The sequence below is a fragment of the Lindgomyces ingoldianus genome (assembly GCF_010093535.1).
Source record: "Lindgomyces ingoldianus strain ATCC 200398 unplaced genomic scaffold BDR25scaffold_65, whole genome shotgun sequence".
NCBI lineage: Eukaryota > Fungi > Ascomycota > Dothideomycetes > Pleosporales > Lindgomycetaceae > Lindgomyces > Lindgomyces ingoldianus.
The window spans coordinates 133,186-205,274 of NW_022985226.1; the positions used below are offsets into that span (position 1 = coordinate 133,186).

The 72,089-nt window shown below is 32.9% G+C and overlaps 5 protein-coding genes across 5 annotated transcripts; 3 read left to right on the forward strand and 2 right to left on the reverse strand.

Annotated features, from left to right (window-relative positions):
• Positions 1–1,426: 1,426 nt before the first annotated feature.
• BDR25DRAFT_363274 (uncharacterized protein) lies at positions 1,427–2,985 on the forward strand (the record flags this gene model as incomplete). Its single annotated transcript, XM_033696716.1, has 10 exons — positions 1,427–1,596; positions 1,693–1,726; positions 1,849–1,920; positions 1,976–2,081; positions 2,112–2,342; positions 2,384–2,470; positions 2,518–2,561; positions 2,657–2,683; positions 2,737–2,782; positions 2,831–2,985. The coding sequence occupies 10 exons, from the start codon at positions 1,427–1,429 to the stop codon at positions 2,983–2,985; spliced, it is 972 nt and encodes a 323-aa protein (XP_033539794.1).
• Positions 2,986–15,491: 12,506 nt separating this feature from the next.
• Positions 15,492–15,761, reverse strand: BDR25DRAFT_385237 (uncharacterized protein; the record flags this gene model as incomplete). Its single annotated transcript, XM_033697920.1, has 1 exon — positions 15,492–15,761. A coding segment is annotated over one exon (270 nt), but the record flags the coding sequence as incomplete, so codon positions are not given.
• A 403-nt stretch (positions 15,762–16,164) lies between these two features.
• On the forward strand, positions 16,165–17,398 carry BDR25DRAFT_117356 (uncharacterized protein). The gene is made up of 4 exons (XM_033683653.1): positions 16,165–16,420; positions 16,495–16,636; positions 16,689–16,779; positions 16,832–17,398. Exons 1-4 carry the CDS (start codon positions 16,370–16,372, stop codon positions 17,250–17,252), a joined length of 705 nt encoding a protein of 234 aa, XP_033539796.1. The 5' UTR covers positions 16,165–16,369; the 3' UTR covers positions 17,253–17,398.
• Positions 17,399–68,888: 51,490 nt separating this feature from the next.
• On the reverse strand, positions 68,889–69,629 carry BDR25DRAFT_159589 (pectin lyase-like protein; the record flags this gene model as incomplete). The annotated part of the gene is made up of 1 exon (XM_033684016.1): positions 68,889–69,629. A coding segment is annotated over one exon (741 nt), but the record flags the coding sequence as incomplete, so codon positions are not given.
• A 700-nt stretch (positions 69,630–70,329) lies between these two features.
• Positions 70,330–71,381, forward strand: BDR25DRAFT_363287 (uncharacterized protein; the record flags this gene model as incomplete). Its single annotated transcript, XM_033696717.1, has 7 exons — positions 70,330–70,386; positions 70,418–70,471; positions 70,504–70,615; positions 70,650–70,734; positions 70,783–70,924; positions 70,984–71,123; positions 71,159–71,381. The coding sequence occupies 7 exons, from the start codon at positions 70,330–70,332 to the stop codon at positions 71,379–71,381; spliced, it is 813 nt and encodes a 270-aa protein (XP_033539798.1).
• Between the last annotated feature and the right edge of the window lie 708 nt (positions 71,382–72,089).

Here is a 72,089-nt window from a genome sequence, read left to right on the forward strand (position 1 = left end):
GTAAGCTAAGTTAAAGGCAATGCAGGCAGTGTAATTAGACTAGGCATAACTTGCGTACGTGTAAGCAAGTAGCAGAAGTAGACTCTAAATAATATCTTGTGTTGTATTACTTTATATAGGGCTAAAGTGGGCTGTTTTGCGAGAGAATAGGGTGGTTTTAGTAGGGGCTTGGCAAAAGTGGCCGGCCAACCCGTGTGGCCGGCCAACCCGTTAGGTACGTTATAAGTAGTGTAATTAGACTAAGCATAACTTATGGATGTATAAGCAAGTAGCAGAAGTAGACTTTAAATAATATCTTATATTCTATTGCTTTATACAGGGCTAAAGTAGGCTGTTTTGCGCCAGAATAGGGTGGTTTTAGTAGGGGCTTGGCAAAAGTGGCCGGCCAACCTGTGTAGCCGGCTAACCTGTTAGGTACGTTAATTAATCTTTAGTTTATCTTATATAGACTAAGTAGCACTTTTTAACTTTTTAATAAGCTAAGTTCTAATTGTATATCTTGCTCTATATATACCTCTAATTCTGCTTAACTAAGCTGTTTAACCCAGCGCCTCATACCGCTGTAAAGAGCAAACCACGATCCGGCCACTCTTACCCTACTCCAAACCCCAGGCATAACGGAGGCCCGTACAACCGACTGTAGCCTGCCTATCCCCTCTGAAATAAGCTCAGGCCCGCGTGCTCCTAAATCCGGACCAAGGATTGTAACATGTAGCGAGAGACGTGGAATAGACGCAACTAACTATAATTTAAACATGTTTTACATAACATATGCTAGAGCAAACTGCGAGCAAATTAACGTAAAGGTGTACTTATATTAGGTATACATTATTTTTTAAAAAGAATGTAAGAAATACATAATATGATAGAGAAATAGCGTTACTAGAGTTTATCTAAAGAAATTATAACTAACTAGCGCGTTTAAAAGAGGAGATTCTACTTAACTTTTTATTCTACAAACCTAAAGATAATAAGCAGAGCAAGCTCTGCTAATAATTATAGTTACATAGAATAAGACAACTAAGTACACATACTTGTAGCTAATAGAAAAATTAGCAGTTGTAAAAAAAAATAGTATATAAGTTAAGCAAGTATATTATTATTAATTATAAAGTTTTAAACGTTATTATCTTAGGCAAAAATAAGCTGTTTATATTAAAGTACTAAAAATACTTTATTAGCAGAGCTTGCCCTGCTTATTATATTCGGGTTTATAGAACGAAAAGTTGAGCAGAATCTCCTCTTTTAGACGCGCTAGTTAGTTAGAATTTCTTTAGATAAACCCTAGTAACACTATTTCTCTGTCACCTTATGCATTTCTTATATTCTTTTTTTAAAAAAAAATGTATACCTAATATAAGTGCACCTTTATGTTAATTTTCACGCAGTTTGCTCTAGTATGCGTTGTGTAAAACATGTTTAAATTATGGTTAGTTGCGTCTGTTCCACTTCTCTAGCCACATCGGTGTGTCGGGGATGGGCATCAGCCACATTGGTGTGCCTTGTATTCTATGATAAAGGCTGGAATCTGATTCTCTTGATTCTGAGTGCTGGTGTTGTAGACGCAGAACTAATCCGCGCCGGGACAGGAGGATTGTGTTGTTTCTGAACGTTATGCCCCCCCCGAGGGCTCTGATTGACCGGGCGGCTCCTTAGCTAACAAGCGTGGTGACTATCGCCGTCGATTGCTAGACACAGACATTTGCTCCATGCTGTTCGCCAGCACGTCTAGAGTAAAGGTGTTAGCATGATTCTTAAAATTTATGGACCTTTGCAAACTAAACTTCTGTTAAAGGGCTCAGCTTTTGTACAGCTGTTTAACAATTAAAGACACGGGGTCCTTAACAGTGGACCGCTAAAAGAGGTGAAGGTCAAGCTCTGAGCTCAGCATCCTTTGTTGAACCGCCTCCCTGGACTCTTGTAAGGTGTGTACTAAAGTGAAGAATTGCTCTAAGACAAACGCTGACTTTATAAGGTTATCCTAAATTGCTTCTTAAAACGCTGGAAAGTCTTCCTATTTGCAGATTCTCTCGGGCCAACGTTTGTTATTTGCATCTGCAGGGTCGCCCTGTGTCAACAAGGTTGCATTAGTTTGGATGGTGAGACCTAAGTGAAGGTAATTGTGGCAAGCGTTGAGAAACTCAGGGAGCGTGGTCTTGCGGGTTCTCTCTTCCGCCTGTTCGCGTTTTCGTTGCTCTTCCTTCTGGGCCTCCTCTGCTGCCTCGCGTCTGCGTTGTTCTTCCTGCTGCGCCTGCTCCGCCGCTTCGCGCCTGCATTGCTCCTCTTCACGCCTGCGTTTTTCTTCGAGAAACAGCTTCTTGTAATTGGGCGACTGTTCAGCCGTGGCGATAATAGTAGGATATCTAGGTTGGTTCGTTGACAGTGGCTGCCCAGGCGCGCTTCGGAGCGATAGCAGATAATGAACAAAAGGACAAACGCTGGATGCTGCTCATAATAGATGGATGCGAAGGTTGAGGGAGACCAGACACATCTTACTATCCCTCACTACGTAGCGAGCATCACTACGTAGCGAGCAAAATAATAGGTACCTAGGTTTCGCAGTTGCAGAAACCCTCGGCGCAATTACTTATATTTATTTCTCTGCTTGTATTCTTAACTTAAGGTCTTCTTCTACCTCCCCACCACTGCTGCCTAGAAAATTACAACTCTTGTCGTCCCCTCCGTGCCAATCTTACGAGGACGTTATATTATAGCAAGGAAGGTCTCATCTTGTAGAGACCTAACGCAGAGCCATCTGTCATCCGTATAAAGTCTGATATTTGTATCTAACTCTTTCAGCCTTAGTATTACGCTGGTAGGTCTTTATCAGCCCTACGGCGGCTGAAAGAGGATGTATCATGCAATGTAGCCACGCGGATCGGTACCTCCCAAATTAAGCGAGATGACTTATCTCAATTAGCCACACCAAGAACACGTGATCGGGGGAGTCTGTGGCTAGAACATTCTGAGCAGTGCTGGCGATAGATCGATCCGATTTGTGGATCGATCCGAATCCACGCTATCCTGAATCTAGATTAGATCCTTGAATTAATTTATAGTCTTAGCTAAAAATTTGCTTCCTTATTAACAAAACAACTTTAAAAGTCTTGTAACTATAATAGAATCCTATAAATTAAGCTTAACTCTAGTGTCTAAAAATAAGAGCGGTGACATTAGAAACTTTGTACAACTACTAATGTCTAATAAACCTACTAAATAAAACAGCTGTCTTCTTTAATACTATAATTTCTACAATTGCAACTACACTTTAGAGGTTATTATAAACTTTTAAAGGCACTTAAAATCTAACTACTAAGTTTTAGCAAAGGGTACTCTTTCTCTTATATAATAAGCAGGTGCTATTAAACTCTAAAAGCTATAGAACTGCGCAGAACCTTGCATAAGAGACAAAGATATTATTTAAAAAGCTCTTGTACAACTAATTGTTTAACAGCGTCTTACTCTCTTAGTTGTTAAATTATTGTCCTTTTAGGCTTTTATACAAGCATTAAATCCTGTTGCTAAAGAGGCTATTCTAGTTTTACACTTTACTATTTATAAGGCAATCTAAAGCTATTAGTATAAAAAAAAGCTTATTCTTTAGCGCAAGATTTGAACAGCAACTTTAAAAATTAATATTGCGCTTAATCTCTAGACCTCTCTAAACTAAATCCTATTTATTATAATTACTAGACACTTTGTATAAAGCTTAGATAATACTATTACTAAACACCTTCTTGCTTTATAACTAGTCTTAGGCTATTCTAGTAAAGAACAGTTCTCTATACTTTATATAGTACTTAAAGAGTACAAGATTACTAGAAATCTAGAAGCAGTTATTAGAGATAATGCTAGCACTAATAACACTTTTTATTATATAATTAGCAAGTAGTATTCTAATAAACTTAATTTACATTAAAATTTTAAGAATAAAAGAGTTTACTATCTTAGTTATGTTATTAATTTTATTATGTAAGCATTTTTATTTTTAAGTTTATATAAAAGTTATGTCTGTACGCAGCAGCAGCGTCACGATCTAGATACGAGCGATCGCGCACGAGCAGGACCACGTATCTATGTCACATAATGCTTGTGCGCGAACCTCTGTGCGCAAACATCTAGATATCCCCCTTTTCCTCTGTACAGAGGAAAGATAAGAGTAATAGAACTAGAAACATGTTGCTCTTACCTTACCTACTTTATACACTATGCACACTGTACACTACTCTTACTCTTACTACTTAAGTGCTTATACTATAAGCAGCTAGCTATTAGAGCCTATTTAACACTAATTAGTAGTTAATTTAATTAACTATAAATTAGTAAAAGTAATAATAAAGTACCTACACTTTATAAAGTACTTTGTTTTGTTACCTATCTTTTAGAAAAAGTAACAATAGAGCACCTACACTTTATAAAGTACTTTATTTAGTTACCTATCCCTTAGGATAGTAGATTAATCCTTTACATTATACAGCAAGCCCTGCTACTATATAAAGCAAAAAGGAGATAGTGTAAGACGCACACTAAAGCTATTAAAGCTGCACAACCTAGCAGCTAGACAACAGGAGTACCTGCGTAATCTACTAGAAAAGCAATTAACTATACTATTATAATAAAATCCTACTAGTAACTAACAACTCTACATAATAATAAAAAGAATAAGAAATAATTTCTATTATATAAATAACTTATAAAAGACATAGAGATATTAGAGGCAACACTACAGAATAAGACTAGCCTAAAGTACTAAAATAATAAGATTAACATGTTAAAGGCTCTAACAAGCTTATAAACTTAATTATATATAAGTTATATAATTATAGATCTACATATAACAACTTAAAAAAGCGCTACTTTTCTAAGTTTATACATAAAAATTTTTAAAAAATAGACACTATAAGACTTCTTAGCACTTAGCTGCGTGTTTAAAAGAGAGCTTATATAAGTGCTAGAAGATAAAAGAATTACACTATAGCTAGGCACTAAAGGTACCTAAGCCTAGAAGCTGTATAATATAGTATAAAAAAAAGTAATTACACTAGAAAAGCTTTATACGCAACCTCTATTACTATATAAAGCTCTACATAGAAGTAGACTAAACATAATGCTGCTATTAACACTAAATGTACTAGTATTACCTACTTCTACACCTTAGCTAGCACTACACTAATTACTGTACAAATAATACATACTACTCTACCTAACGCCAGCTCCACACCCTTAATCGTACACACCACTGCCTGCAGTAGTGTATACACTACTAATACTACCTACACAATCTATACTATATTACAACCTGTACAAACTTCCACCCTAGAGAGAAACTGCTAAAGAAAAACTCTTAGCAGACAAAATTATATAATTCTAAAAAGTATAAAAAAAAATAACTATATAAGTTAACTATATAACATTTTTATAAACAAAATAAAGATTTTTATTAATTTATATTAATAGCTAAATATCTAGGAAACTTAGTACACAGACATCTTTTTAGATATTCTAGAAGGTTAGGCAAATATGCACTATATGCACAACATAGGCCCTAGAAATAACTAGACGCATTTATATAACACCTTAAGCATTATAACAAAGGATTTTACGCAAAGAGAAGAGAAAGAACTGCAGAAAGCAAAGTTCTGTGTAAAAAGTAAAGCAAAGTTTTACATAAAGGGCAAGACTATCCTAGCAGAGAAGCAGCTTATTAAGTTTAACAGCAGAAGGATTAAACTTACATACAATATAGTAGTTCTTACTTAAAAAAGATAAGTAAGCTACTTTTATATAATTAACCTAGAGGATAAGGATGCTGCACAACAATATATTAAGTAATATGTAAAAGAGGTATACATTGCATCTATGTGTTAACTAGAGGTAGCATTTAACCTTTTTATTACTACATAAACTATAGACTCTTTGCATAATAACGTACTTCATAGGCGAGTTGCTCACACACCTGAGTCGCTTACTTTTGCCAAGACCCCACTAAACCACCCTTCCTACACTAATGCATTCCCCACAACACCACTTAGACGCGCTAAAAGAACGTTAGATACAGCTTGCGCTCTAAGCTTTTAAATAAGACATAAAACTCTTAAAAAAATATGCTATAGCTATGTGTAGGGTCCTATAAAAGACAACAAATAACTACAGCGCTAGACAACCTTTACAAGCTAATTCTACAGCTAAATTATAAAGGCTAGGCAATAAAAAGGAGCAGGTGATTGTTAAGACTATACTTAAGCTATATGCGCGAGGAATTTCCCCTTAGATAGCATTTATAGCTAATATAGCTAATTCTTTGCGCGCTAAGCGTAATCTAGGCCATGTTTGCATAAACTAGCCTAGTATGTTTATAAAGTGTTATTTAAAGCTTAAAGTGAAGTTTTAAGCGCAAGTATAGTTAAGAGATATCTAGCTAATTATAAACCCTGTTTTGCTAAACTTATACGTGTTATTATCCTAGATGCTATACTTAGCTTTAATATTCTCTACAAGGCTAAACCTGCCCTAAATTACTCTAGGACTCTTGTAGAGGGCTCTCTTATAGTTGTACTTACGCTTAAACGTTACTTTAAGCTCTAAATAACGCTTTATAAACGTACTAGGCTAGTTTATGCAAACATAGCCTAGATTACGCTTAGCGCGCAAAGAATTAGCTATATTAGCTATAAATGCTATCTAAGGGGAAATTCCTTGCGCATATAGCTTAAGTATAGTCTTAACAATTACCTGCTTCTTTTTATTGCCTAGCCTCTGTAATTTAGCTGTAGAATTAGCTTGTAAAGGTTGTCTAGCGCTGTAGTTATTTATTGTTTTTTATAAAACTTTGCACATAGCTATAGCACATTTCTTTAAGAGTTTTATGTCTTATTTAAAAGCTTAGAGTGTAAGCTGTATCTAACGTTCTTTTAGCGCGTCTAAGTAGTGTTGTGGGGAATGCATTAGTGTAGGAAGGGTGGTTTAGTGGGGTCTTGGCAAAAGTGAGCGACTCGGGTGTGTGAGCAACTCGCCCATGAAGTACGTTAACATTAACATACTTAATATATAAATCTAATAGTAGATAGACAATAGTAAGCGCAGTCTTACCTTTTTACTATTATAACTTAATTATGTAAAGCTGTTTATTTTTATAAATAAATTATTTACTAATAATAAGAACTTTAGCTTATAGCTAGGATTTTTAATTATAGTAAGTAATAAAAACTATATAAAGTAAAGCAACTACTTTAAAATACTAGGCAACATTATACACTAAAATTCTACTAAGTGTAAAAGAGTAACTAAGAGTGTCCTTACTAGTAAACTATATAAAATAGTTAGAGGGTTTAATAATATAATTACACTTAGTATAACTTTATAGTAAATTATATAAACACTTAAACTACTACTAATTTTAGTAGTAATTTACATAAATTTAAGGTTTCTATATAATTACCTTATTAAGCTAGGCACTACTAGTAAAAAGTAACTTATAATTAACATTATATTACTCTATAAATTATATAAAAAGAGAAAAATTACTAAGATAAAGTAAATTAATAGTAAAAATAACTTAGTAGATGTATATATAAAAAAAACACTAAACTAGGCTCTTTAATTATTAGTCCTAACTAACTACCTCTCTGTCTAAATAAAAGCATCTGTAGACTAGCTAAATCTTGTGTGTAAAGATGCCTTAGACTAACTAGACTAACAACGCCTTTATATAAGGCCTATCTTTTTTATTTTTTTATTATACACACTTATTTTTCTTATTATAAAATTAAAAGAGAAGGATATGTAAAAAAGACAGTTTATTTATCTAGTATATAAGAAAGAAAAAGCTACTACCCCTTATATATAGTAGTTACAATGCAGACCACAGCTCTGCTATACGCATAAGGTGTAGGCATTAGCCTAGAAGTTAGCTAATATATAACACTTAATAAAAAAAAAAGCACTAGTAGTGCTACTATAATAATAAGCATATAAAGTTACTAGAACCTAACTATAACTTTAGACTAAAACTATATAAAAGTACGTCTTATAACACACAACCTTTACTGCCTACAGCTGTAGATTAGTGCTAGTAGGTAAAATAACATTAATATTATAAAATAGTAAAGCTGCTATATACTACTTCTTAGCCTATTTATAATTAGCATTTTATATAAAAAAAAAAGTAAAAAAGCTAAAAGATTTATATATTTATGCTAAAATGCTAAATAAACTACTAATTAGCAGTAAAACTAGTTAGAAAGGTAACACAGATGCGCCCTAAGCTGCTAGACTGCACAAGGATGTTAAAGACGCCCGCACTAACAGCGCTAAAGGTAGAGGAGGAAGGCTAGAGAGACATCTCTCTCTCTCTGTGTGTGTGTGTGCAGGTAGGGGTATCTGTTACTATTAGCACTATATAAAAAGAAAAAAGAGCTAGGGAATTATATAGTAGAGCTTAGAAAGTAAAAGATAAAGAAAAGAAAGTAAAAAAAAAAAAGACTTTATTATATACACCTTTTTACACACCTGCTTATGCAAAGATCCTACACTATTCTAGCATAAAACTCTATATAAAATAGTTTATATACTGCTAAATTACTTATAAGGCAAGCGCATAAAAGCTAGATAATAATAGCCTAAAACACTTTATACTATTTATAAAGCTATTTACATAGTGTAACTAGCCTATTTTAATATACAGCATTACTAAGGTAAGTCTTAATAAATAAAGTAGAGTAAAGGTAAAACATAATTAGATAGACTTACACAGACAGAAGAGAGGTAACGCGTATAGAAGGTAACTTTTTAGATACAAAAAAAGTTACTAGTGTTTGTACACAGCAGTAGCGTTATAATCTAGATACAAGCAATTGCGCATAAGCAGGACTATATATCTATGTTACATAATGCTTGTGCGTAAACCTCTGTGCGTAAACATCTAAATATCCCTCTTTTCCTCTATATAGAGGAAAGACAAAAGTAATAGAACTAGAAACATGTTGCCTTTACTTTACCTACCTTATACGCTGTGCACACTGTACACTACTCTTACTCTTGCTACTTAAGTGCTTATACTATAAGCAGCTAGCTGTTAGAGCCTATTTAACAAGTTATCTTAAAAATCTTAAAGCTACAGACTTTAAAAAAGTAAATAAATTACCTTTTAATTTTATATAATAAAATATAATTAGAGCTATTAGTCTCTTTAGTAAACTTTATAACATTATAGTTTATATTTATAGTTTAGGGCTTTATATAAATAAGTTTATCTTGCAAGCTAGATAGGTAATACCCTTAGACAATTATACAAGATAAAATAGCTAGTATTATATAATTAATATAGTAATTAAGCTTAAAATGTATGTAGATTTTTACATTAAAAACTAGCCTAATCTTAAACATAATACTTTAGAGATAAAAGATTAAAAAATGCTTTATATAATAAAAACATTTTTATAGATTTTTAAAGATATAATTGTAACGATCCTCATGAATCGTTCCATCTCGGATGGCCCGGAAGGCCCCCGTATCGGCCCCGACCTCGACCTGGCCCCAACCCCTGCTGTTACCCCTATTCCCTCATGTATTTAGTCGCACCTCGCCCCTGTAGCTAGCTCAGTAGTTTTCTAATATCCTACGTACAAGGCCTATAGGTGTCATTGGTATTCCCAGGTCTCTAAGTCCCTACGCACTCCCATATGCCTCTAAGTGGATTTATACCGCATTTAGACCTATTGTCTTGCCTGCGCTGTTACATTATATTAAAAAACTTGCTTTTGCTAGTAACAGCCTTATAATAATATTGCATTAATTGTCTGTTTAACTATGTCTAAGCCTAAGACGTGTCTAATTTAGTTTAGGTTGCGATCCTCTACACTGTTATATTAAATTACTTAGTCTATAGACTAGATCTTATTAACCTCTAGTTAACTAAAGCCTTTAGGCTTAGAACTTCCTATCCCCTGCGATTAGGATTGCCTTTAGAAAAGTTGCAAAGAGGCGCTAAGGTAGAAACTTAGAGACTACTAATAACCTATTAGAATTAGAGACAACTGCTAATGTCTAACTAACTACTACCTCTTAACCCTAGAGTAAAATACGCTTTAGCTAAGCTATACCCTACCTAATTTAGAGTTAATGCATAGCAACATGTCCTAATAGACCTTAATTGACTACTGAATCACCCCTGATAATGCCTTGAATCATCCCTGCTATGTTAATAGCAGGGGACCTTTTAGGCACCCCTAATAATGCCTTGAATTATCCCTGCTACGTTAATGGCAGGGGACCTTTTAGGCACCTCTAACAATGCCTTGAATTATCTCTGCTACCTTAATAGCAAGAGACCTTTAAGGCACCTCTAACAATACCTAAATGTCACCTTACTAAACGCACGCTAAAGATTAATAACTACATAGATGGCAAGGAATAATTAGTAAGCCTTAATTATTAACAGGCTGCGCATCTATACAGATCACTATTAGAGCAGGCACGCACGCATGGCGTTTGGTTTAGAGGACACTGCTAGCAGTGCAGAGGAATAATTTAGAGCAAGGACACCTAGCTGAATCAGACTAGTTTCAGTTTAAGGAGGCAGAGGACATAACAGCAATACTTTGTACTATAATTACTACTAATAGGGACTATTAGTCTACAGAGGGGGGGGTAGTGTAACAATCCTTATGAATTGTTCCATCTCAGATGGCCTAGAAGGCCCCTGTATCAGCCCCAACCTTGACCTGGCCCTGACCCCTGCTGTTACCCCTATTCCCTCATGTATTTAGTCGCACCTCGCCCCTGTAGCTAGCTTGGTAGTTTTCTGATATCCTACGTACAAGGCCTATAGGTGTCATTGGTATTCCCAGGTCTCTGAGTCCCCACGCACTCCCATATGCCTCTGAGTGGATTCATACTGCATTCGGACCCATTGTCTTGCCTGCGCCGTTACAATAATCTTTTAAAATAAAAAAAATGTAAAATGCCTTAGACAGGCTTTTTCTTCTCTATAAATCTTATAGACTTACATAATAGCTTTCTTAGCAAAACATAAGAAAAAAATATATATAATTTAATAAAAATTATGTTATATAAGCTACCTAAGCACTTAGAGCATAGTAAAAATAGTAGAACTTACTTTAAAAGCATTTTTTTTACTAAATTATAATAGTTTTACATTTTTATTATTACATAAACTAGGCTAATAAGGTAATGCTTACCTTAAAGTTCTTTACTAAAGACTAAAAAGTATAAAAAGCTTAGCTACAATAATTCTAGCTTAATTTTTAATTTAAATATTAAGATTTATTATTAACACCTTTTTAAAGTAAAGTGTAAGAGTAAAGAAGATAATAGGCTACTTATTATATAATAGTATAGATTATTTTTAAAGTCTAAAATTATTTAATTAAAGCTATAACTAAGCAAATTCTTAGTAATTAGGCTTTAGTAAAGAATTTAGATAAGTAGGTAAAGTATATAAAAGAGCTAGCAACAAAGAGGGTTAAAGATGTGTTAAAATAGTAGTAGAATAACATATAATAATCTTAGTAGCCTTTTTTTACTTATTTTACACTTAAGATCTACTCTATACTACCTATAAGTAATAAACTAGAACGTATTTTCTTTAGAGCATATTATATAATCTTTTAAACTTAAGCATTATTAAACTTTAGTATTATTAAAGTAATTAAATCTTTAAATTACTAGTTAAGTTAAAAATAAATAGACTATTTAAAAAAATAAAAATCTTTATTTTTTATTTTATTTTTTACTTATAAAAAGACTACTAATTTTAAGTAATTTATTATATAATGTTCTAGCGCCTATTTTTATTATTACTCTCTAGCTCCTTAATCTTATATAGGTAATCTATAATAATGTTATTTACAGTAGAAGATAAAGTTACTAGAGGACCTATACTATTATTAGGTGTTAGATAATACTAATTAGGTTAAGAGCTATTATAGTAACTGCAACAGGCAGCTTAATCTTTAAATTTGTAATTAGCGCAAGCAGCTACCTACTTAGACAAAAGTAAAACATACTCTAAAAATAAACTATAGTAAAATGTAAAGCTATGTAGAGCACCAGAGACATGAGGAACTGCATTGTATGTATTGCTAGAGGAGTCCTTTGCAGGAGTCTATATATATGCGAAATAAGTGGGTGAGTCGTGGCAACAGACTGTGCTGAGATGCATACGACTATGGTGCCGACGCATGATCATTGTGTGACGACACATCCGACTATTGTGCGACTATGGTGACGACGCATCCGAGTGTTACCACTGCAAACATAAAAATAGCTAGCACACTTTACTATATAAGTTAGTTATTATATAACATGTAAAATAAAAGGCATATAGTAAAGTTCTATATTAATAGTACTATAAGTCTAAATTAACACTATATTAATGTATAATAGGTAGTAAGTATTTAATTAGAAGGCATAAAAAGTGCTACTATAGTATTTAACACTATTATAAGGTGTAGAGAGAACCTGTTTCTGCTAGATCTAAAATTGTTAGCTTATTATATAATAGAAGAAGTAACTTACAGTATGCACTATAACTCCTAGAGCTGCTTGTACATTTAGGTTAGAGGTAGCAGAAAAAACCTAGATGCATCTTTTATAGCTATTAGCGCTATGCTGCTTTTAGCTATTTTTATTGTTCTTCTTAGCGTTTTAAATTATAATGTCTATGTTTTTATATAATAAGATAAAAAGAAGATACTTTTTATAATGCTTATTATATAAAGTAGGGCTTAATATACATTTCTTTTTCTATTATTTAGATTTTAAGCACTGCTTCTATTATAAATAGAATTTTATTATCTTAAGCTAAATTTTTATTAAATGTTTGTTGTATAACTTATTAAGAGTATAATAGTATAAAAAATTAAGTAAAAGACTAATTGTTTAGAATAGTTGCCTATTTAGCCTTAGTGCTGGATTGATTCATGGATCCGATCCAGATCCAGGATAGCGCCACGTGATTCCGGATAATCGATTCGGACCGATTCCTTATCTCACGAGCCATACCCTCTGGAGGGTCCATCGAGCGTCGGCAATAGGTAGTACCGATTGCCGAGGAGGCTTTGCGCTGCTGCGCCACGCTCGACAAACCACTCTAGAGGGTCTGAGAGAAAATGGTACAAGCTTTAGTGTGTCTTAGCCGCAGTTATTAGGCAAAATTTCTCTACTTTACTAACATACTTCTCTATCACAACATACCTCTAACAGCTTGCTATTTAAATAGAAGCTTGTCTAGAGCTTAAACTATTATATGTATTTACACTTTTACTTAAACCTCCCTCTATACGCTGCCTAGAGAGATCTAATTAAAAGCTTATGTAATTACAGCTAATTACCCTTCTTTATGCAACTTAACTACTAGAGCAGCTAGAGGCAGGTAATAAGCTAGAGCTAGTTGTACACAAGCAGGCTAATTAGCTCTAGCTCTTAGCTTGTCTCTAGCTGCTCTAGTGGTTGAGTCGCATAGAGGAGGGCAATACAGTACAAAGCAACTTAGAACTAGCTTTAGCAGTATACTTTACCCCTAAGTTATAAATTTAGCTCTTTTAAAATGTAGCTACTATATAGCTTAGTTACTTAAGTTTTAATTGCATTTAATAAATACCTATTTTATTATGTTGTAGGTAAGAAAACACTAAAAAAGGCTAAATGCTAAACAGAGATACATACAAATTTACTCCATTTCTCCTTAGACGCTCCGCAGACAGTTCTAAAAACGTGACCTTACTAGCCACAGCGTTGTGGTTGGTCCGGTCAAACCTCAGAGGAGCGTCTGACTCGTGAGATAACCGATTCCCGCCAGCACTGATTCTGAGCGCGAAGCTCTCCCACCCTGAGGTTAGCAAACGACATAACTAACAGTGGAGTACAGTTATTACAGTGTCTAATTACTGTGCATCTTTCCATTAATACATCCGCGCCCCTGGGGCCCGCCATGGCTTTAGTATAGGCTCAACCTCCTTGACCTGCGCGTTACTCATTCGCTCACCCTTTGGCTTTAAAGGGCCAGCTTCACTTACTGGAGGCCGCGCTTCGCTCCTCTGCACAACATTAACCCTTAGCTCTGAAGGACCAGCTTCGCCTTCCTCTATTTCACTTATCCGTGCTATCTTAGCCTTGGGCTCTGGGGTATCCTTTATTGCACTCTTTCGCGGTCGACCACGTTTCTTCCCTATAGGAGCTTCCCTGGCCTCCTTAGCAGCTTTCTTTGCCTCTTTCTCTGCCTTCTTTCTTCGCGCCTCCTCAAGGTCCTCCCATGTTATCACTCTTGCCTTCCCTAGTACTAATGACTTCGCCGCTTGGCGAGTTTTGCTTTTGTCGTTTATTTCCGTCAGGAATCTATTCTGATCCTATAGAAGAGCATTCTTTGCAAGAAATGTCTGGGCGGCATGGCATAGCTTCTTTTGGAGCCGCTCTGACGCTGACTGCTGGCTTTATTATTATTAGGAAGATGTTCTATTATCGTAAGCAAGAAGGTTAAATCGTCTCCTGACTTTGGCGTTGAAGGTGTTGGCAATGCCTTGTATTGAATCTCCTCCGTCGTCTCGTTGCTTACTGAAATAGCCGGCTTGACTGGAGATAGTTTTGGTATATTAGTGAGAACACGATTTGGGTTAAATGGGAATAAACCGCTTCCCCTCCATCCTGCTAGGATATTCCTCTTAGTAAGAGCTTTCTCCCTTGCAGGACTGTATAGATAAGTAAAATGTTGCTTACCAATAGTGTTTACCCCTCCTCGTTCCATCCGCTCAACCTGTTCGCGGTAGAAACTCTTTAGCGGTCCAAATACAGCAACGTCACAAGGTTGGAACTCGTGAGATGTATGAGAGGGCATGCGGCAGAGAGTAATGTTGTTCTCAAAACGGAACTCAAGAATTTCAAGGGTCTCATGTGTGCCAAAGCAGTTGAATCCCATGATCACGTGTTATTGAGTTGACTGCCTGGTAGGCAGTCAGTGGCGGCAGGCAGATATAGGAGCTACTACAACTATAAAGTAGTCGTATATCTCCTCATGGATAGCATTATCACACTTGTATCCTTTGTTCAGAGTTCTAACTAAAGCCGTCCCATATAAGGATACGTGGCTTCCCACGAGCCCGTTCTCGAGTTTGGGGATCAAAGACAAGCTTAATCCACTGTAAGCTAATATAGGAATCGGAAAACCCTGTTCCAGAGAATGCATACACCCAGCCAAGAGTAGGAAATGTGGTCCAGTTGGCGCGATGGGTGGAAGCGGGCCAGATAATCATCGGATTAAGACCCCTACCGTCAGCGGAGATAGATTCTATAGCAGTGACCATGGTCCGCTTGACACGCGCGCCTCTGCCGCCTCGTCGGCCGCATCGTATGCCATCCTTACCAGCAAGGACTTTAACAAAGTTAGGCATACTCAGCATAACTCCAGTCTCATCCATATTATAGACATTCTCGGGTAGAATATCCGGTTTCTGCAGCTCCTTTTCCATCACGTCGAACTAGTGTAAGGACTTGTCATAGATATTCAACCGGTTCCAGTCTTGCGGCTTCCTCGTCCTAGCTATAAGCTCTGGGCGGCGTCTCTCAAGTCTCTTAGCCCAGTTTACACCAGGAGGCTTAAGCGGTCGATCAGCTTCGGGCCGATAGCGTGTAGCACTAAACGCTATTGCTGGTATATACTTTATTCGTATAGGTTGTCCAAGAATGTCCATATGTAACACAAAGTCATCAACAGCATTCTCTTCGCACGGTGTAAGGTAATGTTGGCTTTAGGCTTTCTCGCCACCTCTGCGCCACCACTAATCCTTTGACCGGTCGTTTAACGTCATGATTATCATGCAATTTCCTTCGGCATTTTCTGAATGCCCGCTTCTATTGGCGGTATGTTAGCTACGAGGCTGAGTGTGGCGTTCGACCCTCATCGGACATCACCTAAGCCGCAGAAACTCTTCTCCCCGATCGAGAGATTATAAGGGCCCAATCAAGACCATACAAGCATGGAAAGACATAGGCATTCAGGACATCTAATTGTAGGCTTTGCCCGTGGGGATTGAATCTAGAATCTTCCATGGTTTGTGTTAACGCGGGAGACCCTGACTCAAATGTCGGCGGTATTGGGGTTGGTTCACCTGTGTTTCTCACAAACCTGATGTATGTTGCTTCGTTAATTTTGACCGACGATAGGAAAGCTGTAAATACTTGAAATTCAAACTTTAGCGAGGTGGTTGAAGAGTGGCGCGATCGAGTCGCGAGACCTCAGCCGCAGCCAAACTTTCAGCTCAGCCTTGCTGCAAAATGCTTGTATAAAGCACGGGTAGAAGAGAGGAGTTTTGCGAAAAGCCTGGATGAGACACCTGCCATTGAATAATCCCAAATCATGGTTTGCGTGAGTGCTGGTGATCCGGACCCGGATATCGGAGGCCCAGGGGTGAGTTCGTGCCCTTTACTACTACCTCCATCAATCTTGACCCGAAGAACGACAAACTCGGCTAATTTCTCTAGATCCTTACTGCATTCATTGCGCAGAGTTCGATTTCGCTCATCATTGCCGCTTGTCTCATCTTGTTCGCAAAGGAGAAGCAACGCCGGAAGAGATGGGTTCAGACAGCGCTCACTAGCCCCAGTGATACGCTCACAGTTACTGGTTAGGATAGACCCTCCCTGTAACGACAAGAGCTTAGCTGAAACACACCAAGGAATTGCCGTCTGCGTTGGAGGGTTTGCAACCCATAATAGCATCAGTCTCTATCATCTGAGAATGCTCTTCGACCTGATTGGTCTTACCACGTAATATATCCCCACACGGCCAAACAACCTTCGGACAACTGAGGCTTCACAGGATGGCAAACGTAGCAGCGATATACTGCGTTCTGAAATACACGAAAGAGTACAGGAAATTTCGTGTCTTTGCCGCATTAATATGTCAGGCTATGGCGATTGCTATTGCCGTGATCTTATGCGTCTCCGTTCGCTCGTGGAACGACAACCAGGTCGGGAAGTGTTACCACTGGTTTGTCACTGACTCGAAATGGGATGTATCCCAGACCACCACAAATCTCTGGAAGGTGAATTACTCCCCCATCAATCGCGATGTCACATTTGTTGCAGCGATGGCTTTTATGGGAGGCTCTGCCTTGCCTTCGCTGTCTTCGCAGGTTTATCGAGCCAAAACTACCACCCCTCCCAAAGAAGAGTTGGCGAAAAGTGGCACTATTTCTGTTGGCGGATTCTCAAGTCGCGAGAACTGTGGGCGCTGTTAATGGTGGTATGCATGTACGCGTACCACGTGGCGTTTTTGTTGAAAATCCGATCGGTCAACCAGTTCGATCTGATTGGAGGTAAAGAGACGGAAATTCGAACTTTGGGTCAGATCATTGCCATTGTAATGCTACTTTTAGTAATTATTCAGATGGGCATGGGATTCCTTAGTATGTGGACCCTCTTATTTTACTTGGCTTTCTACTAACAAGGTTATATTAGATAGCTCGAGGGATGAAACTTGCGAGTATTGCGGGTAGAGGAGACAACCTCCAGCAAGAGAAGCCCGTATTTGAGCAAGCGTAACATTGTCTATAAGCCGAAATCGGCCTTTGGGAGACTAGCGCTAGGCGGATATACACGGCAGCTTGTATTTTCGGAGTCCGCAGGCCACGTGGGGATTTACGCTTGGAGCATTGGCATGAAATAGCAAACCACGACTCTCTTTGACGTTTAAGTTTTCCAATAGGTTACCTATCACTGTGTTCCACATCGTGCCATTCAAATATATAGGATCTCGTAATATGGACTTAGCAGTAGAACGATGCTGTGAAATTTTAATGGATTAAATTCAAGTCTTTATCATACTTTCAGCGTATTTGAGCGTGCAAGAGAGATCGTAGGAAGAACTTCAACTACTGCGAACCGGGCGTGTGCACCGCCACAAGCTTACTAGCCACATCAGCCTGTCAGCTTATATTACATTGTAATTATCCAGAGGGCACTTCAGGATGACCAGGGTCAAGTCGCTTAAATGAGCAGGTACAGGGCCCTCTCATGAGCGGGTTGTTAGCGTCAGCACAGCCATGATCCGTGCATCGAAGCGACACGAAGCTTCTGGATAAATTACATCGGTTTATATAAGGCAGCCCATACAACTAAGATGTAATTTTTCCGCTACAGTCGTCTACCAAAATGCCGAAAACACCTGACCGTCGACTTACCTACAAAGAACGCATCAAAATTCATACACTAGCTGAGCTGGGATGGAAGCAGACAGCTATCGCCTGTGAGCTTGGTATACGCCAGAGTACTATCTCTCATTGCCTTCGCACGCCATGTACCCCTACGAAACAGGAGGGCAGAAACCCCATACCGTGTTTCATCGCTTAACGCACGGCCCCTCGTAACGCACACACAACCAAAATTCATCAACTTTTCAATCAAGCTTATCTCCACCAATATGGACCCAATTGAGGCCGCGCTGGCGTCATTTGAATCGCTGAAGCTTAGAGAAAAACCTAATTATAGTGCGACAGCGAAAAAATTTAGTTGTTGTCGCTCTACACTATTAAAGCGCCACTGCGGGGTGCAGGGCACCTATGCAGAGAAGTACAAAAATTAACAACTTCTTAACAACATATAAGAAAAGAAACTCTCTAAATACTTTAATAAGCTTTATGTAAAAGAACTGCTGCCTATAAGGCTTATAATACGCAATTTTGCCTTAAAAATAGCTAGGAAATAGGCTAGTAAAAACTAAGTTAATTACTTTATTAAGCAGCAGAACATTAAGCTTATATCTTAATAGACATCTAGCATAGATTCTAATTGTAAAAGAGCTAACTTAGCCTTTAAATATAAGCTCTATTTTAAGCTGTTACAGAAAAAAATTAATAATTATAGCATAAAGTTACGCTATATTTATAATATAAATAAAAAGGGCTTTTTAATTAGTGTACTATTAAAAGTTAAAAGAATCTTCTCTAAACAGCAATATAAAAAAAGTAGCATTAAGTAGATAATCTAGAACAGCAATTATAAGTAGATTATAACTATAGCTTACATATACACTAATAGGACTTCTCTTACACTAGCACTAATTTATTAGGCTGCTTTAGGCAACATATAAGACACCTAGTTATAAAACTTTAACTTTAATAAATATAAGGCCTTTTTTTTCTTATCTTCTAGTAGGTAGATAAGCAATATGCTAGGCCTTACATAGCTTAAACAGGTGTTTAATAAGGAGATAAAACAGAAGGCCTAACACTCCTATTAACTATTAGTTCTAAATAGCTATAGATTGCATGTTACTATAGATTTTATTAAGTATTATAACAATAATAGAATCCTTTTAGCTATCTATCTACCTTATTTAACCTATACCCTGCAGCCTTTAGATGTCTGCATGTTTAAGCCTCTGTTAACTGCCTACTTAGCTAAGCTAGCAGATTTTATGTACAAGTGCTAAGGACTATTAACTATTATAAAAAGAGACTTTTTTTGCATGTTTAACAAAGCCTAGCTAATGTTATTTAAACTAAATACTATCTTTAAAGTATTTAAAATATGCAGTTTATCTCTATTTAATTTAGAAGTAATCCTAGTATAATTTAACATTAAGAAGAAGAACTAGCTATTCTCTAGTAATAGTACTACTTTAGTACTAAGCGCTTCTAATTAGAGGAAGATTAAAAGAATTTTACACTAGGTTATTAATAATATTTATAGTAAGCAGTTACACTAGCTTAGTTAAACTATTTATATAATTTTATGTTATAACAACCTGCTCTAGCATAAGGTTAAACATCTTAAACAAGCTCTTCTTAATAAAAAGTGTTACTGCTAGTGTAGGAAGCCTCTCCTGCTTAAAGCTTTACTTAAGTATAATAGTAAAGCAGTCTTTTAGTTACTAACTAAAGTACATAAAGCACATAATCTTTAAGCTTAAAAAGATGCTAATAAAAAAGCTCTATAACTTAAAAAAAATAAAAAAATAAAGCTTAAAAAGGCAAAAAAAGCAAAAAAAGCGCATATACTAAAAAAAAGAAAGTGTATAAGAGTAGTAGTAAAAGAAATCTAACTCTAAAAGCAGCGTGTTAAGGCAGCTTAAAAAAAGAAAGTAAAGTTTACTTAAAAAGCTACTACACAACTTAAAAAGAACATCTAATTAGCTAATAAAAGTAAAAAAAAGGCCTCTACACTAATTACTAGCAATAAGAATAAGAAGGAGGATTATATTAAGGATAAATTAGTTATAGAGGTTGCTACGCCTACTCTAGCCTAAAGTTAACATAGCAGGCAGATTAACCTTCCTAGAAGGTTTTTTATATAATAGATTAATTAATTAGTAAGCTTTTCTTATAACTCTAGAAAACTGCTTTATTTTATAAGCCCTATAGAGCTGTACAGCTTTAAAAGTTGATGGGGGTAACATCTCAAAACCGTGCGTTACGAGGGGCCGTGCGTTAGGCGATGAAACACGGTACTAGATACACCACTTCGACACCTCCTTGTTCGCCATGCTACTCAGAACGCTGAACAACAGCAGAAAACTCAAGAAGAGATAGCCCAAGAGTTAGGGATTAACGTCTGCCGTCGAACACTGATCAAAGCTTTTGAGAAGGAGCTATACCACCGTAGGAAGGCGACGCGGAAGCCTCTCCTTACTATGGAGCACAAGGCTGCAAGGCTGCAGTGGGCATGGGAGCACCTTGGCTGGTCTAAGGCTATGTGGGATAGAGTAGCTTGGGCTGATGAGATGTCAGCTAGAGTAGGCCCAGGAGAGATCTGGGTTACTCGTAGAGCTGAGGAGCGCTTCCTACCTAACTGCTGCATTCCTAAGTTTAAGAAATATAGTAGCTGTATGGTGTGGAGCATTATCTCAACTAATACCAAAGGACCTCTAGTGTTCTTTGAGGACAGCTAGTGTACAAATGCTAAGGGCACTGTTGACTCGGGGGTCTATATTCGACATATCCTGCCTCTAATTACAGCCTACCAGCAAGCCTACAAAACTCAGACTAGCAGGGAGCTTATCTTTATGGAAGACAACAGCTCTATACACAAATCAAAGGCTACTACAGAGGCCTATAAAGCTCAAGGAGTTTGTAAGAACTAGTGGCCTGCTAACTTGCCAGACCTTAATCCAATTAAGAACGTTTAGCAGATGCTGAAGTACAGGCTAGGGAAGCATTTTCCAAAGACTAATGACGATGTACGGCGGTTTCTAAAGGAGGAGTGGGAGAAGATTGAAATTGACGACTATAAGAAGTATATTCGATCTATGCGAGAGCGCTGCTGGGCAGTTATCCAGGCAGGTGGAGGGCATACTAAGTGGTAGATGACTATTCAATGACTTTTTGTATATAATCTCCATAGAAAATTACATTTCTTAGTCAGAAGCCCGGTGGGGCCATGGTCCGGGTGACGCTAACAACCCGCTCATGAGAAGGCCCTGTATCATTCAGCGTGGCGACGTTGCATGAATCATCCGATTCGATCCGCTATAGGGCTAATGACGACCTATCAGCGTACTAGTCGGGGTTCATGTTGTTGATACAGGATTATTATGACTTTAGGAGTGATAAAAACCTAGTGCTAGAGTCATAATAGAAGAGCCATGCTGCGCCGAAAACTAAGACCTCTACTTCTAAGGCCCCGGAGGCGACAGCAAGATCGGTAATTTTGCTAAAGGCGGTGCTGGGTAGGTAGAGGAAGACTCTTTACATCTATAACGAACAGTGCAGTATATATATCTTGACGTAGATAGAGTTATACTACTTTAAAGTGTGAGTACCTATAGTTTTTCTCGCTACGGAGTACTTCTCGCTACGTGCCGAGGGATGTTACTGATTGGCGTGGCGACATTGCATGAATCATCCTCCTTCAGCCAGCGTCGGGCTGATAATGACCTATCAGCGTAATGCTAAGTCTGAGAGGGTTGGATCAGACTTGTCAACAAGCAAGTCAAGCAAGCAAGCCTCTCAGGCTTGCTTGCTTGCCTGCCGAATTGTTAGTCGAAGCTTGACTTGCTTGCTTGATAGCATCTAATCTTAAGACTTGCTTGATTGCTTGCTTGATTGCTTGATAGAGCTGACTAATGAGCGCTTGCCTCATGCCATAAAGAACTATTATACAGCGCAGAGTTGTACTATTGCAACTAATTGTTAAGGAAGCTATTGCCGCTAGCAAAAAGCTTATTAATAGCCTTAATTGTAATATCTTAGCGTAGCGTAGCACCTACTTGATGCACTAGCTTAAGGCCGGTCCTTTTAAAGTGCCTTAGGGCGATGAGAGCTGCCAAAACGTCTTGTTTCATGCGCAATCGTCGAGGCTTAAGGTGTAACGATCCTCATGAATCGTTCCATCTCGGATGGCGGGGAAGGCCTCCGTATCGGCCCCGACCCCGACCAGGCCCCGACCCCTGCTGTTACCCCTATTCCCTCATGTATTTAGTCGCACCTCTCCCCCGTAGCTAGCTCGGTAGTTTTCTGATATCCTCCGTACAAGGCCTATAGGTGTCAATGGCATTCCCAGGTTCTGAGTCTCCACGCACTCCCATATGCCTCTGAGTGGATTCCCACCGCATTCGGACCCATTGTCTTGCCTGCGCCGTTACACGAACCTCTGTGCGCGAACATGTAGATATCCTCTTTTTCCTCTGTATAGAGGAAGAAGAAGACAGAGCAATAACTAGAAACATGTTGCCCCCACCTTACCTACTTTGTACGCTGTGCACACTGTACACTACTCTTACTCTTGCTACTTAAGTGCTTATACTATAAGCAGCTAACTAAAAGAGCCTATTTAACACTAATTAGTAACATACTTCACAGGCGAGTTGCTTACACACCTAAGTTGCTTACTTTTGCTAAGACCCTACTAAACTACTTTTCCTACACTAATGTATTCCTAACAACACTACTTAGATGCGCTAAAAGAACATTAGATACAGCTTACACTCTAAGCTTTTAAATAAAACATAAAACTTTTAAAAAAACATGCTATAGCTATATATAAAGTCCTTTAAAAAATAATAAATAACTATAGCACTAGATAACTTTTATAAGCTAATTCTACAGCTAACTTATAAAGGCTAGGTAATAAAAAAAAGTAGGTAATTATTAAGACTATACTTAAGCTATATGCGTAAGTATTTTCCCCTTAAATAGCATTTATAGCTAATATAGCTAATTCTTTGCGCGCTAAGCATAATCTAGGCTATGTTAGCATAAACTAGCCTAGTATGTTTATAAAGCATTATTTAAAGCTTAAAGTAAAGTTTTAAGAACAAGTATAGTAAATAAATATTTAGCCTATAATAAAGCCTATCTTGCTAAAGTTGTACATGTTATTATTCTAAATGCTATACTTAGCTTTAATATTCTCTATAAGGCTAAACCTACTCTAAATTACCTTAGAACCTTTATAAAAAGCTTTTTTATAGTTGTACTACACATAAATGTTACTTTAAAGTCTAGATAATGCTTTCTAAACATACTAAGCTAGTTTATAGTAACATAGCCTAGATTACACTTAGCGTGTAAAGAATTAGCTATATTAGCTATAAATACTATCTAAGAGGAAAATCCTTGCGCATATAGCTTAAGTATAGTCTTAATAATTACCTACTTCTTTTTATTGCCTAGCCTTTATAAGTTAGCTGTAGAATTAGCTTGTAAAAGTTATTTAGCGCTATAGTTATTTATTATCTTTTAAAAGACTTTATACATAGCTATAGTATGTTTCTTTAAAAGTTTTATATTTTATTTAAAAGCTTAAAGTATAAGCTATATTTAATATTCTTTTAGCGCGTCTAAGTAGTGTTGTTAGGAATGCATTAGTGTAAGAAGAGTAGTTTAGTAGAGTCTTAGTAAAAGTAAGTAACTTAGATGTGTAAGCAACTTGCCTATAAAGTACGTTAGTTAATTTAATTAACTATAAATTAGTAAAAGTAATAATAAAGTTATAAAGTACTTTATTTTGTTACTTAGTTTTAGAGATAGTAGATTAGTTCTTTATATTATATAGTAAGCCCTACTACTCCATAGAGTGGGAAGAAGATAGTGTAAGATGCATACTAAAACTAATAAAGCTGTATAAACTAGTAGCTAGGTAATAATAGCAGTACCTATGTAATTTACTATATAAGTAATTAACTATACTACTATAATAAAATCTTACTAGTAATTAACGTACTTTATAGGCAAGTTGCTTACACACCTAAGTTGCTTACTTTTACTAAGACCCTACTACACTACTTTTTTTATACTAATACATTCCTAATAACACTACTTAGACATGTTAAAAGAATATTAGATGCAGCTTACACTTTAGGCTTTTAAATAAGACATAATACTTTTTAAGTAACATGCTACAGCTATCTATAAAGTCTCTTAAAAGATAATAAGTAACTAATATACTAGATAACTTTTCTAAGCTAATTATATAGCTAACTTATAAAAGCTAAATTATAATAAAAAGTAGGTAATTATTTAGCACATACTTAAGCTAAATGCGCAAGGATTTCCCTCTTACCTAGTAGCTGTAGCTAATATAGCTAATTCTTTACACACTAAGCATAATATAGGCTATGTTAGCATAAACTAGCTTAATATATTTATTAAGTGTTACTTAAAGCTTAAAGTAAAGTTTAAGTATAAGTATAACTATAAAAAAGCTTTTTATAAAGATTTTATAATAATTTAAAGCTAGTTTAACCTTATAAAAAATATTAAAGCTAAGTATAGTATCTAAAATAATAACACATACAACTTTAATAAAATATAGTTTATAATAGGCTAGATATTTACTAGAGTAGTTATTATAAGTTTAGAGAGATAAGAACAGCTAAAAGTAGTCTAGCTAAGTAACTAGAAGTAAACAATAGCTATCTAAGGTATTAATGCTAAAAAGTAAGCTATTTTACTTTTTATTATTTTTTAAGGTAGTAACTACTTTTTAAACTAGTGTAAGAAAAAAAAATCTACTTTAAAATTAAGTTATTATAATCTCTAAGTGCAGCTAGACTACTAATTAGCTTAGTCTAGACTATTTAAAGCACTTTAATACATATATAAAGAAGTGTACTGTTAGCAGCTACTATTTACTAGTTATTAATAGCTATAAAAGCTATAACTTACTTTATTTTTTATAATAGTATAAAAATAATAAAATTATTACTATTTATATACTTTTTTACTTATTACACTTTTTATAGCTACTTAATGTAGGTTATTTTACTTTTTTACAAATGTATATAGGCGCTAAGCTAAAAACCTTATGCGCAACTAAATTACTTATATTATAAAAATAAAGTTTTTACTATGCTTTAAAGTAGCCTATAATGCTATAATTACTTTTAGTAATATTTAAAAAAAGTTTTAAAGCGCTAGATTAGTTTCTTTTAACTTATAGTAAGTTATAATAGGCTTTAATATAAAGTTATGCACTTTATTACTACTACTACTTATATATAATAAGCTTTAGTAGTTATAAACTCTAAGTAATACCTTAGAACTTAAGTTATAATTAATACTTATAAAAATAAAAATTTAAAAGTATATAAATAGTTTACTAACTTCTATAGTTAAGGTGTTTAAAAAGGTTTTAAAGAGAGCAGTAATAATTACACATAAGCTAGTATTAGTATAATAAAAAATTACTAAGCTTTAAGTAGCTAATAAAGCTACTACATAACATAAATTACATAAAAAAAAGTAGATTAAAGTAAAAAAAACTTTAATAATTTAAAAAAGCTTACACTTAATAGCTTTAAAGAAGTTTAAAGCGCGCAGTAATAGAAAAAAAGCAAAGAAGTAGGTGTAAGCTAAAGTAAGTAAGCTGTTCTAAAGGCGCTACAGATAGTGCAATTAAACTAGGCATAACATGTAAATGTGTAAGCTAGCAGCAGAAGTAGTATCTAAATAATATTCTAGGCTGTACTATACTATATAGTGCTAGAGCGGGTTGTTATGGGCCATAATAGAGTTTGTTAGGGTGGGGTCTTGGCAAAAGTGAGCGACTCGGGTGTGTGAGCAACTCGCCCGTGAAGTACGTTAATAACTTTATATAATAATAAAAAAAATAAAGAATACTTTATATTATATAAATAACTTATAAAGAACATAAAAATATTAAAAGTAATACTATAAAATAAAACTAGCCTAGAGTACTAGAATAATAAAATAAATATATTAAATGCTTTAATAAGCCTTTAGACATAATTATATATAAGTTATATAATTACTAATTTATATATAATAACTTAGAAAGGCGCTACTTTTTTAAGTTTATGTCTGTACGCAGCAGCAGCGTCACAGTCTGGATACGAGCGATCGCGCACGAGCAGGACCACGTATCTCTGTCACATGATGCTCGTGCGCGAACCTCTGTGCGCAAACATCTAGATATCCCCCTTTTCCTCTGTACAGAGGAAAGACAAGAGCAATAGAACTAGAAACATGTTGCCCTTACCTTACCTACCTTATACACTGTGCACACTGTACACTACTCTTACTCTTACTACTTAAGTGCTTATACTATAAGCAGCTAGCTGTTAGAGCCTATTTAACACTAATTAGTAGTTAATTTAATTAACTGTAAATTAGTAAGAGTAACAATAAAGTACTTACACTTTATAAGGTACTTTGTTTTGTTACCTATTCCTTAGAAAGAGTGACAGTAGAGTACCTACGCTTTATAAGGTACTTTATTTAGTTACCTATCTCTTAGAATAGTAGATTAATTCTTTGCATTGTATAGTAAGCTCTGCTACTGTACAAAGTAAAGAGGAGATAGTGTAAGACGCACACTAAAGCTACTAAAGCTGCACAACCTAGCAGCTAGATAATAGCATATTAATCCTTTACATTACACAGCAAGCTCTGCTACTGTACAAAGTAAAGAGGAGATAGTGTAAGGCGCACACTAAAGCTATTAAAGCTGCACAACCTAGCAGCTAGACAACAGCAGTACCTGCGCAATCTACTAGAAAAGTAATTAACTATACTATTATAATAGAATCCTATTAGCAACTAATAACTTTACATAATAATAAAAAGAACAAGGAATAATTCCTATTATATAAATAACTTATAAAGGACACAGGGATATTAGAGGCAACACTACAGAACAAGACTAGCCTAGAGTACTAGAATAACAAGATTAACATGTTAGAGGCTCTAACAAGCCTGTAGACTTAATTATACACAGGTTATGTAATTACTAATTTACACATAACAACTTAGAAGGGCGCTACCTTTCTAAGTGTGTATATAAAGGATTTTAAAAGATAAACACTATAAGACTTCTTAGCACTTAGCTGCGCGTTTAAAAGGGAGCTTATATAAGTGCTAAAGGACAAGGGAATTACACTACAGCTAGGCACTAAAGGTACCTAAGCCTAGAAGCTGTACAATATAGCACAAGAGAAGGCAATTGCACTAGAAAGGCTTTATATGTAACCCCTATTACTATATAAGGCTCTGCACAGAAGCAGACTAAATATAATGCTGCTATTAACACTAAACGTACTAGCATCACCTGCTCCTACACCTCAGCCAGCACTACACTAATCACTGTATGAACAATACATGCCACCCTACCCAACGCCTGCTCCACACCCTCAATCGTACACACCACCGCCTGCAGTAGTGTATGCACCACCAATACTACCTGCACAATCTATACCACATCACAGCCTGTACAAACTTCCACCCTAGAGGGAAACTGCTAAAGAAAAACTCCTAGCAGATAAGATTATATAATTTTAAAAGGCATAAAAAAAAAATAATAACTACATAAGTTAACTATACAACATTTTTATAGATAAAATAAAGATCTTTATTAATTTATGTTAATAGCTAGATATCTAGGAAACTTAGTACACAGACATCTTTCTAGATATCCTAGAAGGTTAGGTAAATATGTACTATATGCACAACATAAGCCCTAAACATAACTAGAAGCATTTATATAACACTTTAAGTAGTTACTTTAACACTAATGTAAACTATAGCTAGTACTAGACAGACTAGACAATAATAACTTTTATATAATACTAACAAAAAAACTCTAATAAGAGTTTATATAAAGTCTTTAAAATAATAATTAACAAGCTTACACTTATATAAAGGGCACTAGAAATAGAATTCTAAGAGGATGTTCTACTGCACACTACTATTGTACAAGCCTGTTAAGGATAACTAGAACTAGAACATGCTATGTTTACTATTAAGCCCTTATGTAAAGCCTTATTTAGTAACCTACAGGCATTACTCTAAGTTACTATAGACTAAAAGGTAAACTAATACCTCTAGAAACTGCCTAATATATACTACACAGACTGCTAATATAACTCTACATAATAAGAGTTTACATAACAAGAAGAAAGCTTCTCTCTGCGTAAAAGAGGATAATATAGAAGACTTTTATCTAGGTTTAGGCCACAATCTAGAGATAACTGCATGTAGATAAAGAAGTGCTTTGTCTGCTATAAGAAAAGATGTTAGTTATTAAACTACTCTTATAATAACTATACATAAGCAAAGAACTAGTACGTTGCCTTATATAAAAATTTCTATAATAAGACCTTATTATATAAAGCTATTACCTTATACATCTAAGACTTTAAAGGTTACCCTAAGGAAAAGAATAATTTGCACAATGTAAAGAAAATAAAATAGAAGAGTAAGAATGCTAAGAAAGCTGTTAACTACCTTACCTCTACTGCCTATCTACACTGTGCAACAGGAGAGAACATCTACAGCATTAAACCTAAGGAATATGCTAAGCAGTTTATCCTTAATAACTAATACTGTACAGTATACTAAGGTAAACTATAGGACATAGGCGCAGTAAAGATCTCTACTATTAGTAAGTCCTAACTTAAGGCGTACATACAAGAGAACCTACATATAGAAATTAATTAGACACCTAGCTAAATAGATATTAGCTTTAAAAGCTAGACACTAAAGAGATTAATTAGTACTGTATAAATCTAGAACCTAATTAGTCTAGTTACATACTACATTCTAGAGACTCTAACACTATTCCTGCTATTACTAGCAGATGCTAACTAACTTAGGGCATACTTTAATAATATTTTAAATATTATTGTACGCAAAGACAAAACTATAGTACTTATTATATAAAAATAAGGACACTTTTTTTTTAATATTAGTAAAGAAGAATTTATGTCTTTCTTTACTAAATTAGAACTTTACTGCCTCTACTACTAATTTAGACACCCCTGCATAGAGAGACTCTAGAAGATGCTAACTAGCGCTAGCTACAACATTAATGCTGCAGTGCTAGAAGAGATTAAGAAGTTCTGCTACCTCTGCTAACTGTACAACTAGGCCCTGCAAAGATTTAAGTTTATAATTAAAGATAACACCTACTTTAACTATAAAGTTATTATTAACATTATATAAATTAATAATAGAGATGTTTTACATGTTATTAATATAAACACATTATTTTAGGCTGCCACATTTCTAAAATCTATGTCTGCACAAGATACCTAGAATGCACTATGCAAATGCTAGATTAACACCTATTAAGGACCTCTAGACTATATTATACATAACTCTAGTATAAACTTTACTTTAGAGGATTTTTAAGCTTGTGCAAAGATTGTAGGAGCTACATGCAGGCAAATGCCTGTAGAAGCACATTAGGCAGTTAGAAAGGTTAAGCGTGTGCATGCACCTCTCTAATAAGTGTTTAACATTCTAAAGACTAAGCTAGGTAACTATACAGATAATAAGGCTATCCTGCAGATAGCAGTTAAGGCTCTAAACAACACAGCTAGCCTACACAGTCTAGTACCCACGCTGCTAGTCTTTAGGGCATACCTAAGAATTAACCTAGACTCTCTGCTATTACTAAACATTATTGCACAAGTAAGCGCTATATAAAAGGTAATAAAGATACTTTAAAAGGACTATGTAAAAGTAAACATTAATTATGTAATTAACACTTATAATAGCTTTATAACACATAAAGTTCTTAACCTTCCCCTTAGCTTAGAGATTATAGCATAGAGAGAGAAGGAAGGCTAGACTAGCCTGTACAAGATTAAGAGCATTAAAGAAAGAGACATTATTATTAAGAGAGAGAATAGCCTACTAAAGCTCTAATGTACGCAGGTTAAACTGTACTATAGAGAAAAGGAGAAAGACAACCTACCTGTAACAGATAACCTAGATAAACTAATCCCTGTATAAAGAGATCCTCTAAAGAAGAGGAAGAGAGGACAGCTTTACAAGAATGTTGCAGAGGCAGAACTAAAGCCTACTATAGACTAAGCCTCTTAGGATAGCAATGCCGCACTAGTGCAAAGGGAAGATATAGATACTAGAAGAAGTAAAAGGCAAAGGAAACCTACACAAAGTCTAGACTAGGTATTTCTAACCTAAAAGGAGAAGAATAATTAGGCCTTATCTATTAAGCTCTGTACAGACAGTGTGATTACTACACCTAGAGAACTATTTAAGGAATTAGACTGCATAGAGATAGACACCCTAATTACTAACAGCACTTTTAAGGTTATAGCGTATAACTTAATAAGGCATAAAGGTTAGATTTTTAACCTCTGCCTTATATAAAAAGTAAAAGGCAAAATAACTTAACTATATAAGAAATCCTGCCTAGTGTTTACTAGCTACTTAGATAAAGAGAAGAGAGAAATTCTTACTTAGTTACTAACTATCTAGAGGATAAGCTAGAGACTACTTCTAGCTATAAGAGCAAGCCTAAGAGCTATGTACAAAATGCATTTTAAACTGCGTAATATTACATAAGCATACATCTAATTAATAGATAAGCTTATGCGCACACTGTACGTAAAGCTACTAAAGAAGATGCGCTAGAGCTTTCTACTAAATATAATACTCTAGGTTGTACAACTCTTGTATAGAGCTGCTAAATTAGGACTATATTAGTTTAAGACATATTATAACTACTATAAAGAAAAGCTGCGTATGCACATCTTTTTATACAACCCCTGCCTTTTAATTACTAATAAAGAAGAGCACACCTTTAGTATTACTAGCTTACAGACAGATAACACCTTAAGCATTATAATAAAGAATTTTGTGTAAAGAGAAGAGGAGGAACTGCAGAAGGCAAAGTTTTGCGTAAAGGGTAAGACTATTCTAGTAGAGAAGCAGCCTATTAAGTTTAACAGCAGAAGAATTAAGCTTACGCACAACACAGTAGTCCTTACTTAAAAGGAATAAGTAAGCTACCTTTATATAATTAACCTAGAGGACAAGGATGCCGCACAATAATATGTTAAGCAATGTGCAAGAGGGGTATACATTGCATCTATGTGTTAACTAGAGGCAGCATTTAACCTGTCTATTACTACACAAACTATAGACTTTTTGTATAACAACATTAACACACTTAACGCATAAATTTAATAGTAGATAGACAATAGTAAGCACAGTCTTACCTTTCTACTATTGCAGCTTAATTATGCAAAGCTGTTTATCTTTACAGATAGATTATTTGCTAATAATAAGAACCTTAGCTTATAGCTAGGATTCTTAATTATATTAGGCAATAAAGACTGTATAGAGCAAAGCAACTACTTTAAAATACTAGGCAACATTATACACTAGAATTCTACTAAGTGTAAAAGAGTAACTAGAAGTGTTCTTACTAGCAAACTGTATAGAATAGTTAGAGGGTTTAATAATGTAATTGCACTTAGTATAACTCTATAGTAAATTATATAAATGCTTAAACTACTACTAATCCTAGTAGTAATCTGCATAGATTTAAGGTCTCTATACAATTGCCTTGTTAAGCTAGGCACTACTAGCAAAAAGTAACTTATAATTAACATTATGTTACTCTGCAAATTATACAAGAAAAGGGAAATTGCTAAAATTAAGTAGATTAATAGTAAAGACAACCTAGTAGATGCATGTATAAAGAAAACACTAAACTAGGCTCTTTAATTATTAGTCCTAACTAACTGCCTCTCTGTCTAGATAAAAGCATCTGTGGACTAGCTAGACCCTATGCGCAAAGATGCCCTAGACTAACTAGACTAACAACACCTTTATATAAGGCCTATCTCTTTTATTTTTTTTATTGTACGCACTTATTTTTCTTATTATAAGATTAAAAGAGAAGGATATGTAAGAAAGACAGTCTATTTGTCTAGTATACAGAAAAAAAAAAGCTACCACCCCTTACATATAGTAGTCACAATGCAGACCACGGCTCTGCCATACGCATAAGGCGCAGGCATTAGCCTAGAAGTTAGCTAACACATAACACTTAATAAAAGAAGAGGCACTAGTAGTGCTGCTGCAATAATAAGCACATAGAGTTGCTAGGACTTAACTGCAACTTTAGACTAGAACTGCACAGAAGTACCCCTTACAACGCACAACCTTTGCTGCCCACAGCTGCAGATTAGTGCTAGCAGGTAAAATAATGTTAATATTATAAGATAGTAAAGCTGCTACATGCTGCTCTTTAGCCTGTCTATAATTAGCATTTTATATAAGAAGGAAGTAGAAGAGCTAAAAGATCTGTACATTTATGCTAAGACGCTAAATAAACTGCTAATTAGTAGCAGAACTAGTTAAAAGGGTGACACAGATGCGCCCTAGGCTGCTAGACTGCACAAGAACGTTAAAGACGCCCGCACTAACAGCGCTAGAGGTAGAGGAGGAAGGCTAGAGAGACATCTCTCTCTCTCTCTCTCTCTCTCTGTGTGTGTGTGTGTGTGTGTGTGTGTGTGTGTGTGTGTGTGCAGGCAGGAGTATCTGTCACTGTTAGCACTGTATAAAAAGAGAAAAGAGCTAGGGAATAGTACAGTAGGGCTTAGAAAGTAAAAGATAAAAAAAAGAAAGTAAAGAAAAAGAGAAGACCTTATTATATACACCTCCCTACGCACCTGCCTACGCAAAGATCCTACACCATTCTAGCACAAAACCCTGCATGAAACAGTTTATACACTACTAAATTACTTACAAGGCAAGCGCACAAAGGCTAGACAATAATAGCCTAAAACGCTCTACACTATTTATAGAGCTATTTACATAGCATAACTAGCCTATCTTAATGTACAGCATTACTAAGGCAAGTCCTAACAAATAAGGTGGAGTAAAGGCAAAATGTAATTAGATAGACCTACACAGACAGAAGGGAGGTAACGCGTACAGAAGGCAACTTTTTAGACAAAAAGAAAAGTTGCTAGTGTCTGTACACAGCAGCAGCGTTACAGTCTAGATATAAGTAATTGCGCACAAGCAGGACCACGTATCTCTGTTACATAATGCTTATGCGTGAACCTCTGTGCGCGAACATCTAGATATCCCCTTTTTCCTCTGTACAGAGGAAAGATAAGAGTAATAGAACTAGAAACATGTTGCTCTCACCTTACCTACCTTGTACGCTGTGCACACTGTACACCACTCTTACTCTTGCTACTTAAGTGCTCATACTATAAGCAGCTAGCTGTCAGAGCCCATTCAACAGTTTACATATAAAGAATTTTAAAAAAATAAATGCTATAACGTACCTAACAGGTTAGCCGGCCACACAGGTTAGCCGGCCACTTTTGCCAAGCCCCTACTAAAACCACTCTATTCTAGCGCAAAACAGCCTACTTTAGCCCTATATAAAGTAATATAACATAAGATATTATTTAGAGTCTACTTCTGCTACTTACTTACATACACGCAAGTTATGCCTAGTCTAATTACACTACTTATATTATCTTTAACTTAGCTTACTTTTTTTTGTGTACACTTATGTCTTTAGCTTCTTCCTATTACTACGCGCTTTAAACTCCTTTAGAGCAGTTAGACAAGCTTTATTCTTAACTATTAAGGTTTTTTTTACCTAAATCTGCTTCTTTTTATATAATCTATGTTATGTAGCAGCCTTATTTACTACTTAAAGCTTTATAATCTTCTTTTACACTAATACTAGCTTATATATAATAATTACTACCCTCTTTAAACCCTTTTTAAAAGCCTTTACTATAAACATTAGTAAGCTATTTATATGCCTTTAAATTTTTACTTTTTTAAGTGTTAATTATAACCTAAATTTAAGAGTATTACTTAAGGTTTATAACTACTAGAGCTTATTATTAATAAGTAGTAGTAGTAATAAAGTACATATGTCACGGTATCCTCCCCGGATCCCAGACATAACTGTATTAGACGCGTACTAGAGTATTATTAGTGCACGTCTGACACAAACACAACACAACACAGACATAAACTTAAGCATAAACTACCTTAACACTAACTAAACCTAGAATAGGCTTAATTTATACCTAAAGCGCTTAGACTTCTAAGCTAAGTATTTAATTACTAATTTTCTTCTAAACTTTTCTGTTTCTTATATAATGTCTTATACCTACTATAATACTTTATATAGTAATTAAACTAGACCTCTGTAAAGCTCTATAACCTTACTTGTGCATAATTATAACATTACATTATGTTAAAACTCTAGCTAAGAATAGCCTTTAAATCTAATTTAATAAGCTTAGTACTTACATAACTCTAAGCTATTAAAGTAAGCTAAGAAGCCTTTTAAAAAGCACTTACTTTATAAGAAAGCTGCTATGTTATAAGCTTTAAAGCTTTTTAAAAAAACTTTAAAGAATAGCTTTATGTTATTAAGTAGTCTATTTCTGCCTTAACTTCTATTATAGTAGTAGAAACTAAGAACTTACTAGCCTTAAAGCTTACTTAGAAGTTTAGAGATAGCTTAACTCTTTTTTACTTAACACTGCTTACAACTTGTAACTTTTTTAACTTAGTAATAAAATCTAACTAACTTCTTAATCCCCTACTATTTAATAGAAAATAGAAAGACTTACTTTTTTTCTTACATAAGCTCTAATACAAACTTAAAAGAAATATAGACTAATTCCTTTTTAAATGCTTCTAGTTACTATATGCCTACTTTTAACTTAACTATAATGTAACAGCCTTAATTAACTTACTAATAAATAAGAATATTATTAACCTAGATTAATTTATAGTGTTTCTGTAAGCAACTTATAAAGACTTAAATAAAGAGTTAACAGCCCTAAGTTACTTAAACACTTTATAATAAATAAAAAAAAGCTTTACCTTACACTTTATAAAGTTCTGCTAACTTGCATCTAATACAGGCCTAAATAAGATAGGTCTAATTACAGCTTTATATAACTCCTTCTTAACTAAACTATAACGCGCTATAGTAGGAGAACCCCTTCTAAACAACCTTAATGTGTATGTAAACCTAATTGCTACCTATAATAATAACATAAGGTTCCTCCCTATACAAGCTCTAATACGCCCCTAAACTAGCGCAGTTGTAAATAAGGACTCTAATATAATAAAAATTAATTTAAATTATGCTTTAGTTAGTTCTAAAAAGCATAAAGATTATAAAAAAAAAAGTTAATACTTTAAGTGTAGTAAGCATAGTTATATTTTTTAAAACTGCTTTATTTCTTTTTTTTAAGTCTACGCAAGTAGCGCTGCTAGCACTTATTAAAAATTCTTACTATCTTAATCTTATTTCTATAAAGGCTTTAACTTATATTTAAGCCTTAATCTTTTTTGCTACTCTTAACGTAGCTGCAGCTATAGCAGTAGGAGCCTGCAAAAAGGCTTGTCCTAGGGCTAAGTTGCCCTCTAGGACTAATTTAACACTAGATCTCTGCTAACCTATAGGCTAAGTCCCCTACTAATAACTAAAAGTACTAAGTTAATATTCTTATATGTTTATAATAAAGAACTATATTAGTTTTAATATAAGCTTTTATTAACTTAAAAGCAAATAGCATAGGTTACATTAATAAAAAACTAGTGTGTAAACTAAATCTTTAATTAACACTACTTACTTAAATAATTTACTTAACTAGATTTAATAGAAAATAACTTAAAAAAGGTTTTATTTTCTATACTATAACTATTATAATTACTTACTAACACTATAAGGAGCAGATTAAGCTCTATGTAATAAACATAGAATGTTATAACTTAATCCTAGGACAACTATAGCTGTATTAGCATAAAGTTACTTTTAATTACTAAAAGTAAGTTCTAAACTTTAACTTTTTTTAATGCTAAGACATATACTTATGCTTACACCTAAATAACACTTAAATAGCACTTAATATAGAAGGTCTCTAGACCTACTTTTTAATAACTTAGAGAAAAACTACTTAAGTAAAGCTAATAAGCTAGGCCTTTTACTAAGATAAGCTATATAAAATAATTTAATAACTGCTTAAACCTAAAGAAAAGAAAGCCTTTAAGGAACCTTTACTAACTTAATTTAGACATAAACTAGGACTTAAACAGCAGATAGACATCTGCTACATAGGACCTACCTTATTTATAACTCTAGCTTAATAACTAGATTATAAAATCTATGTAGTTATAATTTCTAATATAGACTAAGCTTTAGCTCTCTAAAAACATACTAACTTAAAAATAATAGTTTTTTAAGACTACTATAACTTATTACATGTCTTCTTTTAAGATAAGTCTAATAAGCTTTTAATATAATGTCTATATAATTACTAAATAACTTTTAAGCCTAGTAAACAACCTAGTTATAGGCCACTGTATAGGATGTTACTAAATAAATTAAAAGTGCTCTAAAAATACTTTAATAAAAACCTAAAAAAGGGTTTATTTAAGCTAGCTTCTTACTAGTAGTGTTACTTATACTATTTATAAAGAAACCTAGAGGTAGGCTTTAATTTTATGTTAACTACTAAGGACTAAATGCTGTTACTATTAAAAACTAATACTTAATTTTTTTTTTATAGAAAACTCTAAGCTAACTAAGTAAAGCAAAGTATTTTATAAAGTTAAATATTATTACTGCCTTTAACAAGCTAAGAATAGTAAAGGGTAATAAGTAGCTAATAGTGTTTTAGACCTAATATAGACTATTTAAGTACTTAGTAATGCCCTTTAGCTTAGCTAACGCGCCTAGTACTTTTTAACATTTTGTAAATAACTTACTCTAACCCTACCTAGACATGTTCTGCACTACGTATATTAATAATATTCTAATCTATAGTAATAGCCTTTTAGAGCATAAACAGCATGTACGCCTAGTGCTAAAGGCTATAGAAGAAGTAGGTCTGTAACTTAATGTAGATAAATGCAAGTTTTACTAATTAAAGGTTATGTATTTAGGATATGTAATTTTTATAAATAGCATCTAAATAGACCCTGTTAAGGTTTAGACTATGCTAGATTAGTAATACCTAAAGAACATAAAAAATGTTTAAGCCTTTATAAAATTTACTAACTTTTACTAATAATTTATTAATAACTTTTTACAGCTAGTAAGCTCTATAATTACACTTACTAAAAAAAAGGTTTAATTTAACTTTAACCTAAATTACTAATAGTTTTTTAACTAGCTAAAAAAAGCCTTTACTAAAGCCTTAATACTCTACTACTTTAACTCTAAACTACTAATACTTATAGAAGCTAATGCCTTAGACTATATAGTAGCAGGAGTTCTTTTCTAGACTAAGCTAGATAGGACTATTAAGCCTATTACATACTTCTTAAAAAGAATAAGTCCTGTAAAAGGTAATTATAAGATCTATAACAAAGAATTACTTGCTATAGTACACTGCTTTAAATAATAGCAACTTAAACTAGAAAGTGCAGCGCATCTAATACAGGTCCTATCTAACTATAAGAACTTACAGTACTTTATAACTATAAAACAACTTAGCTACTAATAAGCCTGTTAGTCTAAATACCTATCTTATTTTAATTTTAAGATTACTTATTATTCTAGTTAAGATAAAGAGAAACTAGATGCCTTTATAAGGCAATTCTAAAACATCTCTGCTTAGAAAAAAGTATAAAAGGCTTAATACTAAACTCTGCTTTAACTTAAGCTATTTTTAGACCTTAACTTAAATAAAATAAAGTAAATAATTAATTAGATTATTACTAATAAGTATCTAAATAATAAATTTATCTAAAAAACCTTAGACCTGCTTTAAAACAGTGCTAGTTAGTTAAAGAAGGTAATACTAGCTAACTATAAAAACTAAAATAGTAAGCTATATTACTATAACTAACTTATAATTTTTAATTCTAATAAACTAAGAATTAAACTACTCTAAATTGTACATAACTTGCCTGTTAAAGAACACTTAGGTAGAGGAAAGACTCTTAACCTACTACAGAGAGAGTACTACTGGCCCCGCATGTTCTATACTGTACGCTAATACGTATTATGTTGCTATACTTGCTGTAAAGTAAAAGCCTTTTAAGAAAGGTATAATAGCCTGCTTAAACTACTTCTAATTTTTAAATAAGCTTAAAAAGATATATTAATTAATTTTATTATAGACCTACCCCTATTTAAAGGGTACATAAATATTATAGTAGTTATTAATTACTTAACTAAGTATTAACACTTAATACTATGTTCCTCTATAACTGCCCCTAATATAGCCTAGTTATTCTACTAATACATATAGGTTTACTATAGCCTGCCTAACACAATTATATTAGACAGAGGTACGCAGTTTGTCTTAGCCTTCTAGAACAAACTCTGTAAACAGCTCTAAATTATCTCTTATCTATCTATAGCTTTTTACCTAGAGACTAACAGCTAGACTAAGAATGTAAATGCTGTAATAAAATAAGTTCTATAAGTGTATATAAACTACTAGTAAGATAACTAGGTAAAATAGTTAGCTACAGCATAGTTTAAAGCTAATAATATAACATCTAAATTAACATAAGTATCCCTGTTTTTAGTAAACTATAGATACTACCCCTAAATAGAATTTAAACTACTTATAAATACCCTTTAACTAACTTATTAATCTGTATAAGTAATAAATGTAAATAGACTTATTAATAAGATCTAAAACATATCTAAATATATTTATAAAAAGCTTACATAGGCTTAAGCTTTTTAATAAGAGTACGTAAACTAATCCTAAACTTCTGCCCCTGTGTATGCAGCTAGCAAGAAGGTCTAGCTAGACACTAGAAATATTTAAACAAACTAATAATTAAAGAAACTTAATTAGAAAAACCTTAGCCCCTTTATAGTAGCTTATATAGTCTTATTACACACTTATAGATTAATCCTACCTAACAGCATAAAGATACACCCTGTGTTCCATGTATTGTTGCTGCGCTAAGTAGCCTCTAAATCTAACTATCTACCTAGACAGCTAAACTTACTACTTAAACCTGTTATTATAAATAACAAACTAAAATATGTTGTAGAAGATGTTAAATAGATCTAGTTTAATAAAAAAAAACATATCTATAAATACTTTATAAAATAGACTAGATATAACAAACTGTTATAAGAACCTGCAGAAGCTCTGTAAGAGAACTCTGCAGTAACTTAATTCTACGCTTAATACTTATCTAAACTAAACCTGTACTCTAATAAAGACAACTTAATGCTAGAACTACTAATGTAAAGAATTCCCTTCTTAATAAGGGGGGGGGGTACTGTTACAGTATCCTCCCTAGATTCTAGACATAACTGTATTAGACATGTACTAGAGTATTATTAGTGCACGTCTAACATAAACATAACATAACATAGACATAAACTTAAGCATAAACTACTTTAACACTAACTAAACCTAAAACAGGCTTAATTTATACCTAAAGTGCTTAGACTTCTAAGCTAAGTATTTAATTGCTAATTTCCTTTTAAACTTTCTTGTTCCTCACACAACATCTTGTACCTACTATAATACCTCACGTAGTAATTAAACTAGACCTCCGTGAAGCTCTATAACCTTACTCGTGCACAATCGTGACAACATAACTAAATGTTAAGAGCTATTTTAACTTATTTTAAGTTAAATAAGACTAAACTAGTGCTATAAAACCCTTCTTAGATATTACTAGAAGTAATTACTATATTATAGGTGTGTATAAAGCATAGTAGAAACTTAAGTTTTATAATATAAGTAATTTAGTTACATATAAGATCTTTAGCTTAGCGCCTATACACCTTTTTTAAAAGGGTAAAACAACCTATATTAAAAGGCTATAAAAGGTGCAATAAGTATAAAGGTATATAAATAGTAATAATTTTATATTTTTTATAGTACTACTAGAAATTAAGTAAGTTATAGCTTTTATAGCTATTAATAATAAAAAGCTACTAAGTGCTTATAACTTTTTTTTTATATGCTTATTAAAGTGCTTTAACTACTGCAGCCTAAGCTTATTTATTATCTAGCTATTTTTAGAGACTATAATAACCTAGTTCTAAAGCAGATTTTTCTTTTTATACTAAGCAGAAAAGTAATAGCAGCTTTTAAAAATAATAACAAGTAAAATAGCCTACTTTATTATATTAATGCTTTATATAACTATTATCTACTTTTTATTACTTTACTGTATTACCTTTAGCTGTTCTTATTTTTCTAAAGCTATAATAACTACTCTAGTTAATATCTAGCCTATTATAAAGCTTAACTTATTAAAGTTATATGTGTCTTTATTCTAAATACTATACTTAGCTTTTATATTAGCTACTAGGCAAAACTAGCTTTAGATAACCTTTAGATCTTTATAAAATAGTTTTTTATAATTATACTTATAATTAAACTTTATTATAAACTTAAGGCAGTACTTAACTTATATACTAGGCTAGTTTAAGCTAACCTAGCCTAGATTACACTCTGCGTGTAAGGAATTAGCTATATTAGCTATAGCTGTAAGCTTAAAAGAAAATCTATGTGTAATAAGCTTAAGTATATACTTAATAACTACTTTTTTTTTAAGCTTAGTTAGATTTCTTAATTTAGGCTAGCATTCTACTTATAAAGGCTGTCTAGCGCGTTAATTACTTAGTGTTATGTAAAAAACATTATAAATAGCTGTAGTGTGTTATAAGAAAAGTTTTAAGGCTTATTTAAAAGCCTAAAAAGTAAGCTATATCTAATATTCTTTAGAAGATTTAATCTAGTGTTATTGTTAAGGCATTATGTAGATAGGTAGAGTTTAGTAGAGGCTTAGCAAAAGTAGCCGGCTAACCTGTGTGGCCGGCTAACCTGTTAGGTACGTTAAGACTTTTTAGCACTTAGCTATATATTTAAAAAGAAGTTTATATAATTGCTAAAAAATAAAAAAGTTATACTATAGCTAGATAATAAAAGTACCTGTTGCGTTTGCTAAAAGGTTAACCGTCTAGCTAGCACAGCAGAAGAACATATATAGACAGATAGCTGTATGCGACACATACCCCAGCTCGAACTGTGGAACAAGAGAGGTGAAACACCTTAACACACCCTCCTATCCTTAGCAACAGAACTTAGAGACAGATCTAAATACGAGGTAGCCTCTGTAATAGGCGCACTGCCTAAATGCTCTTTGCTAAGCGTAGGAATTAAACACACAGTGCTTAGGGATAACGCAATCCTATTAGTAGAGCAGGGGTGTAAAAATTTATAAGCGCTATCTACACTACGCTGTGAACTAGGCTTATAACTGTTGCGCCTGCTAAAAGGTTAACCTTCTAGCTAGCACAGCAGAAGGATATATATAGACAGATAGCTGTATACAACAGTAGCTAAGCCTAAAAACTATATAATATAGTATAAAAAAAAAGAATTACGCTTAAACAGCTTTCTATATAACTTTTATTAATATATAAAGCTTTGCATAGAAGTAGGCTAAACATAATGCTTCTAATAACACTAAAAGTACTAGCATTACTTACTTATACACTTTAGCTAGCACTATACTAATTACTGTATAAATAATACATGCTACTCTATCTAACGCCTACTCTACACCCTTAATTGTACACACTACTGCCTGCTGCAGTGTATGCACTACTTGTAACGGCACAGGCAAGACAATGGGTCTGAATGCGGTAGGAGTCCACTTAGAGGCATATGGGAGTGCGTGGGGACTTAATAACCTGGGAAATCTAATTAACACCTATCGGCCTTGTACAGAGGATATCAGAAAATTACTAAGCTAGCGAAGAGGAGAGGTGCAAATAAATACATAAGGGAATAGAGGTAACAGCAGAGGACAGGGTTAAGTTATTGTCAGAGCCAATACAGGGACCTATCAGATAGGTTCTAAGCAACCTGAGATGGGACAATTCCTAAGAATTGTTACACTACCCTCCCTTCTGTAGGCTGATAGTCTTTATCTGTAGTTTTAGCAGTATTTAGAACTAATTTAGAACTAATTTAGAACAGGATATAACAGAGTCTAACCTTCTCACAAAAAATTCCTATTACTAAAAAAAATAGACTAAAAACCTAATACCTATATAACGTACTTCACAGGCGAGTTGCTTACACACCTAAGTTGCTTACTTTTACTAAGACCCTACTACACTACTCTTTTTACACTAATGCATTTCTAACAACACTACTTAAATGTGTTAAAAGAATATTAAATGCAGTTTACACTTTAAGCTTTTAAATAACATGTAATACTTTTTAAGTAATATACTATAGCTATTTATAAAGTTTTTTAAAAGATAATTAGTAACTAACATACTAAATAACTTTTTTAAGCTAATTATACAGCTAACTTATAAAAGCTAGATAATAATAAAAAGTAGGTAATTATTTAGCACATACTTAAGCTAAATGTGTAAGGATTTTCTCTCTAGCTAGTAGCTATAGCTAATATAGCTAATTCTTTACACACTAAGCATAATATAAGCTATGTTAGCATAAACTAGCTTAATATATTTATTAAGTATTACCTAAAGCTTAAAGTAAAGTTTAAGTATAATTATAACTATAAAAAAGCTTTTTATAAAAGTTTTATAGTAATTTAAAGCTAGTTTAACTTTGTAAAAAATATTAAAGTAAAGTATAGCATCTAAAATAATAACATATATAACTTTAGTAAAATAAAGTTTATAATAGGCTAAATATCTACTAAAGTAGTTATTATAAGTTTAGAGAAATAAGAATAGCTAAACACAGTCTAGCTAGGTAATTAGAAGTAGATAACAGCTATTTAAGCTATTAATACTAAAAAGTAAGTTATTTTACTTTTTATTATTTTTTAAAGTAGTAACTACTTTTTAAACTAGTATAAAAAGAAAAATCTACTTTAAAATTAAGTTATTATAATTTTTAAGTATAGCTAGACTACTAATTAGCTTAGTCTAGACTAGTTAAAGCACTTTAACACGCATATAAAGAAATGTACTATTAGTAGCTACTATCTTTTAGTTATTAACAGCTATAAAAGCTATAACTTACTTTATTTTTAATAATACTATAAAAATAATAAAATTATTACTATTTATATACTTTCTTACTTATTACACTTTTTATAGCTACTTAATGTAGGTTGTTTTACTCTTTTAAAAAAAGTGTATAAGTGCTAAGCTAAAACTCTTATATATAACTAAATTACTTATATTATAAATATAAAGTTTTTACTATGCTTTAAAGTAGCTTATAATGCTATAATTACTTTTAGTAATATTTAAAAAAAGTTTTAAAGCACTAAATTAGTTTTTTTTAACCTATAATAAGTTATAATAAGCCTTAATGTAAAGTTACACACTTTATTACTACTACTACTTATATATAATAAGCTTTAGTAGTTATAAACTCTAAGTAAAACTTTAAAACTTAAGTTATAATTAATACTTATAAAAATAAAAATTTAAAAGTATATAAATAGTTTACTAACTTTTATAGTTAAAGTGTTTAAAAAAGTTTTAAAAAAGGTAGTAATAATTACACATAAGCTAGTATTAGTATAATAAGAAATTACTAAGCTTTAAGTAGCTAATAAAGTTACTATATAACATAAATTACATAAAAAAAAGTAGATTAAAGTAAAAAAAACTTTAATAATTTAAAAAAGCTTACACTTAATAGTTTTAAAAAAGTTTTAGGCGTATAGTAATAAGATAAAGATAAAGAAGCAGGTGTAAGCTAAAGTAGGTAAGCTATTCTAAAGGCGCTACAGACAGTGTAATTAGACTAGGCATAACACGCAAATGTGTAAGTAAGAAGTAGAAGTAGTATCTAAATAATATTCTAGGCTGTACTATACTATATAGTGCTAGAGCGGGTTGTTATAGGCTATAATAGAGTTTGTTAGGGTAGGGTCTTAGCAAAAGTAAGCAACTTAGGTGTGTAAGCAACTCGCCTGTGAAGTATGTTAATACCTTTGTTATAATGTTTTTGTTTAGTAGTGCCTAGCAGTGTAGTTGTTGTTAATATAGTAAATTTGTTATTTATAGTAACAAGTGTTTACTTGCTTTACTTATATAGTCTAGTTAGTATTATTAATCTCTTTTTTAGCTATTATTAAATTCTTTACTATATAGGTATTGTTATGCACTTAACATTTTATAGCTTAGTCTGTTAACTAATATAGTGTTAATAAAATTTACTATGCTGCTCTGCCTCTCTTCTAGAGTCTCTTTAGAGGCCTTTTAAGTTATCTACTTTTAGGCTGCTTACGCCTTTGCTTATAGCTAGCAGGTTAAGTTCTTCTATTAGTCTTTTAAATTAAAGAAATATAAATATTACACTTTACATAATAAGAAATGTAATTTTATACAGCTATAGTCTAATACTGCTAGGTTATAGGTTACTAATACGCGCATAGGTTTTTTTATATTACAAGAAGAAGTTTTTAGTCCTGTAGAGCTATCCTAAGCTATAGGCAGCAGCCTAAAATATAAGAAGTAAAGAGGATAAAAAAGTAGCTTTTAAGGCTGTTTTAAAGTTTGCTTAAAGTGTAGCGTAGGTAGCGCAGGTTATGAAGAGTTAAGAAGCTAGTCTTCCTACAGCTAGTGTCTAGGTGGCCTTGTTCTACTAGAATACTAAGCTACTCTGTTAGGTTTTAGCCCTAGAGGCTCTAGTGTCTAACCTTTAGGCAGACATTATAGCACTCTGTTACAATCCTTGCTCCGTTGAAATAGTATTTTACGGGAGCACTACAGCCTTACAATAAGAGGGGGACAGAGAGAAGGACTTAGCTTGATTAGGTGTACAGTCTGTTAAGCAGAGTAAGGGTATAGCGTGAGAGAGAAAGGCAGGTTGTAGTTTAACCCTAGAAGCTGTATAGGTAGCTAGTAAACTAATCCACTGTGGGATAGAATAGAAGGTATATGTGTTGCAAAATATACAAGGCAGCTAGACCTTTATTAGAAAGGTGTCTATGCCTCTTAGTCTATTATGTATGTAAAGACTAAACAGTAATCACAGCCTTCTAGCTATAGTTGTGATTAAAACTATATACAAAGGTTTGCATGCAGTGCATGCTCTGCGCGTGCTGCGCGCACTGCGCGCATGGCGCGCGATTGTAGCCCCCTTATTAGACAATGCATTCCTCTATACATCTGTCTAATAGCTAGAGCTATTCCTCTTCTGTCTTATTACATAACTAATTTAGGACAGGGTTAAGAACCTTCTATCCTTAATTATTTAAACTATAGGGCACTACTAATTAGTTACTTACAGTCTAATTATAGGTTATAACACGCAGCGTCTTCTTCTAGTTAGCGTCCTTACTGTTATGCTTATACTATTTTAAGTATTAGAATTTTTTTTTATTTAGTAGATACTCTTCTGCAAAGGTCCCTTTGTTCTTTATCTATTTTAACTACGCCCCGTTAGCGTTCCTCCGCCGCCTAGCGTCGCCCGCGCACCGTCGCCTGTTTTAATCCTCTGCAATATTTAAAGATGTGTCTCTATAGACTATGTTGTTTAAGCAGTTTATCTTGTGTAATAACCTTATTATTTAATAACTGCGTAGAGTGCTTAAAAAAGACAAGTTGTTGTAATGCTTTTATTTCTAATACAGCCTAGAATTAATTAAAGAGGGAGTAAACGCGTTTATTTAAGAAATTAAAAGCAGCCTAGGAGAAGAAAATGCAAAAAAAGAAAAAGTTTTTAAAGAGGTAAAAAAAGTCTCTTACGCAGCTTAAGTCTTTTATTACTTACTAAAAGCAAGTGTAAAAGCAGCTAAAGTTGCTAGCAGATTAAAGGGTAAAGTATTTAAAAAGAGACTTTTCAACTTTAAATAAACTAGAAGCGCTTAAGGCTAAGGCTACTAGCCTTCCTTCTCTACAACTTATGTTAAAGGGTTGCAGGTTTCCTACATTATAGCCACTTAATGCTGCTGCAGTTTTAGCTAATAATAGTGTTTTCTAGTCTAGGGAACTTTCTCTAGAGTAGTTTTAGTTAGGAGAGACTCTAGGTAGTTGTAAAGGACTAAAGAAGCTTTTAACAGATTTCTAATAGGTTCTTCAGTGCTTTTACTAGTAAACTAACTCTTCTACTTAACTAAATACTTATTTTCTTAGTAGTTTAAAAATTTTTTAACTTTATATTCTCTTTCTTCTTCTTTCTAACTAGTAGTTGCTAGTAGAATATTTTTAGAAGTAAGCTTTAGTTTAGAGACATAGAACTAGGGGTGTATTTTTATTTTCTTAGGTAGCTTAAGCTTGCATGTCCTAGAGCAGGTTTAGATAACATAGTAGGGTCTTATACGTTTCTTAGCAAGCTTCTAAGAGGGCCGCAGCGTCCTAAGGTTTTTTATGTTAAAGTAGCCATAGTTATTTAGGTGTATTTCTAGTGCTAGTTATTATTTCTTATTTACTGCTTCTTTTATAGTGTTTTAAGCTAACTATGCTTCTTTAGTTATTTTTTAGTGTAGTTTAAGAAGCTTTTATGTTTAATTTATAGCTTTTAAGGGATTAGTTAGCTATGTAGCCTTAATCTTATATCTTAGACTATACCTAAAATTAGCCTTATATAGGGTTTCTTTAGTAGTAGTTAATTCTGTTGTGTTTATAGTAAGTTAGGCTATTAGCAGCTATTCTGCCTAATTATCCTGTTTGTATGTTACGTATTTACGCAGGTACTTTTCTACCTCTGCATTTGCTTGTTCTGTTTGTCCGTCTGTCTGCAGGTGATAGGCGGTGGAGAGCTAATAGTTAATTCCGCAATGCTATATTACAGCTGTCTAATACTTACTTATAAATAATTTATCTTTATTAGATATAATAGTTTCTAGGTAGCTATAAATTAACTATACATTTCTTTTTAGTTTATACATAAATTTTTTAGCTGTAATGCTTTTTTCTATAGCCTATAGGTAGATAAACTTTGTAGTTTTGTTAATAGCTAGGGCAATTATATTACAGAGCCTTTTAGTGCCTAGTTTACGTAACAGGGGTAACCTAGTAATAAAGTCTATAGTTACTATGCTCTATAGTTGACTTAGCGCTGTAATTAGTTAGAGTAGTCTATAGGGCTTGTGTTGTTGTAGGTTGTTTTTGTTACATACATTGCATTCCTATAGGACCTTAGTACACAGGTGCTTTAGCTAGGGCACCTTTTATAGTATTACTTTCTTAATTTTTTTCTATAGTAATCTAATTCCTAGATGTCTAAACATAAGAGCTTTATAATATTCTTTTATTAAGTTCTTTTACCTTTGTTTAATAATTATAAAAAAGCATAGTAATTTTTTTTATTTTAGTTCTTTATAAACTAGTTAAAAGTTTCTTTAAATATTATAAATTCTTCTAAGGTTTCCTTATCTTAGTTAAAGTAGTTAGTGCGTTAGCTAAAGGCGTTAGCCTGTTAGTTACTGCTTCCTGCTATGTGTTTAATAGTAAAGGTAAATTAAGCTAGTTCTGCTGCCTATTACACATGCATTAGTAAGAGTTTCTTAGTTGTAAGAAAGGTAACTAAATTTACATAATTAGTAAAAATTATAAATTATTATGCTAAGCCTTAAAGTTCTACTTCTTAGTTTTAGCATACATTAACTATTGCTTTTAGTTTCTTATCTAGGATAGTATAGTTTTGTTCTAATAGTGCAAATTTTGCCAAGTAATAGGCTACTAGGTGCTATTAACTGTTCTTATGTTTTTAGGAGAGCACTACTCCCTTAGCTCTTAGGGAGGCGTTAGTATGTACTCTAGTTTCGAGTGTAGGATTATACATCCTAAGTACTAGGTATCTTGTTACAGCTTACTTTAGTTGTTAGAAGGCGTTCTCTATTTCTGTTGTTTATAAAAACTTTTAAGATAACCTTTTCTTTAATGTAGCGTCTATAAAAGGTAAGGCAATTCTAAAATAGTCTTTAATTATTCTTTATAAGTAATTATTATAGAAACTATTTAGTAAGAAAAGCAGTGTAATAATTAATAATTAAGTTATATAGCAACTGCTGCTTAGCTTACAAGTTATTAGACGCAGTAATAAACACTATAGGTGCATTCTTAACTAGATAGTTCTGCTTAATATCTTACTAATATAACATAGGATCTAAATAAAATGTATTAAAGTAAGCCTTATGCTTTTAATTTTAGCATAGTTAATTAGCTAATTTCCTAAGAACTTATTATTAATAGGGATACCTACATCTCTAGGTTAGAAACAAGTAAGCTTATTAAAAAAAAGACTTTTTTTAGGTACTACATTCCCCTACTTAGGATCCTTCTTTTCTGCTTACACTTCTAGGTTACTATAAGAATCTAATAGTGTATAATAGCATAACATTTAGCATCTTATATAAGCCTTAGTAAAAGTAGTAAATACCTACATATTAACTTAGTATAACTCTAAAGTTATCTAAAATAGATAGTGTAATGTTAATTTAAAGTAAAAAAAGTTTTTAATATTAATAAATAGTTTATACTAAAAAATAAAGTTAAGAATTTATAGTTTTACTTAAAGCTTACACTTTAAGCACTTCTTCTAATTAAAATAAAGTAGGTAATCTAAATAGTAGATATTAAAAAGAGCTACTAGGTATTTAATATACTTCTACACTATGCTTTTGCCTTTTTAATAGGTATAAGTTTTAGCTTTATTACCTTTATTAGCTACTTAATTATCTTTAAGCTGCTTACTTTAAAAAAAGAAAGAAACTAGCTATAATTTAAAAAGACAATAATTAACATTAATACCTATGCAGCTATAGTGTACTAACGTAATACTAAATAAAGTATGCAGAACTTTTTATGCACTATAATTATAAGAGCTAATACTCTTATTAAAAAGCCTTACTACAAAGAAGAGCATAAGGTTGCTAGGTTTAATATACAGTAATATCTACCCTACTATATTTTTAAAAGTCTGCGTTTATGTCTTGCCCTTTAAAGCGTACACGCCTATATAGTTAACAACGCTAGTAGTGCTAGTGCACACTTATATGTTAGTATTTGCGCGCTATCTAAGCGCAAGTACAGGTGAATAGGCGTTAAGGCGTATATACTTTTTTTTAGTAGTAAATCTTTTATACTACTTGTCTACTAGCTTCTTAAAACTTAGACTTATTTATAAAAGCTAAAGTACATTAAATTAGTAAACTTTTATATTAATTTTTTTATTCTTTTTAAGATAATAACTAGCTAAATAGTAATAAATATAGTACTAAGTAAGAACACTTAAAAGCTTTTTAAAGTTAAATAACATAGCTAGTGCTAGTAGTAACAGCACAGAACCCTTGTTTACTAGCTGCTGTGGATTTAGCTCTAGGTGCATTACTAATATATAACACCCCTAGTATACTGCTATGCAGGCAATATTAAAATTAGTTGCATTATTGCCTAACTTTAAATCTAGGTTTAGTACTCCTTTATAGTAGAATAAGCTATAATTATGTGTACTACCTTAGCCTTACTACTTATACTAATTCTAAAAGTTAGTTATGTTAAACTTAGAAGTTAAAACATAAGTTTTAAAAAGCTAAAATTACTTATTAAAATAATACACTATAATATAAGAATTATTTTAGATAAAATTAAAAGTAAAGTAAACACATTACTTTAAGTCTACAGCCTCCTACTCTAAAAACCTTAGCATAAAGTGTAATAAATTATGCTAATGTTAATCTATAGTAAAGAATGTAATAAATAAAGTTAAATAGCATAGTTAGCGCACCTTATTAATTTTAGTAAACATGTAATGTAAAAGTAATAGACAGGTAATAAATAAACTATTATTTTTAACACTTTTTTTTTATACTTAATAAGATTAAATCTTATAAATGTTAACGTACTTCATGGGCAAGTTGCTCACACACCTGAGTTGCTCACTTTTGCCAAGACCCCACCCTAACAAACTCTATTATGGCCCATAACAACCCGCTCTAGCACTATATAGTACAGTACAGCCTAGAATATTATTTAGATACTACTTCTGCTTCTTGCTTACACATTTGCGCGTTATGCCTAGTCTAATTGCACTATCTGCAGCGCCTTTAGGATAGCTTACTTACTTTAGCTTACACCTGCTTCTTTGCCTTCTTTCTGTTACTGCGCGCCCTAAACTCCTTTAAAGCTGTTAAGTATAGGCCTTTTTAAATTATTAAGGTCTTTTTTTCTTTAATTTACTTTTTTTATGTAATTTATGTTATGTAGCAGCTTTATTAGCTGCTTAAAGCTTAGTAATTTCTTATTACACTAACACTAGCTTATGTGTAATTATTACTGCCCTCTTTAAGACCTTTTTAAACACCTTAACTATAAAAGTTAGTAAACTATTTATATGCTTTTAAATTCTTATCTTTATAAGTATTAATTATAACTTAAGTTTTAAAGTATTACTTAAATTTACAACTGCTAAAGCTTATTATATATAAGTAGTAGTAGTAATAGAGTGCATAACTTTATATTAAGGCCTATTATAACCTATTATAGGTTAAAAAGAACTAATCTAGTGCTTTAAAACTCTTCTTAGATATTACTAAAAGTAATTATAGCATTATAAGCTACTTTAAAGCATAGTAGAAACTTTATCTTTATAATATAAGTAATTTAGTTATGTATAAGGTTTTTAGCTTAGCGTCTATACACTTTCTTTAAAGAAGTAAAACAACCTACATTAAGTAGCTATAAAAGGTGCAATAAGTAAAAAGGCATATAAATAGTAATAATCTTATTATTCTTATAGTATTACTAGAAATAAAGTAAGTTATAGCTTTTATAGCTATTAATAACTAGCAGACAGTAGCTGCTAATAGTATACTTTTTTATATGCGCGTTAAAGTGCTTTAACTAGTCTAGACTAAGCTAATTAGTAGTCTAGCTATACTTAGAAATTATAATAACTTAATTTTAAAGTAAATTTTTCTTCTTATACTAGTTTAAAAAGTAGTTGCTACCCTAAAAAATAATAAAAAGTAGAATAGCCTACTTTTTAGCATTAATGCCCTAGATAGCTGTTGTCTACTTCTAGTTGCCTAGCTAGACTACTTTTAGCTGTCTTTATCTCTCTAAACCTATAACAACTGCTCTAGTAGATATCTAGCCTATTATAAACTCTATTTTATTAAAGTTGTATGTGTTATTATTCTAGATGCTATACTTAGCTTTAATATTCTTTATAAAGTTAAACTAGCCTTAAATTACTATAAAAATTTTATAAAAAGCTTTTTTATAGTTATACTTACACTTAAACTTTACTTTAAGCTTTAAGTAACACTTAATAAATATATTAAGCTAGTTTATACTAACATAGCTTATATTACACTTAGTGTGTAAAGAATTAGCTATATTAGCTATAGCTACTAGCTAGAGGGGAAATCCTTACACATCTAGCTTAAGTATATGCTAAATAATTACTTACTTTTTATTATTATCTAGCTTTTATAAGTTAGCTGTATAATTAGCTTAAAAAAGTTGTTTAGTGCGTTAGTTACTTATTATCTTTTAAGAGACTTTATAGATAGCTGCAGCACATTAGTTAAAAAGTGTTATGTTTTATTTAAAAGCTTAAAGTATAAGCTACATCTAATATTTCTTTAACACATTTAAGTAGTGTTATTAGAAATGCATTAGTGTAAGAAGAGTAGTGTAGTAGGGTCTTAGCAAAAGTAAGCAACTTAGGTGTGTAAGCAACTCGCCTATGAAGTACGTTAGCTATAAGCCTTATAATAAAATTAATTAAACACTAGCTACTATCTAGCTAATTAAACTTCTTTTATATTAAGTTAACTATAATGTTCTTATTACTAAAAAATTTCTTAATATAGAAACCTACTTTAGTAGCAGACTTTTAGCAGAGGAGGGTGTTAAATGCAGTAAAACAGAACTGTAAGTAGTGTACAAACTGTCTATCTTTATAGCAAATAAAATGCTAGATATAGAATAGATAATTAATTTTTTATAAGCACAGCTAAATAAACTCTACTACTTTACATAAAAATAAAGATAAAAACACTAGGCTTAGTAGCAGCTTATAGTTTTTAAATTTAAATAAAAAAGTTTATTTTATAAAAGCTATAAAAAGGTATGTCTAATTAGTTATCTTTTAAATATGCTATTATAAGGTCTTAAATTCTGCAACATTTAAAGTAAAGTTAGAGATAATTTTATAATTAAAAAATTTTAACTTTTTAATTTTTAGGTCTTTTATTACTAAGCTTTTATAATAGCTATTTACATTACCTTATTTTAAGGTGTTAGGATAGATACTAGCTATAGAACATAACATAACGCTACAACCTATGCTAGAGCTAACTGTTAAGCGCTTAGTACTAAGAAGCTGTAGGTGTTATACACTAGAAAGAGTGTAGGATTTACTTACACTTTAATTAAGTGTTCTAAGTGCACCTACAACACTTTATTAACAGTTGTTAGTTGCACTAGCTGTAGTACTAAAATTAGACAGCAGATTAACATTATGCTTGTAAATAGTATTAGCGCAGGTATTAGACACTAGGTTTACATTAATATTATCTAGAGTAGCTAACAACTTTTTTTTAGTTACATAAATAGTAGAGATCTAATTATTAATATAGTTATTAAAAAGCAAAGCATTAAGTGCTTCTTAGTTAATTTTAATGTTATAATAGCTAAAATAGTTAGATTTAAAAAATAAAAGCTACTATAATATAATAGTTTACTACACTTTATAGTCCTTCTTAAATTAGTAATTAATAGCACTAACATTTTTACTTTTAAATGCTAAAGGCTTTAAGATAATAACATTAAGATTATGTAAAAATAGTAGTAAATAAAAGAAAACTTTTATAGTATTTATAGTAAAATAGTAAACATGCCTTTAATACTTATACTATTAACCTTAGTGCTGCCTTAGCTCTATTATAATCTACACTCTAGCTAGAAGTTGTTCCTTAGATATAGTTAGTGTTAAAAGATAAAATAGCACAAGACTAGAATCTAGCCTATTTACAGCACTCTACAAGGGCACCTAATTAGGATTGTCTAAGTAGTTGCGCCTGTCTTTTTAATATGTAGTGCATTTATGTAAAGTAATATTTAAATTAAACTACTTTTAGTTACATACTTTATATTTCTCTAAATTTATTTTTTTAAGCTTTAAATAAAATTATACTATTAAACTCTTATTTTTATTTAATAGCGCTAGATTATTAAGAGATTTATCTGTAGTAAATTATATAATATAAGGCGTTTTTAGCATGCTGTATGCTTTTTATTCTGCTTTAAATAGAGCATCTATTTTAGCCTTATTCTTTAATAAACACATAGTATTGCTGTTTACTAATTCTTATAATAAGGTAACTAAAAATTATTTAAAAAGATCTTCTTATAATAATAAAAAAAAGTAAAAAGTAAAAGAAATGCTTAAAATACTAGAAACATTACTGTAACGATCCTCATGAATCGTTCCATCTCGAGTCGCCCGGAACCTCCGGAAGGCCCTTGTATCGGCCCCGACCTCGACCTGGCCCCAACCCCTGCTGTTACCCCTATTCCCTCATGTATTTAGTCGCACCTTGCCCCCGTAGCTAGCTCGGTAGTTTTCTGATATCCTACGTACAAGGCCTATAGGTGTCATTGGTATTCCCAGGTCTCTGAGTCCCCACGCACTCCCATATGCCTCTGAGTGGATTCATACCGCATTCGGACCCATTGTCTTGCCTGCGCCATTACAATTACTAAATAAGTGTAGTTTATAAAATTAATAAGTCTGTTCTAATGTATATAACTAGTACGCATTTTAAAGGAGCGCAGGAGTTAGACCTAGGTTTAATAGTAGTATAGACTTAAAGGCTTTATGCTGTATAGTACACGCTTACATATTACTTTAACAACTTATACAGTTTACCTTTTACTTAACACTATCCTTAAATTAATTAATGCCTTTAATAAAAGCAGTGTTACATTTACTATATTTATATAAAAGTGTACAAGTATAAGACTAGGTGTTAAGTAGTTAATAAAAAAAAGCACTATTTAGTTAATAAAATTAAGTAAAGTATGTTTAGCAAAAATAAGCAGCACATGTTTAATAAAAGTAAGTAACACTATTTTAATAGAAATTATTTTAAACTATAACTATGAAAATATTTGCTGCGTTTATAATATTAGTAAGTAGGTAACATTTTCTCTTTATGTTAGCTAAGGGATCTAGAGTAGTAAGGGTTGCTAGGCGTTTTTTAGCAGGCTAGGGTTTAGTAGTATAAGAAGCATAATACACCTTTTATTAGAAAAACTACTAATTAGTTGTAAAATTAAGTAGACAGTAATAGTTAGCGCAGTAAAGTAAGTTATTTAAGTTAAAAAATAGTTGCAGTATAATGCTTAGTAAAGTAGTATTAGACAGGTAATAGACACATAACAATATTTAACTGCAGGATAAACACGTGCAGCACGCGACCTACCACAGCCTGCAACTAAGCGTGGCTGATGCAAATCCCTAACACACTAATATAGCTAAAAAGGTAGCATAAACGCAACTAACTATAATTTAAACATGTTTTACATAACACATGCTAGAGTAAACTATATGTAAATTAACATAAAAGTGCTCTTATGTTAGGTATACATTTTTTTTAAAAAAAAAATGTAAGAAAGATATAAAGTAATAAAGAAATAGTGTTACTAGAGTTTATCTAAAAAAAATTATAACTAACCAGCGCGTCTAAAAGAGGAGATTCTGCTAAACTTTTTATTCTATAAACCTAAATATAATAAGCAGAGCAAGCTCTGCTTATAAGTTTAATAGGTAGTTAATTAACTCTAGTAAGTCTGTAAGTTAGTTTTTAGAAAGTGTGTAGTAGAAGTAATAACTAAAATTTGCTTTATACAGAGTTTTCTTTATTATAGTAGATTCTACTATATTAATAGCAAGCTATGCTATTAGAAGCTATTCTACCTAGTTGTTTTAACTATAGGATATGTATTTTCTTAGATAGTTCTATTGCTCTTGTCTTTCCTCTATACAGAGGGAAAGGGGGGATATCTAGATGTTTGCGCACAGAGGTTCGCGCACAAGCATCATGTGACATAGATACGTGATCCTGCTCGTGCGCGATAGCTTATATCCAAACTGTGACGCTACCGCTGCGTACAGACATTATCTCTATTAAAGATAATAATTTAAAGGCATCTATACACTAAAACTATGTTTTATTTAAGTTTATATATAAATTTCTTAGCTGTCATAGTTTTTTCTAAGGGCTATATATATAGGAACTTTGTAGTCTTGTTAAAAGCTATAGATATTATATTAAACATTCTTTCTATACTAGGTTCCTTTAATAAAGGAAGTCTAGTTATAAAGTTTATAGTAATTATAGTTTAAGGCTGCTTTAGGCTTTAATTAGTTAAAAATGCCTATATGTTTTATGTCTTTAACGTACTTTACAGGCGAGTTGCTCACACACCTAAGTTGCTTACTTTTGCTAAGACTCTACTAAACTACTTTTTCTACACTAATGCATTCCTAACAACACTACTTAGACGCGCTAAAAGAACATTAAATATAGCTTACACTTTAAGCTTTTAAATAAGACATAAAACTTTTAAAAAAACATGCTACAGCTATGTGTAAAGTCTTATAAAAGATAATAAATAACTATAGCACTAGATAACCTTTACAAGCTAATTCTACAGCTAAATTATAAAGGCTAGGTAATAAAAAAAAGCAGGTAATTATTAAGACTATACTTAATCTATATGCGTAAGAAATTTCCTTTTAAATAGCATTTATAGCTAATATAGCTAATTCTTTACACACTAAGCATAATTTAGGCTGTATTTACATAAACTAGCCTAGTATGTTTATAAAGTGTTTTTTAAAGCTTAAAGTAAAGTTTTAAGTGTAAGTATAGTTAAAAAATATTTAGCTAATTATAAAGCCTATTTTACTAAAGTTATATATGTTATTATTCTAAATGCTATACTTAGCTTTAATATTCTCTATAGGGCTAAACCTGCTTTAAATTACTTTAAGACTCTTATAAAAAGCTTTTTTATAGTTATACTTACACTTAAACATTACTTTAAGCTCTAAATAACACTTTATAAATATATAAAGCTAGTTTATGCTAACATAGCCTAGATTACACTTAGCGCGTAAAAAATTAGCTATATTAGCTATAAATACTATTTAAAAGAAAATTCCTTGCGCATATAGCTTAAGTATAGTCTTAATAATTACCTACTTTTTTTTATTACCTAGCCTTTATAATTTAGCTGTAGAATTAGCTTATAAAGGTTATCTAGTGCTATAAGTATTTATTATCTTTTATAAGACTTTGTACATAGCTGTAGCACATTTCTTTAAAAGTTTTATGTTTTATTTAAAAACTTAGAGTATAAGCTATATCTAATATTCTTTTAGCGCGTTTAAGTAGTGTTGTTAGGAATACATTAGTGTAAAAAGAATAGTTTAGTAAGGTCTTAGTAAAAGTAAGTAACTTAGGTGTATAAGCAACTCGCCTGTAAAGTACGTTAGAGGTTATTCTTATTGCATGTGTTGCATTCCTTAAGTACTTCTATACATAGTTCTTTAATCTTAGGTATTAGTTAGAGTATAGCTGCCTTTAGTTTCTGTTGCGTTTGCTAAAAGGTCAACCTCCTAGCTAGCACAGCAGAAGGATATATATAGCTGGATAGCTGTACGCGACAGCTTCTTTTAGAGAGTGCTAATCCCTAGGTGCCTAAACATTAGAGATTTATAATATTCTTAGATTAGGTTTTTCTATCTTTATTTAGTTACTATAAGTGCGCAAAATTCTTTAATAAGTCTAGGCCTGTTATACATTAGTTCTTTTTCTATTTTTTTAAATAAGGTAAACTTCTTAGTTTCTTCTTCTTATCTATTAAAATAGTTAGGTTTACAGCTAAGAGTGTTAGCTTACTAGTTTTAAGTTTTAAGGACATGTCTAATAACATAGTTAAACTAGGCAAGTTCTATTACCTATTACATGTGCATTAGCAAAAGTTTCTTTGTTGTTAAGAATGTAACTAAATTTACATAGTCTGTTATAATATTAAAGCGTGTCTTTATTTTATGCAACTCTGTTGCCTAGACTTGTATTGCGTTTAATATTACTTTTAGTTCTTTATTAGGTATACTGTAGTTTACTTTAGGTCCTAAGAATTTTGCAAAATAGTATGCTACTAGGTGCTATTTTCTATCCTCTTGTTTCTAGTAGAAGGCTGCGCTGCTTGCTTTTAAGAACGCATCTGTATAGATTTTAGTGTCTAGCTTTAGGTTGTACATCTATAGTACTAGTTTAATAATTATAGCTTACTTTAGCACTTAAAAGATGTTATTTATTTTTAGAGTCTAGGTAAATTTTATAATTACTTGTTTTTTATAGTAGTGTTAGTTAACAGTAGAGTAATTTTTAAGTAGTCTTTAATTATTTGTCTAACATATCTAAAAAGTCCTAAGAATCCTTTAATTTCCTTAACTGTTATAGGTACTAGCTATTCTAGAAGCTTTTATACTTTAGTAGAGTTAATCTTAATTTTGTTGCTATTAATTATAAATCCTAAATATTTAGTTTTAGTAACATAAAATTTACATTTAGATAATTGTAAATAAAGTCTATATTCTTATAGCTTATTTAAAACCTTTTGTACTTTTTATATCTAGTCTTCTAGGCTGTCTCTTGTATAGATAAGGACGTTGTCTAAGTATACTAATATAAAGACGTTAAGGTATAAGTTTAGAGCTGTATTAATAATTCTTTAAAATGTTATAGGCGCGTTTGTTAAACTAAACAGCATTACTAGTAGTTTGTATAGTCTCTATAAAGTATAAAAGGCTATTAACTATTTCTTTCTTTCTCTTATTTATATCTTATTAATCTTGTCTTATACATTAAACTTTATAAAGTATTTAGTTTCTTTTAGTTAGTTTATTAACGTACTTTATGGGCGAGTTGCTCACACACCTAAGTTGCTCACTTTTGCCAAGACCCCACTAAACTACCCTTCTTACACTAATGCATTCCCCACAACACTACTTAGACGCGCTAAAAGAATGTTAGATACAGCTTGCGCTCTAAGCTTTTAAATAAAATATAAAACTCTTAAAGAAATGTGCTATAGCTATGTGTAAGGTCCTGTAAAAAATAATAAATAACTATAGTGCTAGACAACCTTTACAAGCTAATTCTACAGCTAAATTATAAAGGCTAGGCAATAAAAAGAAGCAGGTGATTGTTAAGACTATACTTAAGCTATATGCACAAGGAATTTCCCCTTAGATAGCATTTATAGCTAATATAGCTAATTCTTTGCGCGCTAAGCATAATCTAGGCTATGTTTGCATAAACTAGCCTAGTATGTTTGTAAAGCGTTATTTAGAGCTTAAAGTAATGTTTAAGTGTAAGTATAACTATAAGAGAGCCCTCTGCAAAAGTCCTAAGGTAATTTAGGGCAGGTTTAGCCTTATAGAGAATATTAAAGCTAAGTATAGCATCTAGGATAATAACATGTACAACTTTAGCAAGACAGGGTTTATAATTAGCTAGATATCTCTTAACTATACTTGCGCTTAAAACTTTACTTTAAGCTTTAAATAACGCTTCACAAACGTACTAGGCTAGTTTATGTAAACATAGCCTAGATTACGCTTAGCGCGCAAAGAATTAGCTATATTAGCTATAAATGTTATCTAAGGGGAAATTCCTTAGGCATATAGCTTAAGTATAGTCTTAATAATTACCTACTTCTTTTTATTGCCTAGCCTTTATAATTTAGCTGTAGAATTAGCTTATAAAGGTTGTCTAGTGCTGTAGTTATTTGTTGTCTTTTATAAGACCTTGCACATAGCTATAGCACATTTCTTTAAAAGTTTTATGTCTTATTTAAAAGCTTAGAGCGTAAGCTGTATCTAACGTTCTTTTAGCGCGTCTAAGTGGTGTTGTGGGGAATGCATTAGTGTAGGAAGGGTGGTTTAGTGGGGTCTTGGCAAAAGTAAGCGACTCAGGTGTGTGAGCAACTCGCCCATGAAGTACGTTATGTCTTATATAATTAGAAAAAAAAACTAATTTCTAATTATGTTATTATTTAAAGTTTAGTAGCTCTAGTAGACTTTAATCTTTATTTCTTTCTTTTTTACAAAAACTACTGCTAAAGCTACTAGGCTATAGCTTTCTTAAATATAGCTTTATACTAACATTTAGTTAACATATTCCTATAAAGCTTTCTTCTATATTCTTGTTAAAAGGTAAAGCTTATAGGTTTTTAAGTTAGGGTTCTTAATTAAATTTATAGCATAGTTCTATAGTTAATGTAGGGGAAGTTCCTCTAGGTTCTTAGGTGTTTTAAACATGTTGCTGTAATCCTTGTACTTAGCTAGAATTACTTGTGTCTTTTTTTATTTTATAGATGCTAACTTATTCTATGTCTTTATTAGCTTTAAGTTCTTTATAAGGGACTTTTTTAATTTTTTTTATTATTCTTACAGCTCTAGCTTTTAGCGTTTAGTAAGAGAATTTCTAAAGCTTCTTTTTCTTTAGATAGTAACTGCTACTCTGCTTAGCTTGTTTGTAAATAAGGTATAAGTTATTATAGCATACTAACTAAGTTATACATGTGTAGTTCTTAAAACCTTTAATAGTTATCTTTTGCTAGTTAATAGCAAAGTTATGCTTTTTAAGCTAGTTATAGCCTAAGATTGCGTTATACTTGTCTTCTAACAAGAGTATGCTTATAAACTTCTAGTTTTTAGTGTTTAGTGTCTTTAATTCTTCTTTATATGTTTCTAAGTTAATCTATTCTTTGCTATACTCTAGTAATAAAGCGTTAGTAAGAGTTACCTTTAATAGGCTTTTCTTAATTTAGAATAGAATGCTTTATTTGTTAACCTAAGTTACATCTATTACAGTAAAGGTACATCTATTACAGTAAAGGTACATCTATTACAGTAAAGGTACATCTATTACAGTAAAGGTACATCTATTACAGTAAAGGTACATCTGCTGTTAATAAGAGCTAACTTAGTTTGCCTTTTAAATGTAAAGGTTATAGTTAAGCTTTATTCCTACTCTTAGCTTATAGCTACTAGGGCTTATATGTTATAAAACACATTCTTATAACGTACTTCACAGGCGAGTTGCTTACACACCTGAGTTGCTTACTTTTGCCAAGACCCCACCCTAATAAACTCTATTATAGCCTATAACAACCCGCTCTAGCACTATATAGTACAGTACAGCCTAGAATATTATTTAGATACTACTTTTACTTCTTGCTTACACATTTGTGTGTTATAACTAGTCTAATTGCACTATCTATAGCGCCTTTAGAATTGCTTACCTACTTTAGCTTACACCTGCTTTTTTACCTTTTTTCTGTTACTACGCACTCTAAACTTCTTTAGAGCTATTAAGCATAGGCTTTTTTAAATTATTAAAGTTCTTTTTACCTTAATTTACTTTTTTTATATAATTTATATTATATAGCAGCTTTATTAGCTTTTTAAAGCTTAGTAATTTTTTATTATACTAATACTAGCTTATATATAATTATTACTACTCTTTTTAAGACTTTTTTAAACACTTTAACTATAAAAGTTAGTAAACTATTTATATACTTTTAAATTTTTATTTTTATAAGTATTAATTATAACCTAACTTTTAAAGTATTACTTAAGGTTTACAACTACTAAAGCTTATTATGTATAAGTAGTAGTAACGTACTTCATAGGCAAGTTGCTTACACACCTAAGTTACTTACTTTTGCTAAGACCCTACTAAACTACCCTTCTTACACTAATACATTCCCTATAACACTACTTAGATGTGCTAAAAGAATGTTAGATACAGCTTACACTCTAAGCTTTTAAATAAGACATAAAACTCTTAAAGAAATGTGCTATAGCTATATATAAAGTTCTATAAAAGATAATAAATAACTATAGCACTAGATAACCTTTATAAGCTAATTTTACAGCTAAATTATAAAGGCTAGGTAATAAAAAGAAGCAGGTAATTATTAAGACTATACTTAAGCTATATGCGCAAGGAATTTTCTCTTAAATAGCATTTATAGCTAATATAGCTAATTCTTTGCGCGCTAAGCATAATCTAGGCTATGTTTACATAAACTAGCCTAGTATGTTTGTAAAGTGTTATTTAGAGCTTAAAGTAAAGTTTTAAGCGCAAGTATAGTTAAAAGATATTTAGCTAATTATAAACTTTATTTTACTAAAGTTGTACATGTTATTATTCTAAATACTATACTTAGCTTTAATATTCTCTACAAGGCTAAACTTACCCTAAATTACTCTAAGACTTTTATAAAAAGCTCTCTTATAGTTATACTTATGCTTAAACATTACTTTAAGCTTTAAATAATACTTTATAAATGTACTAGGCTAGTTTATGTAAACATAGCCTAGATTACGCTTAGCGCGTAAAGAATTAGCTATATTAGCTATAAATGCTATTTAAGAGGAAATTCCTTGCGCATATAGCTTAAGTATAGTCTTAATAATTACCTGCTTTTTTTTATTACCTAGCCTTTATAATTTAGCTGTAGAATTAGCTTATAAAAGTTATCTAGTGCTGTAGTTATTTATTATTTTTTATAGAACCTTATATATAGCTATAGCATATTTCTTTAAGAGTTTTATATTTTATTTAAAAGCTTAGAGTGTAAGCTGTATCTAACATTCTTTTAGCGCATTTAAGTAGTGTTGTAGGGAATGCATTAGTGTAAGAAGGGTAGTTTAGTAGGGTCTTAGCAAAAGTAAGCAACTTAGGTGTGTAAGCAACTCGCCTGTGAAGTACATTAGTAATAAAGTGTGTAACTTTATATTAAGGCTTATTATAACTTATTATAAGTTAAAAGGAACTAATCTAGCGCTTTAGAACCTTTCTTAAATATTACTAAAAGTAATTATAAAATTATAAGCTACTTTAAAGCATAGTAAAAACTTTATTTTTATAATATAAGTAATTTAGTTATACATAAAGTTTTTAGCTTAGCGCTTATACACTTTTTTAAAAAAGTAAAATAACCTACATTAAGTAGCTATAAAAAGTGTAATAAATAAAAAAGCCTATAAATAGTAATAATTTTATTATTCTTATAGTATTATTAAAAATAAAGTAAGTTATAGCTTTTATAGCTATTAATAACTAGTAGATAGTAGCTGCTAATAGTACACTTCTTTATATGCACATTATAGTGCTTTAACTAGTCTAGACTAAGCTAATTAGTAGTCTAGCTGCGCTTAAAAACTATAATAACTTAATTTTAAAGTAGATTTTTTTATACTAGTTTAAAAAGTAATTACTACTTTAAAAAATAATAAAAAGTAAAATAGCCTACTTTTTAGCATTAATGCTCTAAATAGCTGTTGTCTACTTCTAGTTACCTAGCTAGACTACTTTTACCTGTTCTTATCTCTCTAAACCTATAATAACTACTTTAGTAAATATTTAGCCTATTATAAACTTTATTTTATTAAAGTTATATATGTTATTATCTTAAATACTATACTTAGCTTTAATATTCTTTATAAAGTTAAACTAGCCTTAAATTATTATAAAAATTTTATAAAAAGCTTTTTTATAGTTATACTTATACTTAAACTTTACTTTAAGCTTTAAGTAGCACTTAATAAACATATTAAGCTAGTTTATACTAATATAGCCTATATTATGCTTAGCGTGTAAAGAATTAGCTATATTAGCTATAGCTACTAGCTAGAGAGGAAATCCTTGCGCATCTAGCTTAAGTATGTGCTACAGTTAATAGACAAAAGTCTCCTAACACTTAGAAATTAACTAAGAATTGCCTAGAACATTAGAAAATTAAATTAAATATATTATATAGTAAATAGTAGTCTAAAATTCACAAAACTCTCTCTAGGTTTGCTTAATAACCTCCCCTGCTTAGTACTTAGTTTGCCAGCCCTAGGCTCTCTGTACAGCAGCTAGGCAGCGTGGCATAGACTTTATAAGCTTGCAAATTAGTAAATTAGGTATTTTTCTCTACACCTTTTTTAAAGTAGCTCTTAAAGCGTTCTAATCTTTTTATAACTTGCCTATAGTTTTAAGCTCTAGGTGTAGTTTATAGACTATCTTCTTTAGGGCCCACTAGAGGTGCTCTATTAGGTTAAGGTTAAGTAAATAGGAGGGCCATTCTATTGTCTAGATCCTGTGACTTTCTAAGAACTCCTGTACCCTTATACTATTATATATAAGGGCGTTGTCTTGCATAAAGATCTGTCTAGGTTAGTAATAAAGTAATAAACCCTTCTCTAGTGTTTAGCAGTAACTCTTGCCTAAATAGCTATTATAAGGGGTGTTAAAGTCTCTTTCTATAATAACTAATTTACTCTAGCTAACGCTCCTATTTAGATTAATCTAGATAGCCTCTTATACTATTTATAAAAGCTGCTTCTTTATTTTCTTCTTTATAATTATATTTCTATAATATTTCTTATGTAGGAGATAAAAACACTACTCTGCCTGCTTACTAGTACCCCTTTGTATAGAGCACTTATTAGAAAACTTAACTGCGCGCCTATGCTAGTTAAAGTGACAGTACTTTCTAGTAAAGTGTAGTTGTAGAGCAGCATAGCTGCAGTTTAATTTAGGCTGTTTTTTACAGCAGTAATTAGTTAGGCCATGCTTCTTAAGCACCTAGTACAGTGTACAGTTACACAGGGGGTGGGTTTGTTAGAGGGAGGGGTCTAGCAGACTAGCTTCTTCTTAGAGGTTTTTATATGTTTGCTTAAAGTTTTTTCTAGCTATTTAAATAATTATCTTCTTCTCCTGCCTTAAAAGTACTAGGGGCCTGCTAGTACAGGGTAACAACTTAATAGTGCTGTGTTGTTGCTATCTCTTAATAGTGTTGTATATTATAGAGCAGGCAACGCAAAACACCTCTGTAAGTTTTAACAGCAATATCCTAGCTTTCTATTGTCTAATAATTGCAGACTGCGCCTTATTTAAAAGCTCTTTATTAGACCTGCAATTTCTGCTAGTATCTGTACTAAAAGACCTTCGCATGATGAAGTTGTAGGTGGTGGGGTGGTTGGTGGAAGTTTCGCGTTTCCGCGTTTTGGTGGGGGTGGCCCCTGCGTGTCGGGAGACTTTGTCCTAGTACTGTAAATAATTACCTACTTTTTATTATTATCTAGCTTTTATAAGTTAGCTATATAATTAGCTTAAAAAGGTTATCTAGTGTGTTAGTTACTTATTATCTTTTAAAAGACTTTATAGATAGCTGCAGTGTGTTACTTAAAAAGTGTTACATTCTGTTTAAAAGCTTAAAGTGTAAGCTGCATTTAACATTTCTTTAACACGTCTAAGTAGTGTTATTAGGAATACATTAGTGTAAAAAGAGTAGTGTAGTAGGGTCTTAGTAAAAGTAAGCAACTTAGGTGTGTAAGCAACTTGCCTGTAAAGTATGTTAATTTATAAAGTAAAGGTTAATATCTTCTTAGAAGTTACTAAGTTTCTTAGCCCTTTTTTTCTTATAAAGCCTATGTTTCTTTGTGCAGTAGTTAAGTACCTTACATTCATAGTCTTCTACTAGATAGTAGGTAGGTATATAGTCTTTCTTATATGCAGCCTTTTATTAAAAGTAATAGAATCTGCAGCTGTTTTAATAATTACAGTTAGGCCACACTTTTAACTCTTCCTAGACAGGCAAGGTCTAGCACATGTAGCAATCTATTATTTTGCATACTAAGGCTGTGCCTTTCTATAGGTTGCCGTCTAGATGTCTTTCTTAAGTAGGCTACTATCTTGCTTAATGTTTATTGTCCTAGTGCTTTGTGCAATACTGTTGTGTGCACTAATACTAGGGGTATAGGCAGTTGTCTAGTCTATATAAGGTGTCTAGTAGGTGTTCCTAGGTCTATCTAGGATATTCTTAAGTTTATACTATTTATATAGGGTGTTCCTTCTATTAGTAGCTGTCTGTACTATAGGAGGCGCTGCTGTAGAGAAGACAGTGTCTATAATTCTATTATAGAACAAGAGCCTTTCTGTTAATTACTAATTCTAGAACCTTAAACCTAGTAGGTTTACCTAGTTTTTTAAATTTTTAGTTATAAATCTTTATAAAGAACTACTATTAATTTTTTATTCATAATATTATATTTTACTTTAGCTATTCTTTATATTATGTTAAACAATACATAGTTATTACTAATGCTTATATTATAAAGTAGCATTACGCATTCTCTAGAGTAATTATGTTGTTGCCTACACTTCTAGCATAAGCAGTTCTAGAACTGTTTAGAGAGCTTCTACACTAAAGTTTCTAGCATTTTATTATTAAGAGGGAATTACTCTTTTTTTCTTAATATTTATATTATATCTTTAGATTTAAGTCTCTTCTTTATATTCTTTAAAGATTATAATGTCCTACAACACTTAATTTAAGCTGCTAAAGTTGTTAATAGCTATGTCCTAATACACTTTAAAGTAGGCCTTTAAAGAGTAGTTTTTTTTACATTTTTAGTAAAGTCTGTTGTCTAATCTTTCTAATATTTCCTTATCTATAAGGCTATATTCTGCAGTAATAGCTTTTACTGTTATAGTAGTATTTTTATTCTTTGCCTTCTAAAAGTTTAGGTAATTTTAGTAGAAATGTTCTACTCTTTTATAGTTTAGGCAGGCCTTATTCTCTAGCCACTTTTATTACTTTTTAGTTAAGGGCAGCCTATTACGTCTAAGGGCTTAGCTTTTCTTTAAGAGAGGACTTTATATATATTTTATATAACTAAGGTCTATTAGTTTTTTATTATAATAAAAAGCTTTTTTTTTCTTAAGAATAAACTTAGGTTTCTAGAGAGCTTTTTTACGCTATTTTTCTCTTTTATATTCTCTATGCCTGTTATTATAGAGTGTTACTGTTATAATAAAGTTTTTAAGAGTAGTTAGCTTTTTATTATGTATAAACTCATCCTTTATTATATCTTTTAAGCTGTTGTAGAATATTTAGCAGAGTGCCTTTTAATCTGTCTATCTATAGATAGCTAGCTGCTCTCTAAAACATGCTGTATAGTATTAGGCTGTTTTTTTTCTTATTTTAAAGTGTTTAATTTGTTAGTAGCAATTTTCTGTTTATTTATAGTTTTATAAATAGCTATTAGGGCTTTTTTAAATGCTTCTATGCTGCTAAATATTTCCTTAGTCTTAGAGTTTAATGTAGTGCTATTTACTCTAAAGTCTATCTAATTATCTGCATAAGGCTAGAACTAGATTGCTAGGGGTCCTTCTAGGTGTAATTCTATCTAGGATATTATTTCTGTATTAGTTTAAAATGCCCCTCTGTTGTACTACATGTAGAGGTAGCATCTAGTAAAAAAGTGGTAAAGGTCTTTAAGTAATTCTCTAAAAAGCTTTAAAAAGGCTAGTCTTAAAGTCTTTTTAGCTATAATGCTTGCTTTCTTTGTTAATATGTTCTAGAGTTTAGCTAATTTAACCTGCGGTGTTGTTAAAGACGCCCGCGCTAACAGCGCTAGAGGTAGAGGAGAAGAGCTAGAGAGACATATATATGTGTGTAGAAGGATCTGTTACTGTTAGCACTATATAAAAAAAGAAAAGAGCTAAAAAATTATACAGTAAAGCTTAAAAAGCAGAAAAAAAAACTTTATTATATATACCTTTTTATACACTTTTTTACATAAAGAGTTTACACTACTTTATTATAAAATTCTATATAAAATAGCTTATATACTACTAAATTATTTATAAAGCTATTTATATAGTCTAACTAGCCTATTCTAATACACAGCATTACTAGGGCAAGTCCTAATAAATGGGGTAAAGTATAGGTAGAACGTAACTAAATAGACTTATATAAAAAGAAAGAAGGTAACTTATATAGAAAGTAACTTTTTAGATAAAAATAGAAAGTTACTAGTATTTATACACAGCAGTAGTGTTATAGTCTAAATACTAGCTATTGCGCATAAGCAGGATTATATATCTATGTTATATAATGCTTATCTGTAAACCTCTGTGCGCAAACATCTAGATATTCCCCTTTTCCTCTGTACAGAGGAAAAGACAAGAGCAATAAAACTAGAAACATATTACCCTTACTCTACCTACCCTGTACACTGTGCACACTGTACACTACTCTTACTTTTGCTACTTAAGCGCTTATACTATAAGCAGCTAGCTAAAAGAGCCTATTTAACAAAAAATATAACTATAACGTTACATCTTTTTATAATAAAGAGAATTAAGATAACAAACAGTATAGTTATAACAGAACTAAAGATAACAATAAGGCATAGTTAGAGCAGTAGCTGGAATAAGAAAATAGTAGACACTTATAAGTTATAATACTTTCTTAACACTTACAGCAGTGTAGACAAGGCAGTAAGGACGCTGCTAAATAGAAAAGGCTGTGTGTTATAGTCTCTAAGTAGACTATAAGTAAGTGTTAGGCAGCTACTAGATTAGATAATAATTAGTAGTAAAACTTCTTTCTAGCAGCATAAGAGGAGGTTACGTGGCACACTAGATGTCCCTAGAGCAAGGATAACAGACTTAGCAGAAAATGCATGCACTGCATGTAACTATTAATGTATATAGTCTTAATCCCAACTATTATTAGAACGTTATAATTAACATTTAGTCTTTTCTTTATATAGACTAAGTAGTATTACTAGTTTCTAAAGACACTATACTATTATATATCTTATACATATATACTCTAATTATTATCTCTCTAAGATTGTCTCCACTGCTCCTTATACAGCAGCCAGAGGCAAACCACAATTAGCTGACACTTCCAATACCCGCATAACTTGCACCCAGACTGTACACCCGCGTCGCAGCTTATCCTTCCTTACGCCCACACAATCCTCATCCAGGCCCGTGTACCGAACCAGTACGAGCTGTCATCACACAGCCTACCTAGTAAGTAGATATCGTAACAGCAAGGCCGCTCACCCCGCGCCTGACCGTACAAGGAAGTCCATTCATCATTAATGGATTTTTATTTTATTTTAAAATTTAAATTCTTGCTTGGACAAGGCAGTGCAGACAGAATAGTTTTGTTTCTGGCCTTTCTATGGCGAGAGCAGGGATGGTTTTTATAATAGTTGTCTAAGACCTCGTTGCTGCAGTTTCTAAGACTTGCCCCTAGTAACGGCCATCGCGATCACAACAAACCCACCAACGACCGAGGTCTAGAAGTATACGCTCGTCAAAAGATTAGTATATCTTAGAAATTTGTAGCAATGTAAACGCTATCCCTAACTGAGGGTGTTGAACGCAGCATCAACATATGCCTTAGGTTTCAGTCCAGTATGCCCATCAGGAACCGCAGGTCAGTTACATCGTAGTGTTCGTCCACTCGCTGAATTGGATATCACATAGTGTTTGGTTAGCCGCGCAACCCCATCCCGCTCCTGGCTTGTCCCCTAAAATTCCCCCAAAATTCTTGAATCGGATATTCTCGAATCGTTCGTATGAATCGTACTGTTGGCATTGATAATAATGGCTCGTGATGCAATGACATCTAAGATAGCATCTCTCAATTGCCACCGCGTTGCCCCCAAGAATTGTTACTCCATCCCAAGTAACATTCGAAATCGGTTCCTGTGGTGACAATGCGTTGATAAAGCCGGTCCCAGAGCCACCATCGAAAGTCAAGTTAGAAACTTGGACATTTTTGACTCCACGTCCAACACTCAGCCTAGGATCTAGTCTAGCCTCGACGCCTACCGAGGCTGCCATAGTGCCCACCATGACCAAAACTCCTCCCCAGGCACCTTTGCAGGTTACATTCTTGACGGTGATACCATTTGTCCCCCTGTCAAATGCCACGCAAACTCCAATCGTGTTTGGTGTTTGGCTTCGAGCCCGGAAATCCATAGCAACAGAATCGATAGTGACTTCTGAAACATCCCCCAATTCGAATCCAAACGTCATTGATTCGGACCAGGGGTTAATACCGTACTGCTCCACAACGGAGAGATTTAGTCGAGAATAGGTGATTTTGGTACTGTTTCCCTCTGCTCTAAAAAAACGCATCGGGGGGTTTTTGATGAGGAGATTATCGACGACAACATAAGAAGACCCGTTCGTAACGTGCAGTAAAGGAGGTGCTCTATTCCAACCATCGTTTGATACAGGGCGGTGATAGAAATCGATCGCGTTTCCGTCAATCACTCCTTTTCCCGTAAGGCTACGAATCATGACGCCTTTAACGCCAGCAACAGTGAATATGGAGTCCTGGCCAGCCCAATAGGCCCAATCGTCTCGAGAGACGAGAATTTGACCTTCGATCTGGAGATCGCAGTATTTGCAGGGTGTGAAATTGATTGGAGATCGGATTGAGTATATCTGCCCTTGTGGAAGGATAATAGTCCCTCCATTTCCGCAGCTAGCAATAGCGTCGTTGATAGTAGGGGCATCATCAATCATTTCCCACCCTTGGGCAAGGGGAGTGCATACTGCATTGCTGACTGCGGCCGATAGTGGCGCTGCTATAAAAAGCCCGATAATTGGTGCAAGAGAGCGTGGAATATCCCGCATCGTGAAATCTGACGGTCCGGTCGATGTGACAACTGGTAGGTTGAGTCGCTGGTGGATTTGGCGTGGCCGTATGTATATGTACAAAGAGGTCATTTCGTATATCCAAATATCTTTCCAGTTAGGGTTGTAGGTCACGGTGGTACGGTGCCGTATCATTTTAGAAACCTCGTCGGTATATTAATTGTTGCTTTGGAGAGAAAGACGATCATTGGTCTAAGTATATGATAGGACACAAACCGGGTTAGATCGCAAACTCGTATCCCACGAACCGTTCATCTATATGCAGTATATTAAGAAATAGGCTTCGTGGCCGAGGTCAGGATCGATGTTATACCTGGATGTTGGCTGGACAATTGCAACCATAACCCATCGCGTAGCATTGCCGTTGTGCTGCGTTGAATTACTCGCCTGAAAACACGAACAGTTAAATGCGACATCACACCAAGGTAGCTTCTTATCCTTGTGGTGAGCGGTTCCATGCCTATAATTTGAAGACACTGGCTAAATTGAACGGCTTCAAGCGATGTAACGAAGGTCGGTTGAGTAGAACTATTACAAGCTCCTCAATTGACATGCTGTTTGATCTTTCATCACCCTACGATATCGAATACCAATCGGATCGATGATTATAATGCTTATCGATAGCCGACGGATCTCACCTGGGATTTCCAGGATGAAAGTCTGACATTTGCACACGCTTGTAGAAGTAGTCTTTACTCCAAACTAGTCAATTGCTAGCCACCGCAGGCTTCTACAATGTGTTTGTGTGCCTGATTGCGCTGCTCACTATCATCAGGGACAAAGTCTGGGCCTAGTACTCGACTTAAGAACACCATGCATCCTGACTCCCCACAAAATCCTCGACCCGGAGTTTTCCAATAACGTCCTCTCCCCTCTCAAGATCCAATGTTCATAATTAGCACCTCATTTCGCACCGCCTAGCTCATAAGTGCATAGAACAGATAAATACCCCTCCTGAATCCAAGGAAAGTTCTCATCACCCTGCCGGCTTAGATTCTAGTAAATGGTAGGTCATCCCAACTCATTCCATTTCGCATCGTCTGTATCGAAACAGGATACGCGCACGTTTCCGATCGACAAACGGGAATTGTTCTTCAGACCCAAACGCTGACTTAAGCCACCAGCCACACCAGCTCACAACATCGCACCGCTGGAGAAGCAACTTCCACGGACTTCATCTTTTCAGCTATGATACAGTTTTCAAATTCTCCTAAGACGCCAGGAACTATAAAGCATTGAAGGGTGCTGGCGACAGCACACTGCATTTCGCATACGACTTCCAGTGGAACAATCACATCTTGAGGTTCTCCATTTCAACCAGTATTTTCCTATTGCTTTTCTCCCGCTACAATTTTTTTCAACATTGCGCCTTGGGTTTCTCTTACCTGTAGCATTGTCTCCTTCACCGCCGCCCCCGCATCCCCTCTCAGAATCCCCTCCCTGCGCTCCACGCATTCTCGCAACGGAGCCTGCACCGCCCTATGCGGTATTAACACTCCCACCAGCAACGTCCAATGTCTCAGGGGCACAAAGTACTTCAAGCAACTCGTAAACCACCCAGGAGACAAAGACAATTGCAGCGGCGCTCCCAACACCACTTCGGGGACATTCTCCAGTAGAGTTGGCAACAATCAAGTCGACTTGATAACTTGACTTGATTGACTTAATTAATAGCTGTTAATTAAGTTAATTAGCTAGGCAAAATTTACTAAGTTAATTAAGCAAATTGTGCCTGCTTAATTAACTTAATTAACAGACTTAAATCCCTAGGATCTTAGGTTTACTAGGGGATACAGGATCCTTTAGTGTGCGGGAGTAGTAAATATAGTATAAGGCAGCTTAGCTTTAAGGGACTTTAGAGTTGTGATAGTTGCCTAACTAGGCTTAGCGCTATATATCTGAAATTCCTTAACTTCTACCGCCCACCAACTTACCTGCCTCTACCACGTATACAAAGGCTGGCTAGACAACTGCCACCTTAGCTTTTAACACTTGTAGGCAGAGTTTAAAGACGCCGCCTCTCCTGTCAGTACTCTAGAGCCTCTGCTGAAGAAGGCACGTACAGGGCCAGCTGGGAGCCAGTTAGATTTTATGAGAGCTGCCTTACAAGGTAACAACGCCCGCCTAATTGCGCGCAAACAGGGACTCCTTTAGTACAGGTGACTTAATTATCTAGCGCTTAAACTTATTACAGTGATAGGTTTAGAAGCGCCTTAGCTTAAAGCCTATAAAGTTAGCAAAAAGTCCACGTAGTGACGCTATCTCTCCTGAAGACCTGGAGACTATCTATAAGATATAAGGCAGTTAATTTACTACGTAATCTATTAATTAAGTTAATTAAGTTAATTAAGTTAAGCCTTA

Coding starts and splice junctions, on each gene's coding strand:
- BDR25DRAFT_117356 (XM_033683653.1), top strand. CDS start 16,370: ATGGTTTGCGTGAGTGCTGGTGATCCGGACCCGGATATCGGAGGCCCA. Junction 16,637..16,688: donor TGATACGCTCACAGTTACTG/GTTAGGATAGAC, acceptor AAACACACCAAG/GAATTGCCGTCTGCGTTGGA. Junction 16,780..16,831: donor GACCTGATTGGTCTTACCAC/GTAATATATCCC, acceptor GAGGCTTCACAG/GATGGCAAACGTAGCAGCGA.